Below are 72,089 nucleotides of genomic sequence, written 5' to 3'. Positions count from 1 at the left end.
TGCTCCTCGGTCCTCTGCCTGTGAATAGAGCCTGGAATGGCTGCTTAATTAGCTTCGAATGGCTTTTCTCTCCAGTTCAAACAATCTGTTACCACCACGTGGTAATGAGAGCCTACATTAAACAAAGGAAGAAAGGAAGCATGCAAACAGTTGTAACATTACAACCTGTAGTTTTCCTTTACATATGGGCCTATGTAACTAGCAGACAAAAGGCTCTTGTTTACCTTTATCACAGAGGCCAATCCACTTGTTCTAACATTAGACATGATATTAAAGTTGTGTTGTATAGATATGTGTTTTGCCTTCACAAGGCAGAAATGTGACACTTGACTGCTTGTGTATATGATGGATACACAAGTAGCTACTAACTGCGTGTGTTTCTCGGCTGTGAAACAAAAGAGGCAACACCACATCCATACAGCTGCAAATGAAAATCACATTATCTCTGATCTTTCTAAAGTGCTACATGCATTCAAAGATGCTAAATTAGCAACAGATGCGTGTGAAATCTTCACACATATTCAAGATGTAATTGTGTATAATGGTGGGGAGTTAAATTATGGTTATAACAAGTCTGGTAAAGCCTTGCAGTAAGTGACTTAAATACAACCAGCCATGCTTCACTTTGGGGAAAGCTGAGGTCATTATGTCACCTTAAGGTCTGAGATTGCCCAGCAGTCGTCTTACTTGTCATTCTTGTCAGCCTCCTTGAGGATGTGGGATAACTGTGTTATTTCCAAAAGTATGGGGGCAGTCTGTGAGAAACTCAAGCACTCACAAGAGCTGGCGGGCTAATCTCACCCAGGCACCCCCTCATGCTTTTCAATAGAGAGTGCTTGGATTAAAGGCAACAAAAGGCTGGGCCCAAACCCCAGGGAGAACGGTGGTGGTGGTGGGGGCTCTCCACCCACCGAGACCCCCACACTGTTTATTTACATGGAAACCCCAGCCTCGGTGAAACTCCCACCCTGAGGCATTACACACGGGCCTATTTGCAGAGGTGGCTCTAATTCTTGACAGAGCGGGGATTGTCCTCACTCCAGCCACTTTGAACTTACGAGCGACTCACTTTCCACATAGCTCAGATACAGCCAGTGAGCAAATATTTTGCTTCTTCCACAGAACAATTTCCTTGGGGTCATATTGTTCAAAGGTAGCTATGCCTGTCACACTCTGCTTGGATTTTTGTGCGGAAAATATGGTCGAGCACAGAGGTTGAAATCACGCCTTTTGCAGCCAGAGAACGAGGCAAAGATCGACATTACAGTGGAACTCTTTATCATAAACCTATATTGGATGTATTTGTAGATTACACAGTCTTGGCTCATTAATGTGACTTGCAGTTAATAAGCGACTTGGCCATTTTTCTCTCTTGTGGAAGCTCGCTTTCCTGTTCACGGAGCAGAAAATGAGGGCCCTGATACTGCAAATGCTGGGTGTTTGTTGCAGTGGCTTACACTTCAGGGAACTGGCATGTTGTTTGTATGGAGATACGCAGACGTACATACCGCACGTTCACAAACAAACACACGCACGCGCTATGTATCGCAACCACGTCATTCACAGGCAGGAGGCAGAAATTCAGAAAAACACGCACACACGCATTCCATGCAACAAAGAGCCTACAGTGTGTGGTGGAGAGATGAATTGGCTGCACTGTATTATCAGGATGACTCATCAGACAGTAATCAATGAAAACAGGATGAAAGTCTTATCAAAGGAGAAAAATGCAGACATGAAATGTGTCTCGAAACAAAAAGCAGCTTTTGGCAGGAATCCGGTGCTGTACATAGCCCTCGGCTCGGGAGGGGTGGGACATAACCAAGCAATGCTCCGAAATTAATATTCCCTGCAATCAACAACTCTCAATGATAAGCACACAAAGCATCAACAATGCACACACAACCAGCAGTTTAAAAAGTCAGCTCTCTGAGCAAATGCATTAAACTGTGGAGCCACTTGTAGTTTGAAACATCTGTGGACTGAACATATTTTTCTTTAAGAGCATACTTTCATTTCTATTGGGTTTTCAAATCTGGATACAAATGAAGTAAGTTCTTCAGTGATGGGGGAAATGTAAATCTGTCTCCTAGCCTTTCTTTTACTCTGCAAAGATAGGTCAATATAACAAATCCCCTTATAGCATCAAGGCCGTTGCTCTTTTCCAGGAGGATCAGCTTCACACTAATTTCCTGTTAGAGCAGACAACTGAAAAGAAATTGCCAAACATATTTTACTGTTGGAGGTTTTTTCCTCTTCCTTAACACGACTTAATAAAAATCTCTTTAAAATTCACACGTTATTAACACACTAAAATTAGACAGTGTAGAGCAAATGATTATCATTATTAAACGATATGTATGCAGCTCATCCGCCAAGGTTATTACGTGATAAGAGGACCCTTCAATTTTAGAGCGACTTCTTTCACATTCACTTTATGCAAGTAAAACCTTTTTGTTTCTAGACAACACCTTAATGTTTTAAACTGGTAACATCATGCATATTAAATATAGTCCAAAAATAAGTACGTGAAACCAAATCACAGCAATGTGTTTTCATTTGGCTTTGTCAGACTGTCAGAAAAGTCGTTGAGGGAATTGATGGGACATTGTTCACACCCAGAGAGCCACAGTGCACTTAAAAAACAGCCTGAGGGTAACAATAAATCTGTCTTCAGAATTTATTGATGTTTGTTAATCTATTCATCTCTGTTGCAACCATGACTCACTTGTTTTCAATTAAAGTTGTGTCATATGTTGTGAGGACACTGATTATTCACTGGGTGTGCTTGGGACCTGAGCTAACGCAGAGGAAAGCTTCAGAAGTCCGTGCTCCGTGTTCCAAATGCTTCAGTGTTGAACCTGCGCTCATGGTTGAAAGCTCCATCCTCTTGCAGCCTCATGTATGCACTGCTGTTGTTTTCTGGTTGCTATGTCCACAACATAGTGCCGAGCTGGAGGACTGCCAGCTATATTCTTATCCACTTAAATACAGCAGCCTATTCTCAGAGAGGTGATGTTTGCAGACAGTAGCCTTTCTAAACTTTTTTTTTTTTCCACTCCCACTCTTGACTCAGTATAATCAAGAATCAGAATGACTGAAGCGAGGGCTTGTTCAACAGAGCCTCAGCCCGGGACATTTTTAGCTGCATCACTTCTATTTTCATTAACCAACTGCACATTACAGCTAGTTGCAGGCAGCCAGTCTACATATTGAATTATTCCCAGCTGACAATCTGCTTCTGTGTGTGCACTACGATCCAGACATAAATACTTGGCAAAGTCAACATTAAACTGATCAGAGGATCAAGCTGTACCACTTGATTGAGAGGACCTTGAGCTGTACAACAAAGATTTTGTTACTCTAATCCAGTTTTCTAAATCGTTAATAAGATTAATTTTTTTTTTTTTTGGTGGGGAGTTAAATTCAGTTATGGGTCATGATTACATTCACATGGCATGGGAATGACTTCACATGACTGTCTTGAAAAAAAATTGTTGTCAAGGTAACAGGCCATGCAAGAGGCGTCTGAACATTACATTCACTTATATAAAATGGTGATGTACGAAGGGCAACACCTCAGCAGTGAGAGATGTGATGAAGCACAGCTGAATTTATCACCGAGGGTAATGAATAGTAAGCAGACCACTTTAACTAGCTCCATAATGACAATGTGAGCTGTGTAGTATCTCAGAAATCTTCTTATGAGACCGCAAGCTTCTGTCATAATATACTGCATTTCACCACTTCTGCCTCACTGAGGAGCTTTTCATATTCTCTGGCACACAGTATTATAGCTCTACTCCTCCATGCCAAATTGACTCCACAAGTGCTCCTATACCTGCTGACTGACACATGCTCACTGAAAATGATTCCTTCACCAGGGGCCAGTATTGCTGCTTGCTCTGGAGGGGCGCTTGATTCCATTATTAAGTTGAAAAAGGGAGACAGAGTGGAGGGATAGGGAGAGAGAGAGAAAGAAAAAAAAAGCCCCAGCTCAACTGGGTCTAGAAGAATAATAGAGAGCTGAGGAAGTTATCAGGATAGAGGAGAGTAAGGCTGCTGTCTGACAGCAGATCAGAGCGCTCCTCCAGCTGGAACCCCTGCTCACGAGTCCAGCAGAGCAGCTCCCAGCAGTCGACCGGCATGATGAGCTATGCTGTGCGGGACAGGTCAGAACAGTAGCACCTATCCAGCCTATATCACAGTCAGCGGTGGCAAAAAAAGAAAGAAAAAATGTAGTTAAAAAAAAAAAATCACTAAGGCCTTTGCACTTTATTTCAGAGTTCCTATCCTCCTGCTTTCTAATATTCATATCTTTACAGGCCTCATATCACTGCATAGTTTATAACAAGAAACACTGAATGCTATTGGCTCCTAAAACAAACCTGCCGGGTGCTGGTTAGTACTGTCACCTCACAACAAGAAGGTTCTAGGGTCAGACATCCTGGACAGTTGGAGCTTTTCTTTTTGTTTTTGTTACATACTTACCCAAGTTAAGGCTCAGATTACAATATGACATTGTTAGCCTGTAACACCAATAAAGCTTCATGCCAGTTTTTCCAATCAGACTGGTGACTGGTGAGAAGATTTTCTGAAATAAACCTGGTTTATTTGACACAGTGTATCTTTTCTCTAGGTGTAGCACATTTCCTAATTCCTTCAGCCACCTGTCAGAAGTTGGAGGTAACTCAGACTTACAGAATTGCAGAATTTGTCATGCTAATACTGTTGATAAGAAAATGGCCTGAGCCTCATAACGATGCATCGCACTGCTTGAATCTTTCTTTCTGTGTGAAGTTTGCCTGTTCTCCCTGTGCCTTCATCACTGCGCTTGCTTCCTGTGAAACTTCCTTGCTAATTGGGAATTGGACCTGAGAGCAGATGGCTGTCTGTTTCCCTGTGTCGCCCCTGTGATGGACTGACGAACCTTTCCAGGGATAACCCCTGCTCTTCCCCAATGTCAGCTGGTATAGGCTCCGACCCCCCAGTTAAGAAAAGGTATGTGTGGTTTCCAGAACACTGCTGTCAGCCTATTTATTTCCAACTTGTCCCCTAAACAAGGACAACAAAGGGTTAAAGAATTATGGAGACAGAAGCCCTGAGAGAGAAAGCGAGACCAAATCAACAAATTAATGCCTGTCCTATGAGAGGCTAAGCCTCTTATTTTTATTTCAAATGAGGATAGAAATTGACTTCCTTATTAAATCTAATTATTAGCCAGTGCCCTCCAAAAGTCTTCTGAAATCGCCTGAAGCAGGCAGGCTATTAGCATAAACACCACCACTGGCAAGCTTAAAACAAATGGTATATTTAGTCAGTGTTAATGGGATTAAAGTGTGCTGGATTCAGGAGCAGTTCTGCTAACAGTGAGCATCACATCTTCATTATGGATGCCCTGACTTCTCCGTTCCCACTCTTTGTTTGCGTTTCATTTCTCTCTGCTGTCTCTGCTCCTCTCAGTTATTCAACAGATTGTGTTCAATCTTGATCCAAAAAAATCCCAGACAATCATAAATAATAAAGGATTACACCAATCTAAAAAAGCTGGTGGCTCGCCAGCGGCTATGTGCACACAGAGAAATAATTGTTGGCCATCTGTGCACCAGATTGGTAAGAGAAAGGGTAAACAAAGAGCACAGTGTACCTGCTAAAGCTTTCTCCTCTTTTCTCTCACTCCCTTTAGCCAGAGAACATGAAAGGCTTTGATGACGCTCACCCCTGCAGAATCCACCAGCTCACTCCAAGAGATTTTTTGATTAGGGAGGTTTCAGTACCACAGACTGACAAGCCACGCCTGTCAGGAATCTAACAAGGCTTGAGGTTATCTCTCTATCAGCAGCCAAACAGTGCTGAAATGCAGCTCAGAGCCAGTCAAACAGAGTAAATATGGAGGATAATTGACCAGGCAAATGATCACATTTACATGTCATACAAAAGCTCTCCAGAAAAGAGAGTGAAGTCATGAAAGCTTACCCTCTGCAGTCTCATAAATCACTCCTCTGTGGGCTGAGATTGGATTTACTGGCACAGTGTTACATCTACACTGCCAGAACCACTGTAAGGACTGCATAAACCTTCACAGAGCATTGCAGGTCTTTATTTTAGAAAATTGATCTCGGGTCAATCGATGCATTTTGATGCAAGTGGCAGAGCAATATGCATTAGATTTATGGGTCAGGGAATAACTCAATACGAGACAGATTCCACACTGGTTCCAGCGTCTGTTTAAAACCATGTCTGACTCCAATTAACAGTGTCGTGATTAAGACTCATTTGATATTAATCTTCAAATTTACTGTTTGGATAAAAACTGCCAAATTCAATTTTGCACATGAAACACACGTCACATCGCAGCTGTCTCTAGCTTTTAGTAGGAAGCTAACAACAAAAGCCTGGGTTTGGCTTATTTTTGGCTTCAGTCTCCGCAGGGAGAGAAAAATGACCTTACGGCTTCCCATCCATCCCAACTGGAGGACCCTCATTATACTGCGAGATTTATGTATGTATATGCAGAGAGAGATAGATCCAGATGAATAGTGTGAGATTCTGGAGCAGGGAGGAGACAAAAAGATCGAGCGCAGTCATAATGAGCTGTGTTTATGTGCAGTGTTGCTTGGCCTGCTGACAACGGATAATGAAGTTACTGTTAGTGGGGGGATCTGCTGGCACTAATTAAACTTGCTGTCATTAGCAGTGTTGGAAAAAGGAGGTGCTGCAACAGAAACAGGAGGAGCAAACACAGGCATATGCATCACAGCAGCAGTAGCATGCACACAAACATATATACATATATGACAGGGTGGATTTGATAGTATTGTATCCCGGCAGGAGTGAACTCCACTCCTGACTTTGTATTTAAGTTTTATTTGAGGAATTAAATCCTCTTTAACTCAACTGAGGCTTTTTTTTTTAGAAGAAATTTGTCTGCTCCTGTGGGAAAAGGCCGTGATGTTAGGATGTGAGGTATAGGATTTAAACATAATTTCCAGTAGTCTCTAAAGTGTCTGAAGAAATGAATTCACTGCTGTTTATAATCAACTGCAGATGCAGGAAATACTTTACACCTAAGAGAACCTTGCAGTGTGGACAGGCTAGTGCAGAAGCCACAACTCTGACATCTGGAAATGTTGCAGTCACCACTGAGCTGTTAGAAAGTGGGAGAGAAGCTCGATTGACTGTCGCAGAGTCGAAGTAGAGCTCAGTGTGTGCCATCCTAACCACAGCTCCATCGTAGCCTGTAATCCAGCTCACCACCAAAGCCACCGCTGTTGGCTGCTTGTGCAGACCGAGCTCCACTGTTTGTTTATGCAGCACGTAGACCCGGCCATTAAAAGTGGGAAGCCTGTCAAAAATAAAAAGAGACTTTTCATGTTCGAGGGCTGCAATTGTGGCTCTTGTGTGATGTTTTTTCTCCACACTGACCTACTGCTTTGAGGTCGGGAAGCCGCTTAACCCTGGCCTCTGGAGCCAGCCGATTGGCTGGGCCAAACACGGTATTTTGAATGTGGTAGTGTAGTGTGTGTGCGCCTCCAGCAGAGATACTATGGTTGCGTGCAGTGGCTATGGCTTTGTAACCGAGACAGCCTACACATCATTAAAATGGCTCCTTAGGCAAAGAGGCTAAAGATTCTTCAGAAATGTGCACATTATGTTTCCCCCATTGTGTCCTACTTACCTGTCCTCGTGCTCCCCAAACCTACATAATAAAAGGCAAGCTAAGTAAAGGCTATGACTCAAATAAAGGTATAGTGACATTCCTCTACCAAAACACTTATATAGGCTTAAGTACCTCTATACAAAAGCTGCTTACAAATGATACAAGCTGTTTAAGACAGCTATTCCCAGCTTGCAGCAATTCAAATAATAAAGCAGCGCCGGGAGAATGTGGAAATTTGCTATGTAGTTAACTTGCGACAGCCACCAATTAGGTTTATGATTCGGGCGCCTTTGGGCCACTGTCGCCAGGCCTCAGTCTCCCTCTGATGTCATTACACAAATCTGCTGCAGTCTGACAGAGCAACAGGGCTGTAGGACACAGGGGGAGAAGGAAAGTTGGCTCGGCTCCTCTCCTCTGATAGCAGCAGATAAGTCGGCCTTGGGGCCTCTTATCTCATCTGTGCATCCTGTGTAAATGTAAGTTTTAGTCTGGCAGATTACATCAGCAGAGCCTGCTGGGGACAGAGGCCAGCCGCCAGGGGACCACGATGACTCCCCTCATGCGACAAATGCATCCCCTCCACCCTTCATGGACTAACAAAGTAAGACCAAGGTGTACTGTGGGACATGGCTCCTCTCAGCCAGTTAAAGCGAGTCCCTAGAGGAACCAGAATTAAAACTGTCAACTTCTATTTAGTGCAGAAGTTCACCCTGTAGCATTTGTTTTCACTGTCAGCTGCACACTGTGTGCCGTGATAATGATATTAGTGGACAGCATGCCTCACTTTTCATAAACGTCTGTATTACAGCTGTGTGGAGGTGTGTGTCCTGACGGAGGAAGAACACACCGCTGACGTGGGATAGGCTGCTGCGGTCCAGAGACCACAAAGGTGCCATGTGACTGTGAGGGGTTCATTTTAGGATACATAAACACACCCTCCCTGTTTGTCTAAAAGCCTCTCTATTCGTATACTGTATGTACAGCAAATTCCAGTCAGCCAGACAGACAGGCCGCATCTGGGGACGACCAATGGAAGGGCAACCCCCCTCGCCACCCCCCATCCTTCTTTTCTCTCTGCTCCCTGCGACTGTCATCCCACCCAGAGAGGGGAAGTGGTGAGGTTGCAGCGGTTGGCCAGATGGGGCCAGCTGTGTGACCACAGACCTCTGAGGGAGAGATGGAGGGAGGGACCCACAAGCCTTATTACAGACCCAGCTACACACTGGGCCTCACAAACAACTACTTCACAGCCAGTGGCAGCCACCAAGTAGCAGAAACAGCACTGCAGGATTTGTACTAAGGCAGCATAAGAATTAGTGTTACTTTCAATTACAAACAAGAATAACTAGCAGCTAATGTTTCAGTGTGTACGTCACTGCAAGTGCAGTTTAGAAAGTAAACTTTAACTTTGCTGGTTCGCATGTAAAGCAAACAGAACAAGTAACTGGAATGACAAACTTACTGCAGTCATATAGATGCTGAATAACCCTGGCAGTTTTGGGTGGACTGTGTTGTACCACAGTCTGCTGCCAACTCATATCAGCTGAAAGCGACTGTTGCTGGAATGCATCGTCAGCCAGATCACAGGACAGAAAGTCTCAGAATGATGAAGTCACTGCTTTGCAATGGTCCCCAGGGCAGTGATTTGTGAGCTAATCTGGGTCTGTCTCCCCAGATTCCAGGTCTTTCTCTCCCTGGGGAGAAACTAATGGGACAGTGGGATGGAGCCACCATGCAGCAGAAGTCTTTTCAGCTCACAGCACTGACATCCATCTCTATCATCACAAAAGAAATAGAAAAATGCTGATTTCGTATTGCAGCACGGCCAGCTGTACACATGTAAATGCATGTGTAGCGAGGGCCTTGTTTTTGAGCCCCACAAACGCAGCGAATCAAGCCCACTTCCCACACGCAGACAAACACACACACATACACTTTCGCAGAAGCGAATGCAGAATAAATTAAGTACTGCATGTATAACCTTGGCTATTTGCAATTTGTCATGCAGCCCAAGAAAGATAATTGAGGCAACCTCCCAGTATGCAAATAGAATGATAATCAGCCTCACTATAGCAAACACATGGACAGAGAAAAAGAAAAAAAAAAAAAGCAGTTACATTGTTAGCAATTTCTAATAGAGGACACCTATTGACCCATTTTCTCTCAGAAAGCAATTTGTCCCTCCAAAATAAAACTAATAGGTGGCAAGATGAATGGATTAGAGTGGGCTAGACTGGGTGCACTGTGCCACGAGGCACTAAATCACCAGATTATTAGTTTTATGAGCCAAGCCCATGAGAGAATGATTGCTAATGTTCCCAGAGTAACCAAGGGAAATAAAGGTAATGGAGCAATTTATAAATTCTGATTGGTATACATAGAAAACTTCCAGCCCATCTCCTCTGTTATTTCACTGCCCTCAATAAAATACGCCCCAAGCCACACAAACACAACGGCCAGCTATCAGAATCAATACAATCACAGAACCACGAGTGCTTCTTCTGCTCCTTTGTTATTTTTAGCGCAATGCAATCTGACTTGCTGCTATAAATCAAAACAATGTGGGGAAAGGGCAGGAAAAAAACCAAACAATCGCCAACATCAACTTCCATTTCTTAACTTCATTTAGCCCATCTGGGAGACACACGGATGATGATTCACCAACAGCAAACTCTGCATAGGTGAGCGTTATTGATGACGAAGATGCGCTCTGTCTAAAAATCATGCATCACAATATGTCTGCAGAGCTTCTCAAGATTGTTGCACCCCAACGCACACACACACACACACAAAGCCAGTCAGACAGACAGACATGCAGAGGAAAGGCAAGCCGCTGAGGCAGACAGGTGTTCTGTTTAATCCACCCAGCTCAGATGAATAGCCACCCTTCACTCATCCTGTTTTTGTAACCACAGAAATTTCCATCATACAAACCCAAATCCCTAATTTCCACCTCTTCACAGCTCTCTGATGTTTAAATTGTATGTTGCACCGAGTCCAAATGTAGTCTGAAATGTTCTGCAGATGTAGGCCCCTCTCATGTGGTTCATGAAAGCAGAGATTTATCTGGTTAGAGAGGGCTCGTTGCTTTTGCGGCCACAGCCCGCCTGCCTCATATTGAAGTCGAGGTGGGTGGCCTCAGCGTCTTCCCGTGTCCATTTCTCAGGAGCACAAACAGCACGTATCCTGTGACGTCCTGCTCATATTGTTTTGTTTTAAACAAACCGCCTAATTATAATTTCATTAAAGTCAAGCAAGCTGTGCTCGGTGTAAGCTAGACGTGTGCAGCTCCCGCAGCTTCTAACGTAATTTGAGCCACTGCGGTACTGAAATTCACACCGAAGTCAAGGTGAGAGGAGGCAAAGCAGTTTAGAAAACAATATGGCAAGATGGGAGCTGGGTTATAGCGACGTGTCACCTATCGGCTCTGAGCAGCTCGTCTGTCGGAGCATCTGTGATAGATTTGTTCTGCAGCCTCACAGAGCTGATGTCTTACCATATGCAGACACAGCATACTGTCTCTCTCTCTCTCACAGACACAGAGCACTTGACCTTTCAACAGCAGTGCTGACAGCTCACAAACTCCTTTTGTAAGTGCAAATCTACTCATATACTTTCCACCCACTTCTTGTTTTTTTTTCTTTCCCTTTTTAATGGTGAAACTGCATTGCTCACTTGTGCTTTCACTTCCTTGTCTCACAGGTATGAAGTAACACTGTGAACTGTGACAGCACTACACGCTGAGACTTGTCAAGTAAAGTAAGTGTTGCTTTTGTGTATTTGATAGTCATTGCTAAGTGGGTGATTCAGCAGACACAATTCACCGCTGTCCTCTGGCACTGTATGAATTTTTCAAATGCAGACTCCCACATATGCACACTTTGTAATTCCATACTCCCGGGGGTTGAGACTGCCGGCTCATCTTCACTTCACATTTCCTGTTGTGAAATAACACGCAGGAAAAAAAGACCTCAACAAACCATGAGAGCTGAAACTATGTGGGATGACGGTTTTTCAGCTTCTTCTTCCTATGATGATGATTGTTATTTTATTTTAGTATTTTATTCTGATTTTGGCGTGTCGTTTAAATTGAAGCCGCTTCGCTGTTAACCTAAAATGTCAATTCAATTCCACACATCGCTTTCAAGAACCACTGACAGCGGGATGCAAGCTCAGACACAGAAATTGATTTTCCAGTGGATTGATTCCAGCCTGGATCTTGTGCGGATCTTCAGAGAAAGAAGCTGTAATGACACATTCTGTGATCCCACAGTTTCTATACGATGTGGTTAGGTTTTATCCAAATGCGACAAGGCCTGTAATAAATCTTGTCTTACTTCCATCAGATTGCCAGCAGCTGGGAGCTGTCAAGGGAAGCCACCCCAAGCAAAATGTTATTCCAGCTTGTTAGTGTTTGAAGTCACAGCAAGCTGGGCTGCAGAAGCTGCTGCCTGTGGTTTATGGCTTGTGGGGTTGCTCAAGATATGGAGTCTCACTTTCCAAGTCAGGATGTCTCACCGCCATTGAAGCCACAACTGTAGCTGTGCGATAACACAGGCACGTTGAGAAGAAAGGACTTCAGAGCAGATATGTGGTCTTGCCTCAGTGAGTGACAACACAGTATGTGTGCATGTGTGTGCGGGTCTCACTTCTTGTTGTTTTTCCACATCCACCCACTGATGCAGCACAGCGACTACTTGCCCAAACACTATTACTTCCTCTTCTTTCTGCTTTCATTTAGTTACTTTTATCCAAAACAGGTGGATTTTTTTTTCATGACACTTGTAAGCGATTTATGGCTCTTTTCATCGTGACAATAGAAGCATTAGGCAAGCCAGAAAAAATAGTTTGTATAAAAACTGACGACAGTTGAACAAATATGTGGAGTAAAAGTGCAATATTTAGAATGTCAAAGCTGCACAAAATAAATATCAGTAATTTACAGCAACCGTAAACCTAGGGAGACTCATTCGTTTTCACAGGTGCAGAAATTACCATCTAGCATTGCCAACACAGCAATGCTATCGACATAATGTCAGTGACAATGTTGTGATCAGTGCTTCTACATGTCATCTCTACCACACATGTTAGTTATAATTAGGGCTCCAGGCCTTTCCTCTTGTCTATAAAATATCAGAAAATTGTATTAAAAAAATATCCGTTACAGTTTAACAGAACCCAGACAACTTTTGTTTTCTCATTTTAGTCAGCAGTACAATAAGCAAAATTTTCATTTTGCAATCATTAAAGACAATGAAAAGTGGCAAAACCTGCCACTTTTGGTGGTGAATGGCATTTTTGCCTAAATAAATGTACTAAAATCATATAACAGTTCAACTGAATGCTTCATCTTATCAGTACAGGTGTAGTTCTAATACCTGACAGTAACTGTTACCTGTGTGCACTCCCTTATTAGGATGAAGGCTCCAAAGAAAAGAGGAGTACAGTTGGAACAAAGTACTCTGTGTGAGAATGGCAGGGGAGAATGTGAAAATGTCTCCTATGTACTACCATGAATAAACCATTAGAGCTTCACTGAAGGACACGTAGATACTAATTGGATATGCTTGGTTGATTCTATTACACTGTGAAGATAAGGTTAGGCAGAAAGGTCAAGAGGCCAATGTGATGCTCCGTCTGATTCGGTGATAGTTTGCTCCATTCACCATCCCAAACCTACCCTGTGCAGAAAGTGCATATGTGATCATGGGACCTGGTACGCACACACACACACACACACACACACACACACACACACACACACACACACACACACACACACACACACACACACACACACACACACACACACACACAGAAACATGACCTGAGGGTCAGCTGTCATGGCTGCTGCTCCAGCTTGTCCCTCAGGGAGAGCAGGTAGACAGGCTATTGATCAGCCAGAGTATTATCAGAGCTGAAGCTGTTTATCACGCTGTCTGCTCTCAGCAGGCAGGCTCCGTCTCTAATGGCCCCTGGTAGGGTGCTCCCCGGCACCTGTCCTTGTCACCCCCACACCCTGAGCATCATTGATCCCGTTGTCACCCGTCCTTGTCCCACTACGGCCCCATTTTCTGTGGGAGAGTGGCTCCTCCTGTACTATCATCTCTGCAATGTTTCTCATTGGTGTTGTCCTGCTGATTACTTGGTACTTTGTCACAGTGCAAGGTGGAAACAATGATGAGCATATTATCACGCTCCGACCTATCACATTATTCATCCTCTGGTAAGAGGCATAAACAAGAGAGAGTCATTATTTTCCTCTTTAGGAATGTCTTTCCTCTTTTGTTCTTAGTAGCTAAAGGGCTAATCCAGGGAGAGTTTGGGAGAAATTACTGACCCTAATGACATCATTGTGACATAATAAGAGTTATTTTCACATACTAATGAGGCCTCTAAATTAAACAGCAGTAGCACACACATAATTATTGGAGTCCTATATGCATCCATTGGCATGTGAGTGAAAAAGTGACTGAACTTCTTGCTTTATTTATAACCTCGGTAAACACTTTCCTGGTGATTTTATGGCCTTGGCGGTTACTTTAAAGTCTTATTTAAAACAACATGATGTTCACATTATAATGGCGTTAAACAGACAATAAAGTAGGGTTTGCTTTGAAACCCAGGAATACCTACAGGATGAGTCTGCATTATCCTTAATTTCTGCTCATGATGCCAAAATGCCAAACTTTAAAAGGAGAACCCACAAACTAATAGGTGCTCTCAGGTGGCTGCGTCTTTCTTATATTTACAGTCAGTCAGGTATAATTTACCTGTTCCCATGTGGACTACTTTGAACCTATAGCAATGTCACCAGATTTACTCTTTTGCTCCCAATGTTGATAACTGAAAAAGCAAATGTGTCATTTTGGGTCAGAGAACTGACGCTGCTGATTTTCTTGGGAGAACAGTTTAAAGACATTACCCAGCTGTTTTAATTGCTGTATGGGATTATAAATGTGTAAATTTGTCCAGTGTTTGTTTTCAGTAAGCTTGTAAGCTGCTTTTAACACTTGCTTTGATGGCTTTTAGCCACATATTGTCCTTGTTTGCAGACAAAGCTAGAGTTTATTTTCCATTAACTGTGGGCTACCTTGAAGCCCTGTATGTACTCACTTGATGGGATAAACCAGTCACACACTATTCGGCAGTGGTCAATATCAGCTCTGTGTACAACAAAGCTGTTACACTGGCCTATTAAAAAGGAGGCAGTAAATGCCAGGCACCAGAAGCTGAGGCCATAAACAAGCCAGTGGACAGTGGTTTTTCAGAGGTCACGCAGAGTGCTCAGTCGTCTGTGGCGGCTGGCCGGGGGAAACAAAGTGATGAGGATTTAATGATATCCAGCTTTGTGGCTATTGATAGCAGAGTCAATGGGCTGCACTGTGGGTGTCTCTCTGATACACAGCAGATTAGCAGCTCTGTGCCAGATGAAAACGTCAGAGATCAATAGGACACAGGGGAGAATCAATAATCGTCCCGCTGCTCTGTGGCTTTCATTTGGTGGATTGCTCTGGTCCTTTATGGCTCACCGTGCTGTCAGCGTGCCATTAACTGCATTCATAAAACATGCATCACAGATCAGTCACGGGCATCATATGTTAATGTCAGCTGCTAATGAATATGAATGCTCTGCTCATAAGCCAAGTCTTTCTCTCATTACATTGCTTTACACCTCGCTGAGCCGGGGGAGCTTGCCTTGGATGAAATGTAAATCACTGCTTTATTGGGGGAAAATGCATGACTATCATACTAAATGCCATCCAGGTGAGAACCAAATATACTCCTCTTGCAGTAGATCAAATTCTCAGTGAAGGCAATAGTCTTGTAAAAGTGGGAGAAATGAGTGCTCTAATTACAGCATCATCACAGAGTCTAGGACAAGGAAATAACAGAGAACATTCAGTCATGTCCTTAAAACTATAATCAGCATTACCTGGCTTGTCGCGCTTCATTATAGTCCAGAGATCTTAGATTAATTAGCATTATTGTGCACAGTGAGTGAGAGAATTGGACAGTAATTACATTAACCTTCTGGATCACACCTTGTCTTTTTACAAGACGTGGCTGAGCAATAAAAGATTGCTGCTGCATAGATGATTACTCTTATCCTTGACAGTGTCTGCCTTCCAAATTGATCCAATTAGCCATTCAGGGCTAATTTAATTACTTAGGGCTGCTATAGCCTCTCTATGTTTCTGTCCTTGCCACCAGGATAATCATAACTCTGAGCTCTGGAACAGATTATCTTTAGCACATGCATGAAGAAAGCAAATTTAATCTGATATGGGAAAACATGAATTAGCCGTCCCTCTTAAAGCAGCTGAATGCAAGCAAAAATACCTCTCTGTCCTGGTTTCCCGGGTATTAATGTGCTCTATAGTGAGGTTTTTCTTCAGTGCAGACTGAACCGAGCAGGAGAAGATAGCGAGTCTTTGTCACAGTTATCAGTCTCAGAAGTCTCTCCTTCCCCAGAATATCAAATATGTGAAAAAAAGTATGTTTCGTTTTATACACTAATGAAGGTGAGAGCCGGTTCATATCAAAGAGTATATCCATATGATTAGTATGCATGGGGCAGGCTCATAGTTGATATTAGGTGAAACCGTCTTCATGCACACAGAGTAATCTCATCTGCTTCACTTTGAGCACAGCGGCGGGACGTCGGGCACGTACCAATCTTCTCTGCTCCAGGGACAATACGAGTTTGAGAAATGAGAGGTGGAAGCCACAGCGTTGCCAGCCACATCCATAATTGGCAAAGTGAACAAAATGAGAATGAACTCTGGGCTTGGTTTAACTTTGTTGTAATTAAGATGAAATTCACCAGTCATTTAAACTCACAAATGGACGTTTGACAGAAGGCCAAGAGCCTATTGAAATACTATTGGCGTGCAGTTTCGAAATTCATCCGTCTTTGCAGAATGGAACAGGCGCTATTCAAGTTTCTTTAATCAGCATTCAGGATTGAGATTCCAGTAAAAGTCTGAGTCAAGGTCAAATGGGACTATCAGAGAAAGCAGACAACATGTACGATGTAATTAGATGCATATTAAGCTGGAGTGTGCGTGATAGAAGCGTGTCTTTTTGCTTTGTGGATGAAAGAGAAACTCATTTGCGCAATATATCTTCTGCCATATGAAAACTAGCATGTTAACAAAAAAGAAAAAAAAATGCCACAGAGATCCACAGGAAACAAATCTGTTGAACCATACATCGGGAAAACGTGTCTCAGTTTGTATTTCTGTTGTATCTGCTCATCTCTCTGTGGATTTGATTCATGAGCATGACATATTAGATTCAGTCCAAGTTTGGGAGCTAATGAGTTGAAGCAGATCCAGAGACTCGGTGTTCACAACAGCCAGTGGGAGCCACATTAAAGACAGCCTGTTCACAGCTTTGCTCCTACTACACAGGCATTCTTCTGGGCTTGCGTGTGAATCTCACTCAGTCATGAACAGAACGTATAAACACAGCTTTAATCAGGGAGTTGTTTGGGGAGAGTTCTTTTAATATGTATTTATAACACCAGATCAATGAGGACCCCTGCTTTGAGTCATGTCAGTTGGTAAAAAGGAGGATTTACATCAAATATCCAGTTTCCCTAGAGGATTTAACACCACAGCCAACCACTGACTTTTATCCTATAGGGAGCAAACAGAACAAAACCACAAAACTGCATTCTCTGTGAAGCTGCTCCAGATTGGGGCCTTGTGTAAGGACGGCTACAAACTGCAGCGATTATCAACAAAGAGCTGCTTTATGTTTTGAGAAGTAGAAAAAAAGGGCTCTCTTTCAGTCCTCCTATCCAACCAGTAGCATTTTAAACATGGTGACACTGCAATAATGAGGCAAACTCGCCTTTCTCGTCAGATGGATTTTGTCATTGTTTCATGAAATTAAGAGTTACTTAAGAGCGGACATAGTCTTTTAAGAGCAACAGCACCATGAACATCAAATGATCACTATATTACTAACGATGATAAAGTTTCAGGAATTTGAATGTTTGATGTTTATTCAGTGCAGATGTTACCAAACATCATGTGTTTTTAGTGAATTTGCTTGTTTTACATGCAGTCATACTCAATGTAGTTGTCATATTCAATAATTTATTCATTATTTATTTCTGATTTATCCACCTAATGAAGGCCTACATTCCCCAAATACATACATTTAGATCCTTTATAGACCCCACTGGATGCTAACAAACCAGAGCCCTGATGTTTCGTGGCCATTTAAAACAAAGCAGAACCAACACAAGCATACCCGTGCAAGCCATTTTAATCTTTTAAAATGTTTGATGGTATTTGCTTGAAAGTGAAAGCAACAAGTACATAATTATCTGTCTAATTAAGCTGCCAAAACACAAGCACGGTGCTGGAGCACCTCTGAAACAGTGAGTGCACCATTCATTAGCATGTGCTATAAGCTTATTAATCATCTAACAGCCAATTAGCACACTGTTACCATTTGCAGTGGGTGTGTAAATAAATTCCTGGGTTAATTTCTTCCTCTGATAATAAAGGGAACATTATGAAAATTAGCTCTGTGACTATGTAAATGATCTATGTCGTTAATTGCATAGCAGCGATAGATGTTTGCCGTGAACCAGGCTGGTGATGCAACAAATATTTCCCGGGCTGTTAGAGAAATTAAACGGGTAGCTGCTGATTCCCTGGAGGAATCCACAAGCTACAATAATGACATTTACCCAGCCCTCTGGCACACTGATAATGACAATGTCGCTGCTTGGCAGCAGGCCAGTGGGAGGTGAGGGCGATGGCGTGGGGCTGGCAATCATCTCTGAGAAAGACAGACACACAAATATGTGCACACACACATTCACACACTGGCCACACTGCCAGAAAAACAGTGGGCTTTAAAGACTAAATCAGCTCTTGTATCACCCACTGGTAATTAATAATAATTGCTTTCTAATAAGGGCCATGCCATTAGCAAATTACCTCTCTACTGAAATGCAACCACAGTAGAACATGCTGTTATTGGAAATGGAATCTAATGGGATTCACTTGACCAAAATAAAGATGTGTGCACACATACACACCCACGTGCACACACACACACACACACACACACACACACACACACACACACACACACACACACACTAAATTCATTGAAAACAAACGATGACCACTCACAGCTAATGGAATTAGATGCATAATGCATTACGGCTGTCAAAAGAATGTCATCACTTCCAGAGACATCAGACCGATGCTGAATCACTGTGCAGCTCTGACAGCAGAACTGAAGGGGGATTTCACTGCTGACGTTTCCCTGACAAGTGAGAGATGTTTGGATGTTAGACAAACAAAGAGCAAGGTGGGCTCGGTTTCCTTTTGCTTGATCTCCACCAGCACACCACCCACCCCACCCCATGTTCTGGCTCTGTGATAAATGCTTCAAGCTGGTCTTAACCATGCGTGTGACAGAAGAGGAAATGGAGGCCAGTGCAGACAGACAGGATGAATGGAGCGTTTACTTCGGGTGGCTTCCATAAAACAACCTTCCATGCAATACTACCCCTGTGTTGCTGACAATGTCTGGATACTGGCTGTGCAGCTCAGGCGCTTTGGCAAATACACGCAGCATGGCCGACCGGATGAAGTTAGGCTTCACTAATGCCAAGAAGAAGAAAAAAAAGATTGAGGGTATGGATTGATCTGCCCCTTAGACAAGTTCTAAACTTTTCTTTTTGTGTACGGTCATGTTATTATCATGTGCTTTCATCAAAACAAGAGAGCGGCCTGTGTCGTTAAGCGAGTGTATGTAACTGTTTGGACCACAGCGATTTGTCACACTGTTCGAATGTTCCAAATTAGTGTCCAACTATCAGCTGCTTAGCCCTGAATTCTCACAGTCAGCCCCCCGCCCCCCCCTCCCCTTCTGCTATCCAATCAATTAACACACACGTAATACCAGGCCTATTAGAGTCAGCCAAAACTTTCTCAGCCCTGTCATCTGCTGTTGGAACAATTGCTTAATATAACACCAGACTCGAAGGAGCACTTACCATGGTCCAATCTTCTGAATCAATAACAACAGGCAGGCTATATTGTTTCAAACAAGGAAACCGTGGGGGATGAGAGGGAGAGAGAGGGAAAGAGATGGGAGGTGGGTCAATACAAGTGCTTGGGTTTAAGAGATGCTGGCTCAGCCGTACACACACCCACACACACACACACACATTCTGCTCTAAAGTACCACTATTCTCTGACATGGATATGAGTACTACTTCCTGGGCAGAGGGGAGGGCATGGGGTCTGGGTGTTGTTGAGGTCTGAGAAAGGACGTGGCCTCTCACCAGGCCTCTCCACGACTATGAGAAAAGCCGTGAGGTTTAACCTCTGATCAGTAACACAAGAGCTAAAGGGCAGCAGCTTGAAGGGAGACACTGTGTGACTGTCTACAGCCTTTGTCAGCAGCACTGTGGGACACCGTCAAGGAGTGGCAGCAGCGGTGGCATTTAGGGTCAGGAAAGATTTCATTTTCTTGATGATAATTCTTCAGGAGCTGTCCATCAAAGTTGATGAAAATTTAAATTGTGCTGTGAGCAGATGATGAGAAAGGCATTTGCCATCCACATAACATAAATGTCACAGTCTCGCTAGCATAACAATGACAGGGCAAAGCCACCCAGCCGAGCTAATGGAGAGCATTTTTCTAGTAAGTGAAGCTGTTGCCTCCCTGGGGCCTGTCAATGTCAGAGCTGCATGGATCGCATCATTTCCTGTGCCAGCAGGGTGAGCTGGCTGGAGACACCACAAGGTATCGATCTGTCTGTAATCACACAAGCAGTTTTGGCTTCAGAAAAACTTCATCCTGAAGTGCTTAGCTTTAAGAAGAGGATCCAATTTCTTTCCACAGTGCAAGACAGGGCTGAAGGAAGGAAGGTGGGAGGGAGGGAGGGAGATACGGTGTCAATGATCTTTACTTGAGGCCTGACACAGAAGAGCAGACAGATATCGACATGATGCCGTCTGTCATCAGCAGTGGAGGCCTAAATCTGCCCCTGTATGATCCAGTGGAAACACTTGCATGAAAGCGCAGCAGCAGTGCTGAATGTTTTAGCCCACAATCGAATAACCAATCCTTACAGCTAGGAATGGGAATCAAGAACCGGCTCTTGTAGAAAACTGGTTCCCAGCAGTCATTTTTTCTTGGAATTGTTAGTCTGCTTGCTTATCGATTGTGCTTATCAGTTCTTGCACTTGCACTACAATTGGCTGATTTCAGTTTGCATGTCAGAGGAGGAAAATAACAATGTAGTCTAGAGCATGAATATGGACCTTTTTTTTATTGCACAAAAGCACGAGATAAATGGTAAAGTGATAAAAACTGCATCCAGGACAGAAACAACCCCATTATGCTGCTAACACAACTTCAGTTCTTTGCAAGCATCTGTCAAGACATTTGACCCATCCCATCCCTACTTGCAGCACAGTAGCTGGTGTCAAAAACAAAACTGAGAAATGGGAAGCCACAATTCTGCAATACTGAGCCTAGAGAGCGCTTTCTATCCATGCTTATGCATTTCTTTAAAAAAAACAAATAAATCAAGTATCTGAATGCCTTTGACAAATGGAAAATTTATATGAAATATTTAAAAAGCAAGGTGTTTTTTTATGGAAGGAACTGGAACTGTCTATTTTGGGATCAGAAGAGGTGGTCTTAACTAACAGTGAATGGGTGAGTGATCACACCTGCATCTTTGAATGAAGTCAGCGAAGCTCGATGAACAGAAAAAGGATCGAACGAGAGGCTGAGGAAACAGGTGAAGAGGAGGTGTGAACTACAGCATCTTCCTAGAAGAAGTGCTCATTTCTGCCTCTCGTCTCACTTCTCTTTGATGCCTTTACATGGAAGTCAGACTCCAGTCTGACTTCAAATCAGTGTGTGAAAACTGATTTGTTTAGCCTTACTTTGCTTTTACGCTCCTGCCTATAAATAAAGATATACGAGAGGAAATCTGCTCATAAATACCCTAAAACTGATTTTTAAGTGTGAATTGAAAACAAACCAAACAATATCATTACACCTCACTCATTCAAGTCAGGGAACAAAGAAAAACAAAGCTTTAAAATGCATAAAGGAATCTTTAAAAGACAAACCTGACTAGATATTAGCTCGCATGTGCAGCGGACCAGCTGCCTGCTGACAGACAGACAGAAAGACAGACAGGCAGGCGGCTGTCTGCTCCTCTATGCTATCAAAAAGCACACCATGACTTCTTCCAGCTTACAGCATGCTACCTGCATACGTCCCCACAGTTGCCATGGTAATAGAGAGTGGCGTAAGTAGTGCTGGGCCAACCACAGACATCAGAGCAGCTGTTAAGCAGAAACATCAGACGACTGCTGGTGGAGGTGATTTATTAAGCCCATGTTCAAAGTCCATCTGAACCATAACAAGCCTATAAGCATGCAACGGATCGAATACATTAAACTGGTTGAGAAAACCCTCTCGCTCTTCATTAGAGTGTTCATATTACATTCCACCATGCAGGGAAGCGCGAATGAAAGGACAAACAATATAGTGAATAAAAGAAAGTGGGGTGTGCTCACAATCAAGCCCACATCTTTTTTTTTTTTTTTTGGAGCGTATCATATTTATGCACAGAGTGAGCTATAATATGCTCATAAATAATTGACTTCTCCTGTGTTAAGATCTCAGGAGACCCTTTCTGTTTATTCACTGCATGGCCTTTGCAGCATGCATAGCATATTAGCCTTTCAGAAATGTCTTGTCAGGTCTGCCACTGGGCTGCGCATAGACACTCCTTTCCGGAACACCTTTCCCTGAATAATAACCTTCAACTAACCTTTAAAACACGGTGAATAATTTCAATTCTATTTTCATATCAATGGCTGAGTCAAGCCAGGCAATTATCTTTTATCCATATACTTTGCTGTCAGTGGAGAGAATAATAAAGTTTTCCCTTGTGAGGAGCCGGAGAATGAAGAGAGAGAGGGAGCCAAAAAGGCAGAGCAAGATGCTGGAGATGCTATCTAAAGACATTAATGTTGCAATGAATTATTCAGTAATGACTACAAGATCTGTCATAAAAAAAAGGCTCTGCTAACATCTGCACTGTGTTCTGAGGGGGCTGAGCAGAGCAGGGGCACTGACGCCAGAACGCCTCTGAAGATAAACATGACAAATTGGCAGATCATCTGTTCAATTAGGATTGCGAGGCAGGTGCGTCGGTGAGGTGTCTCTGCCACGGGATGACACAGTTACCAAGCCAAATCAGAGGCATGATGGGAAATACCTTGTTTGTGTGACAGTGATTTAGAGCAAAGCACCAGAAGGATACCCCATTAAAAAAAAAAAAAAAATTGGATATTCCCCTTGGTACTCATTAAAATTCGACTGCAGACGGCACCCTGCCCCTCTCCCCCTCTGTTTCATCACTTCATCCTTCTGCTTTTGGCTCCTCAGCTGCCTTGACTGGACCTTCCAAGATCATTTCTTATTAATCCATAAAACATACTGCACTGGTGATTGGATTGAAGAGAGCAGTGGAGCAGCAAAACTTGAGATATGGAAAAATATCACACATTTTGGCGAGCAAGCAGGCGGGGAGGCATGCAGGTTGGGGTTGGGGCGGGGGCGAGAGGAGAATAAGTGGTGAACAGGGAATGGGCTGCATGTGTGAGAGATGATGCTGGGGGTGTGGGTGGGTGGAGATTGGGGGGTGGGGGGCATCATTGAGGCAAAGGAGGGAGGGGAGGTATAGAGAGAAGCGGGGAGATGGGAAGAGGGGGGAGTCGGGGTGCAAGCAAGAAACATGTTTTGAAATATTAATCTGTGGTTTTGGCCGTGGGCTGGTGCACAGAGATGAAAAAATGCAGGGGAACCTTTGAAGCGAGGGAATGTTCCCTGAATTTGTGAAGCAGGCGGTGCACAGACGGCCATGTTGGTGGAGAACAACTGGGGCAGGTGCAATGTTTCTGAGAGCCCTCATCTCCACTCTATCCTATACGGCTTATTGGTGCAGTGTGTGTTTAGAGTGCTCCCTTTTCTCGGCTCTGACACAAATGAGATGAGTGTGGTACAGTCTCTTAATCCCCAGTGCCTTGTAAAGCCTTTGAAAGGAATACTTACTGCGGCATAAACTATCGTTCACCGTCTTCAAGCAAGCACAGGCCCCGCGCTCCTAGGGAAAAGACATCTTCCTACACACACTGGCTGTAGCATCATCAAACTTAAGTGAAGAGGTAAAGTGCATAACAGGATATCACAGGATCTTACTGGACCCTAATGACCTGCTGAAATCCTGCTGAGGAACTAATAGATTCAGCACTCTGTTGTGACTGCCCTGTGTGCCTGTTATAACCACGGCCCACTTACTCACAGCCCTGTGTAGCTGAGCGGCTAGCCGCATCACCTCTCAGTGGTATCACACATTCCCAGTCTCAACACAGGACCGAACATGTGCCACAAACCACAACGCACTCGCACACACACAAAAGCAGAATGAAGATGTCTGCAAAAAAAATGGCAAAAAGTGAAGGCTCATTAAACACGAAAGAAAAAAATATCTCATTTAGGTGGATAACTTAATATGCAGTCCTCGAATTTACCACAGCAAACACATCCACTATGAAGACAATACATTAAAACACTTTGAAAAATCACATTGGGAAAAGTCATCATCATTAAAGCGTACTCAGGCTAAGTATCTTAGATGAATTATGCTCCCTGCATCAAAAGACAGCAGGAATAACATTGAGAGTGTGTCCTTTTTGTTTCTGTTCTCTGGCAGCACCCTGCTGGGAAACTTGAAATTACCCTCTGTCTGGCTATTCTCCACTAATAATAATGATAAAGTTTTTTCTGCCTAATTATGCAAAGAACTCTCAATTAGCATAACTCGTCCTCTGTGTCAGTACAAACAGTAGAACACCCCGCGGGCCCATGATGGTTCCATTCTCAGCCTGTTTTTTTATTATTATTATTATTCTTTCTTTCTTCTTCTTCTCTTTTTTTATTTCCTCTTGTGAGCTAATGAAGATGTACCTTAATAGAGATAGTTGTGGAGGGGTAGGAGGAGGAGGTGGTGCAGGTGTAAAGGAGCTGCTGTAGGAGAGGATGATGTGTTTAGCATGCTGCCCTCTGCAGGCCTCCCAGAGGGACTGCAGTGGTGTGAAAGCAGGCCCGCAGACTCAGTGGAGAGGCAGTGACACGCACTACCTCTCACACAGCCTGCAGCTAAGATTAAAGATGTATGTTTAGGGCAGATCAAATAGCATGCAAAATCCACAGGCCCACAGAGAGAAAACAACACATTAGAAAAGATTTTTAATAAAATCATACACACTGTTTGCTCAAGGCTTTTGTTTGAGCCTGGAGTCACATGGCGGCTGATAACGTCCATCAAGCTCGCCATCGTCAAAAGAAACAGGCCTCCTGAAAACCGGAGCTACTATCAGAGATTTGTGCATTTTAAGGACAATGCCACCCCACAGGGAAACCCTGAAAGGAAGCTCAAACAAATGATGTCTGGTGTAAGATCTTTTTCATGTAAATGTATAATGGTGTGCTGCCACTAGAAGATGGTAATCAGGCCTTACAGACGGACATAAGTGACCCCTGGTACTCAAAGGTGTCATATATAGTTTGAGAGTGAAATAAGACATTAGAAGCTGAGCGAACACAGGCGGGGAGGTGTGTATTATGTACTGCTGAGTGCTGATGAAAGTGCCTGTAAGTCCTTAAGGGTTTGGCAGTAAACACAGCAAACAGACAATCTCCAGAGAGCCCCATCACCCCCCTCCTCTTCTTTCTCCTCCTCCTCCAATACTCTTTGAGTGGGAACACCATTAAGACCACACTGAGAGCGGAGACAAAGCATTTTCTTTAAAAAAAAGAAGGGAAAAAATCAAACCAGATGTCAGTAAACCTTGAATAGATCCACAGCCTCTGCTGACTCGTGCTCTATCGAGTCTCGTCAACACTGAAAGAAGTCACAGCTGAAGGTGTGAAGTGGACACCGAGCCACCACATGACACAGTGATATCCAATCAGTGAACAACGTTTTGACACCTCAGCAGCACTTCAGAGCGCCTGTGTCGGCTCAAGTGTCCACATTTCTGCTCAGTGGGGGTTTGGCTCGGTCAGAAAATCACACACACACACACTCATAGAGGCTTGAACAATGAGCAGGGCGGAGCACTGTTTCCTGTGAGAAGTGGAGATAAAAGGTCAAATTATAGCGTCAGGTTAGACGTGGCTTTGGGGTCCGGCCCTCTCTGAGATCGGTGAGACACATTAGAGGGACATGTTTTTCCATCACCTCATCGCCTTGTGAAATCCTCTCCCCTCCTTACACTCCATCGCCTCAGGCCCTCTCTGAGAGAAAGAGAGAAAAAGGGAGAGAGAGAGAGAGGCTAGAGTGAGAAAGGGAGAAAGTGTGTGTGAAAAAGAGAGAGAGAGAGAGAGAGGATTTCACAAATGCCTTCATCATTTAAACGGCTGTGCTGTCGCTGGAGTGCAGCATGAATAATTCAGCGAGACTGCTCCTTCTTCAAACAGACAAATAGAACAGGATTACGCCTCCACAAAACAAACGGTAAACACCACAATCAAAACAACAGAATTAATTAGGTAATTAGGGAGACAAAATAAATGTGAAATAATGATAAACTCTTCTGAGACCACAGCTGCAACTCGGTTACAGTACGCAAATATGCAGATTCAAGAGTTCAGAATATATTACGGGCTCAGAAGGATTGTTTGGAATGAATGGCACTCGCAACCATTTTTAAAGAGATGAGATTCGACGCGTAATCCACATCCAAGCACGCTGCCGAGGAGGAATTTCAAAGGCGTATTTGTAAGACAGCCTCGCACAAACCTATATGAAGCCAATCAATCACTGGTGATGAATATTCAAAGCCATCATGAGTTGATCATCACGCAGCGAGCGTGTTGATTACTTTTAAACCCTGGGAAAAATTGACTCGTGCTCTTATTAATGCTTGTACTTGAAAGTTGAACGAGATTATAAGGCTTGTCTGTCAAGAATTTATTTGTATATACACAGTGACACCATTGAGTGGGAACAGGGGGGAAAAAAATGATTTGGGGCTTACATAACTGAAGAATGAACAGCAATCCAGCTCAAGGATTTGTAGTTCATTTGCAGCCTGGAGTTAAGAAGGCCTTTATCTCCTTCTCATTCCAGCTGGAGTATTTCAGCGCTCTATAGCCGATTAAAAGTGTAAGCAAAGACAATCCTTTCTCATCTCGGAGAAATCCAGCCATGAAGAAGGAGTGACAAAAGCGTGCGGAAAAGCAGGCCCACAGAGAATTCTGTTTGCCTTGTGATCTGGAAAGGTCGGGGCTAAACTTTGTGCTAGCAGCAATTAATGTCTACAACTCATGCACAGGAAGTGCAGTTGACATCCTCCGGCTTTCATCGCATGACAGAGTCTGGCACCGTGAAGGGGGGGCTTAGGTAAATACGAGCTATCCATTTCAAGCAATATTTAAATCACATTTCCAAATTGCAGCCCTTGAACAGCAGTTTAGAGCACGATGAGGAGGTGGAGGCATAATGACAGCTTCTCGGGGGTTTATTGAAAGTGATGAATGCTCAGAAGAGGGGATTGCTCGATGTGAATTCATGAATTTGAAAGAGATTATTTAAGCAGAGATCAATTTAAAAGTCTTACAGCTCAGCACTGATGCAATGTTTCAAGGGCTGAAAAAAAAAATAAAATAAAAAAATACTGAGCACCACCAAAGTGAAAAAAGCATCCCTTGAACAGGATGAACGGTCCTTTTGCCGCTGCAACAAATTAGCTCTCTAAATCTGATAATGCTTCCATCCAAACTAGTTTCATCAGCACAAGCAGGGCAAGACGGGCCATGACACACTAGAGTGGAGAGACATTGTGTGGATACAGCTCGGCTTAATCTACCCACTGGATATGCAGCAGCAGCAGCAGCACGTTATGATGGGTAAGCAAGAGGATGAAAAACAAGTCTTGATGTGGACCAAAGCAGAAGGGGTCACAAAAATAAGGAACAATCTGCAGCTGTTATGCCTCGGAGTGACTGTGAATTTACTACCAAACTGCCTCTAAACTGCTGGGACTAACTGCATTAGCCACCGCTGAATACAAACCCCCGAAGACAACATTAAAGGCTCAACAAGGCAGACTGCTATACGGCCGAGCTATCAAAAGACCACAGAAACAGATCCCCTGCGTCAGAGCAAAGAAAGGAAAATACATCACTAATAAATGAACATGTGATGCAAAGAAGGGGGAAAAAATCTGGGACAAAAAGAATGTGGCGCACACATTTCGTGCGAGTCAAATGGAATAGTGAATGAGGAGCTGCTGCTGCTGCTGCTGTCCTGCAGGGGCAGGGCGGCTGTTTTTCTACAGCAGCACATCCCCATCTATGCCAGCATTCATTTACTGATCTCATTAATATCCCCACTCCAAGGAGGAGGGAGACAGCAGCCGTGAAAAAGCCTCCCCCCCCACCTCATCTCCTCCTCCGCCTCCTCCCTGCATCCTTGTGCCTGTTCCACCGGGTCCCCCTCCCTCTCTTCTCATCTCCGCCTCTCTGTAGTTCAGTAATTGGGCTCAGCTCATTGTTATTCAAAACCCTGTAGAACCAATTAGCTACAGACCTCCTGACCCTGGGTTGCTATGTAATGGTGCAAGCTAAAGACTCTAAGTGAGGAAGCCAAGAGCAAAGGTTTTAAATTCCTTTAGTTCCTGATTAATAATCCTGTCAGGACGATCAGAGACATTAAAGAGAAACTCTGGTTCGGCTCCTGCTTTTATGGCTTCTCCCTCATTTCTTGGCTGTCTATTAAAGCTTAATGATGCCGGGGGTCGCTCTCTCTCCTCTGTCTTGTCAGATAAATGTACAGTTAAAGGGATAATGAGGAATCCTGATCCTCCAGCAATCTGGGACAAAGCAGCCCTGTGACCCTGCGGGGAGGTAGTAAAGGGCAGCATGGGAGGATGAAGAGAGGAGCAGCTAGCCCAGCAGAGACAGGGGCGGCGTGGATAGTGGACCGAGATGTCCGGCTTCCCCTTAAGGATAGAGATGAAAGAGCTTGGTCAGATAAAAACCTGGGGAGGAAGGGAGAGATGAGAGGGATGCAGATAACACTCTCATGCAACATTGATGAGGAGAGTGAATGTAAAGGAAGAGTTGCGGTGGAGGCTGCCCAGACAGCCTGCTGCTACAAGTGATTTGTTTAGAGAGTGCCGTTGTTTTAGTGCAACAATAGTTTGCCACAGAGGAAACAATAACTAATCAGCTACCCGCCACGGTTGTTTATTTACGCCTGGTTCAACGAGCCATTATTATAAGAGCATATATCCATAAAGGCTTTTTGTGCAACACATCATACCATGGCATGCTGAGGCTGAATTTGAATAACAAACAGCTCTCCAGTGATTTAAGTGGCTTTAACAGGGGGACACTTCAACCAGTATGTGAAAGGTGTCACTTATACTAAAGAGAGAGAGCAATCACCAAACTTCCGACATGTCTGAAAAGTTTGCATATGTTCAAATTTCAGCCTTACAATGTAACTGTTTTGATTTCTGCTCCCCTTCTCAAAAAGTCTGAATCGGGGGAGTCAAACTTTAGATCCAAGTTATGCAGATCCTTGGCTGACGTTGGTGTGGTAAGGCAAGACTGTAAGCACTTAAGACACTCTCACTTTCATAACATTCTCCATGCACCACAGGGCCTCCTGGTGCAAAGCTTTGTGAAAAGTCCACAAAATATCTCTACAATTTCTCTACATTTGTGAAATTTCTATTGGAAAACCATTATATTTGTCAGAGCTATGCATTCAATACTCCTCATAAAAAAACTCAGTGAGTGTTGACTGCTTAGCACCAAATAATGGACAGACAGACAGGGTAAGTAGCTAAAGACACATTTGCCTCACAAGTGACCAAAAAGAGAGAGAGAGAGAGAGAGAGAGAGAGAGAGAGAGAGAGCAGGCGACTAAATGGATGCTAGCATTGCTCAGTGTCTGCTGGATGGTTAAAGCATACAGGTTTGTCCCAAAAATGAGTTATTGCAAAAAATAACCATTTTTTAGCTTCCCTGTTGACTGCAACACAGCTCAGATCTTTCGAATCGTTCTGCTCAGCTTAAAGATGGCAAAATTGGGAAGCAACAAGCTCGACTCTGTCCGGGGGTGAAATTCCTATCTGGCACAGACAGCAAGTGCAGATATTACATTAAACAATACACAGCTGAACTAGGTAAATCAGATCCTGAACTATTCATAACCCCAAATGTATTTTTTGCAAGCTTATTGATGGCCTTTCTAGCTGTTGGTCTCAGTTTACACAGCGAATAATTGCATCAAATCCTCACAAGGCACAGAACCAATATTTCCAAGTCGGTCCATATAAGGCCAGTAACTTGACTTGTTTGTGAATAATCATCTGTAGGTCATTTTTCGTTTCTTCTTCTTTTCTTTTTTTTTTTTTGCTGCACTCACACCTGTTTTCTGAAACTCATTTGGAGGAGTTGTGGTGTTTGCATTCCTGGTGCTGGAGTGCTTATTTGGTCCAATTCTCCAGGCTTGGCTGAGAGTTTTGGGAGGATTCATACGGGGTCCTGTAAACACTGAATGCTTAAGGCCCTCAGACACTGATGCATTGCCTCCCAGGCTGCTATAAATCCTTTTACAACAAACTCCATAAAGCTCTTTGGTGCCTAAATATTTATGGTTGCCTGAGTTTCCCTTGAGGGTTGTTTTCTGTCAAAGTACCAACAACACTAAGTCATGTGGAGCGACTCCAGACATCCTATCTGGGAGTCAGGGTAAAGGGCCTGGTGGTCTTCCCATCTCCACCAGAGGAGGAACACATAGGAGGAAAGGGCCACTAATGAGCACTTCTCCCTCCATCACTTCTCCTCACTGGCCTCCTCTGTTAGTAGACTCAATTGACCCGCCAAACAAACATACTGCTGCGTGACCTCTGCTGACCAGACAGACAAACAAACAAACTTTTCCGTGTCAAAACTACCAAGCCCATCTCTATCAGGGACCACAAGGCAGTCGATGTCGGACAAACATGCTGGAAATACCAATGCACAGAAGACAATAACAAACATGACAGGCTGTAACTCGACCTGCCTGCTGCGTGACTCGGGGAGTGGGGGGGCGGTCAGACGGCGTTACTGTGGTGCGCACCATCAGCGTGGAGACGGAGACTCGTGGAGGCTTGGGAGTAGATGCAGGTGTGCTGACGGTGAATATTCTAGGTGAAATCTGTAATTTAGCCTGTCGCAGTGTTGCTGCCAGCCACTAAACACAGTGGCTCCTTGAAACAAGTGTCTCTAAAAAAGCAGCAGTGGGCCTGATGAGTCCTCAAGCATCCTTCCCAGCGCTGTGATTACTGACGTTTACCCTCTTTAATATGTGTAATTCCCATTTTCTCTGATTCATGAGTAAGGGCCCTCAGGGGGACCACACTAAGTGGCAGTCTGCCAAAGCCCTCCTGTTGGAAAGGCTCTAAGTCACTTCTCTCTCCACAGTTAGATACAGCATGACAGTTACAGGTTGTCTCATCCACCTTTATTATTGTTATTTACTTCTTGGAACGCCGATGAAAGCTTGATTATACAATGTCTAATGTTTTGTGCTTCACATGCAGGTGTCACACAGTTTTAGTTGATGACTACATACCTATAAAAGGTGCTGGAAAATAGAAACATGATCATTTGCAAACACTGGCTTTCCATGTGCAGCAAAATGCTACATTAGAACCCATATAATGACCAGAGTGCTTAGAGTGGCCAGGATAACCGACCACAGAAGGCACCACAATATGCATTTCCCTAATCTATTTTTCATTATGCCCATATGTAGTGAGCACATTTGTGGTCTTATGTAATTACAGCAGTCCTGCAGAAATAGCACATTTGTGAAGGTTGTAATGCTAAAATGATCAGCAGTAAAAAATAAAAATAAAAATAAACCACCGGGACTAAAGTTTTTTTGGCCTGGGAGGCATCCAGGGTTTAATTTGTTTTTACAATAAATAAGAAAAATATGTACTCAGATTTATGTATTTGGCTGAAAAGGGGCCTGTACATTTCAGCTAAAACCTGAGCTGCTTAAGAGATGACATAAGAGAGGAGAAAGAAATAAGAAGCATACAATTTATTTTTAAAAATTATAAACAGTAAAAAAAAAAAAGCAAAAAAAAGCTGGGAGGCTAAGTAACCAGAAACAGGTTGGGACTAGGAATAAAAAGAGCATCTTAGACAGGCAGAGCTTCTCGGAAGTAAAGGAGGTTCAGAAATCTGCAAAAAATGTCATCCACGAATTACGGAACAATTTCAGAATAATGATCCTCAATGTAGGATTGTCCAGACTTTGACAATCTCATCATCTACCGTCCACAATATCATTAAAATATTCTGAGAATCTGGAGAAATCTGTGTGCACAAGGGGCAAGGCTGAAAATCCTAACCTTCGGACCTCCGGGCCTTCAGGCAGCACTGCATTAAAAACAGACGTGGTCAAGAAAATCACTGCATGGACTCAGGAACACATTCAGAAATCATTCTCTGTGAACACAGTTCACCGTGTCATCCATAAACAAGGCTGAAACTCTATCACACCAACAAGAAGCTGTGTATGGACATGATCCTGATACGCCACCACCTTCTGTGAACCAAAGCTCATTTGAAATGGACTGAAGCAAAGTGGAAAACGTCTCTGTGGTCAGACAAATAAAAAAATGTTTAAATATTTTTGGAAGCGGGAGAGGGACCATCTGGCTTGTTATCGGCACTCTGTTTAAAAGCCCGCATTCCTGATCGTATGCATTTGTGCCTTTGAAATTGACAGCTCACACATTTGGGAGGGCACCATCAGTTCTGAACAAAATATGAAATTCTATCTTTGCGTATATGCTCGCATCCAGATGACATCTTTTTCAAGAAAGGCCTTGCATATTCCAGCAAGACAATGCTAAACCGCAAACTGCATGACTTGAAGTGTCTTGCCCAAGGACACGACGACCGAGACTGTCGGATCCGGGGCTCGTACCAGCAACCTTCCGATTACGAGACAAACTGCCAACTCTTGAGCCAAGATCGCCCCCATTTTAGACAGCGCCCCAACTTTTTAAATTTGTTTCAATTGGGTTCATATAATGTATTATGCCACATTACATTAAAAAACATATAATACATAATAAATAATAAGAGAAGCTCAGTAATAGGTCAATATAGTACTAATATTGAGTTTCTCGTTCTTCCTAGCAGGAGGTTTTCTTCATCTTTGCCACGAGAGAGAATGTGAGAGGTAGTTATTCCGTTTAATTCCCAGTTAGTATTCTTTTCATCTCTGGGTTAGAGAGTGTGCTGCAGGCCCAACACAGAAGGCTCACTGTTGGAGAGCAGCTACATGATGACAGACCCACCAAGAATGTTACCCTGACCGCCATATGTAATACAGCACCAGAGTTCCCTTATTAAGGAGTGAAATAATTTCCACCAAAGTGGTTGGTGGTGCTGACAGCTCAGATTAATGCTCTCTGTAAAACAGCCAGAATAACAACTGCTCCTGCACGCATCGTGAAAACTAGTACGTTTGACTGAGGGAAGCCTGCCAGCTCTACAAATTCATGCATATTTGGGTCTGTGAACATCTGCCAGCGCAAATAATTTATGCTGTTCTCTCAGCTAAGGGGCAATGAATCCCCTCTGAAAAGTTTTCTCCAACTTCTACAGTAAGGCTGAGCGTGCCCCGCTCCTCTCCCTCCCCTCCCTCTTCTCCCTGGTGTGAAGTGGTGCAGACACACGCTCCAACCACAGACCAGGCTCAACGAGGAGCATCCCGAGGCGTGTGGGAAAGTCCCAGGCACCACTTCAGTCGATCAAGAGCCAACTGTTTCCTGTCCCTCTTTGGGCCTCAGGGTTAGAACGCGCTGTCAAGGCCATATCGACAACATCCTCCGTGCTGGAGAGCGAATGAGGCCTTGCCTTGGGTGGGATCTCTACAGCGGCCCCACACGCACAGCAGATATCTGCATGTGTGCTCCGCTGTCGGGGCCCCGAAGACGTGTTTCTCCACTGGAGCGATGAATATCTTATGATATCGTGGAGGTGGATCAAAACATTTGGGCTCTCTGACACTACGGCACTTTCAACAGCTCCGTTGTTGTGTTCCAACACAATGGTATCAGGTGATTAAACATCCGAGGGGAGTCATATTGATATTCAAAACGCCACCACCAACAGATGGCATATTAATCATTAATTGAGTCTGTGCCATTTTTTTCTTTGATCTACAGCACAAAAATATGCACTAATTTTTCCCCACTATGTGCTGCTCTGTGATGATAGACTATTTATGAGCACAGATGAAACCTAACATTTCCTCTCAAATGATAATAACACAGTGCTGTCCTGTTCCTGCAGTCAACAAACCCAGTTAGACATGAAGACAGCTCATGCACCATTAGATCAACTTACAAAATGAATAACAACCATCAAAATATTTGTGTCATTATACACCTGACAGTTAATTATAGCATTTGAAAACATACCTGGAAGCAAAAAAGAAAGTAGTAATTTAATAAATTAACAGTTTGCCCTTTGACTCACGTGGTGGAAATGTGTGGGAGGAAAGCCTAGAAAAACCTCAGATCAACTCTGTCAAATGTGTGTATGCGCAGTGGACAGTCTGTGTGTCGGGCTCCCCCCTCCCCTCCTTATTATTCCTCTAGGCTTCACCCTGTCTTCCCAGTCCAAACCGGTCTCCTGCTTTCCTCCAGCAGACTGACGGGAGGTCAGCCTCGGGCCAATCTCCGGCAGCCCCAAAGAGGAGCTGCTGTCAACAAGCAACATGGATAGTTTGAGCACCGAGGGCACTGCTGTGGCACGTCAGGGTCAGGAAAAATCACTCAGCTTAGAACTGACCAGCAGCACAGTCGGAGGAGATGTAACTGTCACGGCACAGGCCTCCTAATGAGATATCGCCGTTAGATTCCTGCAAACCTAAAATACGTCATCCCATCTCCCGTTGAGAAATGCATTCAGAAAAGCAACTATTTTTTAAATATAAAACATAAGCCTTCTATTTTTACCACAGTCTAATAAGATTATGTGTTGATTTATTGAATATAAATGCCGATTCTTGAAGCTGAATCCTGAGAAAGCTGGATCTTGTTACCTTGTTAGCAGTGGACCTCAAAGTGCATCATACACTTGAATGCCAGATAGTTTGAGATTCTAGATAAAAACCAATACAAAGCAGCTGTTCTGTTGTTAATTCAACCTTCATGAATCTAATAATGCTCAGCTGCGTTAAAAAATGTCCTAGAGATCTGCTGTTTCACCTTTGTAGTTAATTTTTGAGGCTACAGCTGGTGTTGTTAATTCTAAGATCTAATCTACCATCAGATGAATGAGGTGTAAAAAAAATATCAAAATAAAATACTTGAAACACTTTAATCAAAAACTAAAAACTAAATATACAGAAATACGTTAGCTGGGTCTGCTTAATAAAGTGGCTGCTGAGTGTGGCTCTCAGCTCTGATGCTTATTTCTCAGCCAAGCTTGCCCTCTGCAGGTTACAAATATGACCGCTTTACCACCTGATTTTGATTTCACAGTAAATCATTTTATGCAGCTGACTTTTAATTCGAATTTTAACTCGGTTATGGCTGCGGCTCAGGAAAGTGGAGCAGTTTGGAACGCCGATGGTTCGATCCCGAACACTGTGCAATGAATGAAATGTCACGTGAAAGTGGCTCTCTCATTTTCACTCATCACTAAAGAAGAAGGCCGCTCAGAAGGTCACGAGCTGACTAGATTTGCCACTAATTGCCCCCCCTACTGTTTCAAGTGACAATCTATAGAAGAAGGTTACAGCACTAAAGCACAGCACCTCATCCTCACAGAGAAACTTTAAACTATTAAACCGTCCTGTTAGTCATCACAATACGCCGTATTTGTTTTTAATTAAATCTCCCTATGATTTGTTTTATGGTGATTTGCTGAAATATGTTGAAGGTGCACACATTCCTAACACTGATAACGTAGTGCTGTATGATCGGACTGAAAAAATAAAATGAAAGTACAATGAACGATCAGGATATTCCATCTCAATCTCGAGAGGAGTCAGAGGTTAAACGACACTCCGGCCTTTCATTTATTATCTCAGTGGGTGTTTTCAGAACAAGCTCATCAAAAAAAAAACCTCAATTAGCATAGAGACAAATCTACAGTGAAGAGGTGCAATCGTACCCAGACGCTGAGGTGTGGATCAAAGCTGCGGGGGGGGGGGGGGGGGGGGGGGGGGGGGGGGGGAAAGCAGATGAAAGAGGTACACATTAAACTGTTTACTAAGGTGACATGAAAAGCTGTTTTAGCTCAGCATTCAGCCTAATGAGGGCGAGAGACAGAGGCTTATCTTTTTTAGATATTCAGAGCTGCCAGTTCACAGTCTTTTTACACCCCTGCTCAACATCAAAAGAAAGATTGAATTTTCTGGCAAGGTAATGTCTAATATAGTGAAGTCCCTGCAGGTTAAATTAATGTTTAACTGTTTCACTGAAGGGCTCATTTACATTTTCCTCTCAACGCTTTCACACTTCAGTGAGTACTGTTCACGGGTTTCCAATCTGAGGGCAAAGATCGGCGCCTTGAGGAGTCATGTGGTTAATCTGAGGGGGTCTAAAAGAAGATTTAACAAAAGGATGAATAGAAGTTCACTAACTTTCCTGTGATTTTCACGCTGCCTTTGATGGATTACTATCAGATTTTGTGCATTTATGGTCAGTTGGGGTTCAAGCAAGAGCACAAAATATAGCCCGATTTTACAGGTGTGACTCTGATTGTAAGCACTTTAACAATGATCAAAGTTTTTACAAAATTGTTGGCATGGCAGTAGACCAGTAAAACTAAGCAATAATTTACTCCAGAAAACTCTGGGAAAAGCATATAGTTAAGCAAACAACAACAGCAAAAAGTTAGTGATTGAACAATCAGTGAGAAGAGGGCCCACAAACCGGTATGGTCATGATCTGCTGCTCTGGAAATTGAAAATCAGTTCCAGTGATTGTGCATCCATCCTTTCCTTATCTGAGTATGGATCGCGGGGCAGCATAGCTATCCCAAACTTCCCTCTCTCTGCCTACCATCTCCTTTTTTCTTAGGTTGAATACAGAGGTTTCTCCAGGGCAAGCCAGGATAGATAATCTCTCCAGCATGTTTCCAAAATACATCACCTAGAAGGCATCCAATAGGCAACACAACTCGCAGGATTTGGAAATACAAAAATCAAGGGTTCCCTTGCAATAACAAGGACTGATTGCCAGAGAGAGAAAACCTATCCTCATACAGCTGTCAGTTAAATTTAGAGTATAACAAAATGACTATGATGTGGTTAAAAGAGACAATACAGTTACTGTTTAACAAAATAAATACAGCTATTACAGGCCCCGAACTTTCCTTTTTCCTTCTTCTTTTTTTATGGAAATGGAAATTTTTAAATGTGACGATGACATTTCTCGGATTCTGCAAAGTATTATGGAAGTTCTTGACTCCCTGTAAAAATGCTGGTATGTTCACTTTAGGCCTGTATAAGCAGTAATACAACAGTGTAAATAGACCCAAATACAGTAGTTGAGTAAATGGGTTACTCTCCAGCAATGCACTGGGGTGGCTTGTGTTTCACTTGAGAAACATCACACATGTACTAAACCTCTGAGTGCAAATTGAGCAAAGGCACCAACATACTCTGAAGCCCTCACAGTTCCTTACTCTCCCACTGGATCGAGATCCTGTGCACAAAACCACTACTATGCCACATTGAAAACAGATGGATCAAATAGTCCTTATCCTTTATTTGGACTGCGCGCTGTTATTGGAAAGAATCTCAGTACGAATTACCAAATCTGGCCGCATTTCAGGAAAACAAATGGACACAGATGTAGTTTTCCATTTTACAGGCTGTTTATGTCTTGCAAATTCCTTCTCCAGAAGAGTGGGATAGGCGTCTTTCATGTTTTAATGGCTCAGAGTGACCGCAGCCCTTTGTGGCAAACGCTCTGTTCCAATACTAATGACATACAGTCACACAAGACTCTGGCAGCAGTGTGCTGCTGAGGCTGCCTGCCCATTGTGTAATTAGTCTACCACTAAATCCTAGTCTGGGGAAACATTCACAACCACATTAAACACTGACAGTCTTTCACCTCAGAGAGCCTAAAACAGATGGATGCGTTCTGAGGGAGTAATCGAGCACAAATGCCTTTCATCAGTCAGTTAAACTGATAACATTTGTTTCCTAATAATAGGGGGTTCTCTGCCATCACTGCAGGAGTTTGTCTCGAGTTTACAATTTGGACTGTAGACAGACAGTTTGGACAGAAGACGACTGGATGACAGTCTTCTTTTTTTTTATTGGCATTACATTTCTACAGTAACTTAATCTTTCTCTGGAGTGATTGCCTCACATGTGCTTTTGATAGAGAAAACTTTATTTGGGAGAAAAAAGCAAAACAACCAGCAAAGCTGATAAGTATACCGCAAACCAGAATATCTTGATTTGGACCGTTCAAGTCTTGTCTGGCTTTGCACTTATCCTGTGAAATCCTGCCATCTGGTGGCTCTCACGAAACATTACAGTGAGTCATGCTTTGTTTGGTGGGCACAAAAAATGGGGGGATTTTGTAGTTAAATAGATTAGATCAGGATTTCGACATGCATCTTTTCCACTGACAACATAATGATCTTTTCAAGACAGAAGACAACTGTTTGTTTACTATCAAAACAATATTGGTGAGATTCTCGAGTGAGCAAGCGCTGAAATACAAACCCACTTCCTCACCACTGAACATTTTAATACAAATAGCAGAGGCAGCTGACGGGCAAATTGCACTTAAGAGTGCTGAACGGACTCTTCCAGAGGATCTGGAGCAAAAATGTGAGTATATGAGTTAAATATAAATAGTGTTTTGGTTGAGCTGAAACTTTTATATTATATTTTTAATATAGCAACGAAAAATGCGGACGAGTAAAAGTAAAAACAGGGTAACTTTTCCACAAGAGGAAAGGCTAATTTGCTTTAATATATAAAACACAACCACAAGTCGATGCTGGAATACTCTGGTAAATCCCGACTCTGATCATTCCCAAAGGGCAGTGAACTCAGGCCGTTTTGTGATCTCTGATCCAAGTGGTTTCTGCAGACCTTTCTGAAGTGTCTCTTTTATTTGGCAGATCAGAGCAGACGTGAAGGAAAGAAAAAAAAAAACATCACTCAGACTTAAATCTTTCCCATTTTGGTGAAGGCCACATTGCGCACATGTCTCTCTCATCTGTCAGGTAATGACAGCACTAAGGCTACTTGTCACCCGGGTCAAATGAAAGCCCTCACACCAGAGGAAACCTCTCGGTGACCCGGCCTCTGTCTGGGAGCGTGACGCGTTAATCACAGCAGTAAATGACGCCAAAGCAAGAAGCAGGCGCTGAGGTGTCTCCCTGAACGGATCTGCAGAGAAGTCTTAGTTTCATGTCAGTCTTCCTGATGGGCTGTTAAAAGCCACCAGGGCGCTGTGATCTCAGAGCGCACTGCAGTGAAAACACATATGGTTCTGGTTGAGGCTGGGGGAAATTGGATTAAAGAAATTCTTCTTGAAACGCTCGGCATCGTTCTTGCCATAACAACTGCAAGCAGCTGACAGATGAAACCACAAATCAGCCTGAAACTAATATTTAGCTTCTCTTTTTCATGTCGACTCAGTCACAACAGTGGAAGACAAGCCAGCTGGAGGGGACTGTGCTGAACAGTGGAGAGAGGTGAGTGGAGGAAGGCTCTGTGGATGTGGATAGATTATTATATTTCTTACCTCAACAAGGTGAAATGATTACAGCATGAAAGCGTGTTTCGGGGTTCATATAGTAAGGCTTTATTTGCACACGGGTCCCTGATTGTTGTTTTAAGACAAGCTTGAAAATTTACGGCCCTATAAATTGTCCCTCAAGTGGCCAAAAACTGTTCTTAGGCCTGAGCGCAGCACATGCTTTCCATCACACAGATGTTATTCCACCGCTGGCAGTAAAAGAGTTGGGTTTGCTCCCTTTGTTCAGATCATCAGAGCAGGAGAATCATCTCAACCAGCGTGAGAGGAAAAAGACAGGTGTCTACATTACCCCACTTTGTTTGAAATTATTCTTTAAGTGGAGCATTAAAGGCTTCACAGAGAGCAGCCTTTTCGGTGTTTAAATTAAGACCATCTGTCCAGTTCATACTAAGTAAGTCATCAGTTACATTTAATTTCTGCAGGAAAGAAGGAATCTTGGCTGCGGCCCTGATCCGGCACTTAGCTGAAATAAAGCAGAACAGGCCGGGTGTGGCTGACACTCAAATATCCCTGTCTAAACAGCACAGACCGAGACAGAATGATTTAAAAGACTAATTAAATCGTTGTTAATCCTAGCTGAAGACAAATATTTTCACAGTAGTCGTTTTGATTGATCATAAGAAAAGCACAGGTGTTGCTACTAACCTTGCTGATAGCTCAACAATGAGTCATGACAATGAGACAGCGTGCAAACGTGCACAAAACCAGGACCCTGAAACTGAGCTGAAATTCAGGCAGCTCAGTTTAAGGGTCTGACCCTGTCACACTGCCACTGTAACATCTCTGTAAATGTAATGGAGGTCCTTTTGTAAAGTACGTATGTTCTTGTAAATAAAGTTGAGTAATTTCAACTTTGAACAAAAAGTATTAACAGCAATTGGTTGTAATGACATAATGCATCTGTTTTTTTCCCCTTCCTTCATGGAGTGTAAAGACTTCTGGGTATCCAAATGTTTAAGTTCAAATAATTCACTTGGAAGAACTGTTATGGTCAGTGAGGTTATTTCAGTTATTTAGTGCAGACTTTGATCGTTGCGGTTTGGGTGCAATGTGGCGTGTTTATCCATGAACAGCACTAAAGTTTAGAGGGTGATCTTTTTAAAAGACTAAACCTCATGTGGTCAACTCCATCTTCAGGCTAGATACCAAATTTTAGTCCATATTGACATATTAGCATCACACCGTTGCAGATTTGAGGGCTGCACATCCATGATGTTAATATCCCATTCAACCACATCCCACAGATGGACTGAGATCTGTGGAGGCTATTTGAATACAGCGAACACTTTGTCATGTTCAAGAAACCAGTTTGAGATGATCTGATTATGGGAAATTGTAGCCAAGAGGATAAAATGACAACCAAATGCGAGTATACAGTATAAAGCTTGTTTTCTATAGCATATATTTTATATAAATATATTTTAACAGTAAATGTTGTAGATTACAACAGGCACAAAATACCCGTTAAAATATTTAGATATGGTTTTAAATATTTCAGTGTAACGGCACTGCTGCATTTGTTACACCATCAAATGCCCCACATACACTGTTAGATAAGCCAAGTAATGGCTCATTCACATGACAGAAGTAGATGCAACTTTAATCTTTCTGATTTGGCTTTGCAGACCTCAGACATAATACTTTCCTAAAAATAATCTTTTTTTATATATATATATATATTTTTTTAAACACCATGTACTAATTAAAAATTTGGTCTTTAAAATGACTAAATGTACAAGTTGTGCATTTAAAAGCTCACTGTGTTTCAGTGTTGAGTAATTTACATGTTTACATAAAATACTTGAAATGAATGAAAACTAAATGAGAGCAGAATCAAAAGATGGAGAAAATAAGTTGTCAAGCACTAATGTTTGCACTTAAAACCTCCATTTGTATTATGGATTTTTAAAAAAAAAAAAACCAATATCTTCTGTTAAGTACACATTTCCTAAAAGGCATTAAGAAAAAAAAAAAAAAAGACCTAGCGTACATTCATTGCATAAAAGAAAAGCTTTGTTATTGGTCCTTGTTCATTAACTATGACGCTGGGTAAAAGAGTGAAATTCAAGTAAAATTAAACTTGAGCAAAAAGTCCAAAATAATATTTAATCTATTAAAAATATTTACAGCATATTATACAACTGACTTGTCTTAACGGGTTTCATATATTTCAACAAAATATATGAAAAGAAATCTGTACCTTGGTTGTAAACAACTAATCACATCTTCATTTTGATTTTTGTAACGCTCCCATAAAGCACTACATTGGGGGAAAAAAGGAAAAAAAAAAAAAAAAAAATCTTCACATAAACACGTCTTTAAACAAAATGTAAATGTAAGGACAAACATCTGGAGAATGGTTTTATTAGAAAAATGGTGACAGCCTACATGACAAATTAAGCCAGCATCTGAATTAAAATAGGGAACGTGAAATTCTTCTCTCTAAAAAGAGAAAAAAAAAACCCAAACAAAAACAAAATTAAAAAAAAAAAACAAAAAACTACAAAGTGGTACTCAAAAACATACCAGTACAGGAACAGCATAATCAGCAGCTTTCCACATGAAAGAAAATGGATTTGTCCAGGGATTAGTGTGACATCTTGCTCCAATTCTCCTCTACATCGTCAACAGATCTCTCACAATCCGCTCTCCAAAGGCGTTTTGTGAAAACATCCTTTCAACTGGGAAGAATGTCTCCAAACGTCAACACACAAAGCCTTCTGATCCGAAAATAAAAAACCTTACACTGCCTTGCGGTGGTACTCTGGAGGAGCAACTTCATAGTCGCTTGCATTGAAGAGCGATGCAGAGTGTTTTACAAGATACCTGAAATGAAGAAACATTTTACTCATCTCTGCTGAGCTTTGATAATCATCATGAGCCTCGTTAAGATTCCTGAATACTCACTTGAGGAAGTCCTGTAGGTAACTGAGCAGCAGTGCAAGGCTCTTCTCATCCAGGGGAGTGTACGCCAGCATGGCTCCAATTCTCACTTTCAAAACCAAACAATGACAGCCTTTTGTAAGTCATGTGACCACTGACCTCCGTTTCATTTATAACAGCTCATTGCAAAACCATGCCTCACCCGCACACTTTCAATTTAAAGCAGCCCTTATTTTTAAATGTTGATCCCTGCATGAGTATATATCTTCACGCACTAAAGGATAAAGTAGGAACTAGACAGAGAAGGTCAACAGTGAATTGACCTCTACACTACTACTGCTTAAGCAAAAATCAACACCATCTAAAGAGGTGTGTGTGCAACACTTATCTCAACAAATGTTTTACCGAGCTTATGTCATTTGACTTTATTTATGATGCTTTGTTATGACAAGAAATTAACTGAGACAACATAACATGGCATCGCAGTCAGGGCCATAAGCTTTTGGCCAATCACAAACCTCTCGCACTTTAGTCTCTGTACACTGCCACAGGAGACTTTAGTCATATCTTAATTTATTTTAAAGTGTAGACTTTCAGTTATAACTGTTTATCAAAACGTATAAATCATTTAGGAGTTACAGCTATTTTTCTATCAAGCCCCACATTTTCTGAGGGTCTTGAGGGGATTAAAGGATCTGCATTGGGGGGAGAGAGAGAGCTGCAAGTTTCAACCTGCCACACACATGTAGCTCTTGCAATGTGTTTGTGTTCAAGTGTGAATAACTGAGGGTGGGCTGCCTTCAATTTTGAACAGTTCTCATATTTATGTCAGTTGGGTACATGAATTTCTGCATTTTGCCTTTTGTTTCTTTTGGTTGGATTATCTCCATTTTGAATCTGTGGACAGATTTGCTTGATGTTCTGGCCTCAGCTCACCCCGGAGTTAATTCACCAACTTAACAAGTGGCTCTTGTGGCTCCTTGGAACTTGGGAAAGAGATGCCTTTCGTGTTTTGTCCGGGCCAGCCCTAGATGGGGTATAAACAGCCTCTAAGCTATCAATTCCTTTTTATGATTGATGCTGGCATATATTTTTCTGATTTCTCAGACACTGTGCCCTGACGCTAACAACCTGTCTAGGCCCAATTTTATCTTCACAAAGCATCCATAAAAGATGGACCGAATCCAGAAAAGAATCTGACCTTTTATAACATTAATTATGACAATGCCAATAGGGCTATTTTGGGCTTAGTCCAAGTCAAGAGATGATGAAGATTTTAAACCTTTGGCTGTGCCTTCAAACTGTGGTTACAGTGGAAATGATACCTCCCCCAGATCAAAGAGTTCATTTCCAGTAACAACTGAATCATCAAGAGATTTTACAGTCACCTCTTTCAACACAAGTGAAAAGGCAGATAATCTTTTTTAAAAAGCATCTTTGTATCTTTGGAGTGCAGCTCAGTGTTTTATATGTTAAAGCTTAGACAAAAACATGTTCAATCATTTTTGTGCATTAAGACCTACAACACACATCTGATAGTTTTATAATATACATTTGTTAATGGCTTTATATGAATAATTTGATAAGAAAACAGGACAATCTTTAGCTCTTCTACACCGTTTTCGTCATCTAGTTCTTTCACCAAACATGATGATGTGTAAGTGCTTTTACCAAAGAGTCTGAGTAGGTGAGGAGCCCCATAGATCTGAGACATTGGTGTATCTGGGTGGTTGGCAAGGATGTCTGCGTACTGAGGCCTCTCGAATTTGTAGAGAAGTTGTGTCCCCAGCATAACATTGAAATATTCACGGATACCAGCAACCACCTCGTTTACAGCAAACTCCCTGAGCAGTGAAGAGAAAAAAGAAAAGTCAAATCTTTACTCTTAGTATTTGTTCACCATGTCCTAGAAACATTTTAAATTAAACATTTTCTCTCTCTGCATTGCTCGCACCATAAACAGTTTTGCTTGAGAAGATGAAAAGTAGAAGTTTTTACTTGCTGTCTGAGTTTCCTCTTGATTTCTTGTAGTTTGCATAATCTTCAAGGACTGCGTCAACATTTTTTTTGGCAGGTAGGTGGAAAAGCTGAAGAAAAACAAAATAGAAAGAAATAACCTTGGAAATGTTGTAGACAAATACAATGTATAAAATGCTGTGAAGTAAGTGAAACTTGAGTTTAAGGTCAGTGCTTACTAACCTGCTTTTGCCGTGTAATCAAGTCCCAGTCGTCCACAAGCCAGGGTTTCAGCTCCTCTGGGATTTTCACTTTGACCTCCACTCGATTTATGAAAGTTTCCTCCTGAGTAAACAGGAGTGCGGGGGAAAAAAAAATAAAAGGTTAATTAAAAGGAAGCTTTTAACAATCATGTTTACACACCTAAATGGAAACCAAGCCCCAGAAACATTTCATAAACAGTGGTTTAAAATGTAGTTCCTGCTACACAGCTGCAACTGCAGTGAATTAAGGCGTTTTTACACCTATAGTTTGTCAACTCTGGTCTGAATTTGTAAACTTGTAGCTTTTTCCCATGGTTTCGTCTCTTTTCGCACAGAAGATGCCAATCAAACTCCAAGTGAGCCAAAACGCGTCACTAAAAACGATGCAACAATGTTCGGTATGCTTACTCGAGTCTGGAGTGAGAGCAACAAAAGTAAATACAGGAAACAGGTGCTGTGGTCTGGAATAGTGGATAACATGGAAAATTTAGTCCTAACATTTGTATTTTATCTGGTTAATATTTCACAGTTTATACACGCTGCAACACTCCAGAATGCAAAGCATTCTCGGCTACAGCAAGGTGTTCCATTCAAACCTATAAACAACCATAAACAAACCGCTCTGAAGTTTGTTTGAAACCAAAGAAAGATCAGCTCCCCCAAAGGGTTTCAGTGTGGTTGCTCTGGTCTGCACCCAAGTGCGATTACTTTGTTCTCATGAACCACAAAGCAGCCGTAGGCCTTTTTTATGGTCGCCGCGTCGCTTGTGTCGTAGCCATCTCGTGAGAATTTTCACTTCACATCTTGTGCCATGTTGGTCGGTCGTGCACCTCTTGATTTTTGCGACTTGGTGCGTTGTGCTCGGCTGAGCTTGTGAAAGGAACTTTGCAAATAAAACAAAAACAAAACAAAACACTTTTGACAAAGCTTTGGTTTCCGGTTTTGACTTCTTCTCCTCCCCATCAGCACATATGACAAGATAGTGTCTGAGTGGCGACACCTATCATTTAGGAGAATACTACAAACTTCTTGTGCCTTAACTGCAGGCATAAATGGCTGCATCTGTGTGATGGTGTGGCAGTGATCAAAGCGACCACTCCAGCAGGTGTATTGGCACATTAAGTCTGTTCATTTTCGCACAGTCTGGTATTATTTGACATTACCAACAGAACAAAAATTCAGCAGTTATCTGAACTTACGCTTTCCACAGTTGGGTCAACACGAGCTCTTTTCTTGCGTGGAGGATGGGTTGGATCTCCCCCTGAACTAGTCCCTTCTCCTGCTCCAGGAGCTGCACAGACACAGCTTTAATTAACTGCCACTCTTGCCTTATAATGAGTCAATTTTAAGAATAGCATTTATGAATTCTAACATTGTAAGACAATGTGATGTACTTACTCTTCTGTTTGTTCTTTTTGGTTTTCCTACAAACAAAGAAAAGCTAATTAAGTGTGAAGTGTTAATATGAAAAGCAGTTTGACACCTTATGTTACAGAGGAAAACAAAACAAAAACTCACACATCATTTTTCTGCGATGCAGCAGGTATCTTCTTATTTGGCGCTTGACCCCTCATTTTTCCTTCTACATAATGGTCTCTGTATTAAAACAAGTTCAGATATTCAGGAATGCTTAATTTGTACCACACTCACTATGCTTTCACAAGATTTAAAAATCACTGTAGCATGTGACCTAACAGTTTTTGTTATGTCCAAGTAGTACTATAAATAGGCATGACACATTAGTGTTGCCACTTGCATAAAGGGATTTAGTACACAAATAAGGGGGGGGGGGGGGGGGGGGGGGGGGGGGGGTTCTAAGTGGAACATTTACTCGAGCATAAAAATAGCAGATTAATGTGTAAATAAAATTACAGAAAAATATTCTATTAAGACTCAATGTGCTTCACTTGTATAGTGACTCCATACAGGCCCATTGTGAGCTAGACTAAAACTCTGTTGTGTCCCAATATGTTTAAAACATAGCACACATTGTGTGCTACTGAAATTAGATGAAGGATTTTGCCTAACTTGCTCCAACAGTCATAAGGAACTCACAGTCAGTTCAAAGTCGATAGTGAAAATAAAAACAGACTATTGACGTACTGATTGGCCCTCTGAAGCTCTCTCTGTTTCTGCAGATTACTATCCACATACTTAAGCACCCTGCTTTCAGGAACCCATTCGTCCCAGCTGGAAGACACAACATCAAAAGAATGTAAGCACTTGTTAAACAGTTCCTGTACAAACGTTAATCTGGATTTATTGGAACCAAAAACTTACTTCTTATTCCACCCACTGTAATGAATAAAGTATTTGATTTGTTTGTCCTTGATGTTTATCTTAACACACTGCAAAGAGAGGCATGACTCATTGTCAAACACAGACACAAAGAAGACGACTGAATGAGAGACGCGCTTAATTAAGGCAGCTTACCTTAGCTTCGTAGAGCAATGGCCCATGAAAACACAGCACTCTTTCACCTGAAAAGATATCAATCAATAAAATAAGGACGTGAGTAAGGCATTGACAGGAGAGAAGACCCCCCCCCACGTCTGGTTTGCTATCCTCGTGGGGAAATCCCATTGATATAATGCTTTCCCTAGCCGCTTACGCTAACCATCAAAAATGAATGCCTAACCCTAGGGCTGCTCAATTAATCGAATTTTAATCATGATTACGATCTGGGCTTTCAACGATCATTAAAAATGACTGAGCCGATTATTAGCCCCTCCCTCGTGCTTTACTCTCGCGCTGCTCCGTGTGGCAAATCGAGCGCACCTCTCTGCATTTCGAACATGTGTCACAACAAGAGGACCCAAGGGAAACTCGGAAAGCTAAGCAGAAGTTATTTGGAGAGGAGAGTGACTGCCGTTGGTTGAAAAGAGGTAAAACAACCTTCAGTGGTGTGGAAACATTATGGGTTCGCGGAGTCAGACGTGGATATAGTGTGTAAACTTTGCTACAGTGTCGTAGCTGCACCACAGAGCAACACTGCAAAGTTTACTAAACATAGATGTTTACATTTTTCATTTATTTTTTATATTGCAAACATTTGCACTGTTATCAGTATTTGCACACTATTTTATATTATTTTTTTGACAATCTTTAAAGTCATTATTCAATACATTGTTATTGTTAAATAAATATCGTCAAATAATCGAGATCTCAATTTCAGTGAAAATAATCGTGATTATCATTTTTGCTATAATTGAGCAGCCCTACCTAACCCTGACCCTTACCCTGAACCTAACCATAACCTAATTGTAACCCTGACACTAAAACCACATTTTGAGAGTGAAAATTGCTTTCAACCCCATGGGGATCTGGATTTTGGTCCCCACGGTGCAGAAAGTCCCCACCAGTATAGTAAATGTCAGATTTTGGTCCCTACCAGGATACTACGAACACACACACACACATTTGAATTTATTTTAGATGTTGTCCTAAGCACACAGGCTCAAGAGTATACATACACTCCTACTAATATTTGATTGTGTCTCTTAGCAAGCTCCATCTCAACCAGATGCTTTTGGTAGTCATCAACAAGCTTCTGACTGGATATCTGACCCCTCTTCTTAGCAGACTTGGTAGAGGCAAGTGATGGTGGTATTGCAGCGGTTTCCAGTTCATGGCAGGCTTGAGACTTGGTGGTTTGTGGGTTGTTCAACTTGAATAAAATTATAATCTTCTTCTTAGATCTTTACCCAGTCACTTAGACTTCTCCAACTGGTCCATCAAAGTCCCATTGTTCAAAGTATTGGTCAGCCCAATTAATGCTGTCAAACAAATGTTTTTTCCCAGACAAAAATAAACGAATAAATAAAAAATAAAAACTACCAGTTGTAGTCAGTCATGATCACCAACAAGAACTTAATGCGCCTTGGTCTTGTCATTTAAAAGACACTGTAGAACCTTAAGCACTACTTAAAAGCTTCAAGTGAATGTATGTATACATTTGAGCCTTGGTTGTTAAAGTCATTAATGATGTATACTCATTTGTTTTCCAGGGTGGAAAAAAATACCATGGCATTACATGCCCATAACGACTACATATAAACGTCTGACCACAACTGCATATTTACGGAAGTTTACATGAAAACTCGACTATTATCTCACTAATATGACTGTCAGGAGAACATTCTGCTCACTAATAATAAAAAGGAAGACTTTTACTAAATAAATTTAACGTAGTCCTGCTAGTTAATTTAATAACTTAACCACTCGTATATAATTCAACAAATGAGCGGCAAGTCAGCAGCAGGCGGTGCTAACACGCCGTGTACAAAAAAGCTAGCTAGGACTCAGCTAACAGTCAATGAGAAGCTAACGCTGCATGAATGAAAATATAGCCTTCAGTTCACTAAAATATCTCGAAAACACAGTTTATATAGCTTCTTACTTCTGAAATTGGTTTGTGTAGTAATGACAGGACGAAATAAACCACCAAAGCGGCGAATAAAAACTCCCGAGTCCCATTTAGTGCTCACAGTAACAACAATGAGAGCTAAAACGGCTAGCTGTTTGTTACGATCAGTAACTAGCTGACACTTTGAAGCTTTTCAGGGACTCCAGCACTCGCTGCTGGTACAAGCCTAACAGAACAAGAAGGAAACAAACTGTTACCTTCTTGAAATTTAGGTTTCGGGTCCTGTTTCGGCGCCATTCACGGATTAAACTATCAAAATATGGGAAAAATCGCCAGCTCCCATTCCAGTCTGCAGCGGCGCCGCTTTCTAAAAACGTCATGACCGACGCGATGACGCTTTAATGCCCCGACTAAACCCACATCCACACTCCAAATCAGCAATGAATGCAAAAGAGGATTTCTTTTCACATTTACCTTACACGTTTCTGCCTTCTGTTGGACTTTTTAAGCATCGGTGTCTGTTAAAAAATAAAATGCAGGCTAGACAACAAGTCATGAAACGGCTTTAAGCTAAAAACAGCTGGTTGTGCCCATGTCCTCTGAGACAGACCTGTGGTTTGGCTCGAACGCAAGTGTGCTATTAATTAGTGTCATATGATGAACAGATGCTCCAAAGACTGGTGATTTTATATATATATATATATATATATATATATATATATATATATATATATATATAATTTTTATTTGGTGTTTGTTTACGTTAAGTAAAAGTTTCAGAGTGGGTTGGCTGGTTTCTGTTAGGTTTTTTTTTTCAATATTATTATTATTTTTAAGTGGGGGATAACTGCCAAAAGCAGGTTTTCAGAAGTTCAGTATAATATCAATACTGTAAAAATAAATAATAATATTGATCATGAAATGACAATTAACATAAAATTTGAACCAACGCAGTAAATAAATAATTAAATATAATTTTTAAAAGGAGGTAAAATGTCAACAAGGTATACCATGTTTAGTGTCTGGATTCTGTATACAATGTTCACCAGTTAATTTCTTTTACAGAAAAAAGTTTAAAAACATATATTTTTTCTTATACTCCCAAAAATTATAATTTCAATAGTTATTAAAAAATTGCAATGAATAAATAAATAAATAGATAGAAAATAAATAAAAAACAATGCAAATGTGAATGTAACTGCACTACCTGCAAGTTACTACACAATGGCATTAGTTAACAAATTAGACTGTCATTACTCTCCAGCATAATATTAGACAAAATACATACAAAACACAAATTGTAAATGATGATTTCATTCATTAATGGAAAAAAGAAAAAGATAGCCAAACCAACTGGTGCTGTGTAAAAACAAAAAAATTGTCCCCTACACCTAATAACTAGTTGTGTGTCCCTTGGCAGCAGAAACTGCAATCAAGCATTTGTGGTAACTGGCAATAGAGCTTTCATATCACTTGGAAGGAATTTTGGCTCACTTTTCTTTGCAAAACTGTTTTAATTAAGCATTTTTGAGCAACCTGTGTAAGGTTATGTCAAAGTATCTGATTTGGATTTCAGTCTGGACTTTGACTAGGCCAGCACAGCACATTCAAAGGTAGACTCGCAGATGTGGTTGGATTGTTGTCCTGCTGCTTAAATCAAGTTTGCTTGAGTTTCAGGGCACGGAAAGATGGCCAGACATTCTCCTTCATGATTTTCTAGAAGAGAGCAGAATTCATGGTTCCATCAATTACAGCAAGTCACCCTGAAGCAACAAAGCAGCCCCAGACCACCAAACTACCACCACCATGTTTGACTGTTGACTAGTAAATGATTTTGTTGAGATGAAGAAATCATCTGCTTCTGTGGCTCTGTGATTGGTTGCAAACAGGAAACTTTTAAAGCTGTGATGGACAGGAATATCACTGAGGTCCACCTTATGTAACAGACTGATTCAGCTCCACTACCACAAAGACAGATACAGGAAATAATTTATATCTCATGCTACTATCATCTATAATACAATTTATCTGTCTGGCATAGTGACATCTGGCAGATGTATTTTTAAGGACGGCATGGTAATCACCTCATAGCAAAAAGCCCCCAGTTGGGCATGACTGAGTGAGGTTTACATGTTCTCCCCGTGCCTGCACGGGTTCCTTATGGGTACCTTGACTTCTTCCCACAGTCCTATAATACTGATTTTAAAATGAATATTGGTGTGAATGTGAACATGAATGCTCGTCTGAGTCTCTGCCACAGACTGGCAACCTGTCCATTTCAACTGCATGAAAAAAAAAAGTTCTAAATACAGGGTAAATAACGTATTTTGTATGGTAAACACAGCAGGGAAGTGGACTTCGACCATGCTGACTGAATAAACAAATGCAGAAAGCCTGCGGCAGTTTGTCAGGTTTACATACTCAACCAAAATGAGAAAGACTTAAAAAGTGACATTTCCTGTATATATATGCATTAATATTTTAGTTTAGTTTGGTTTGTAAGTAGATAAATATCATTTCAGTTATTTTGTATTTTTTGAATATGTCATCACTCCTGGTTTAAATTAACCATTAAAACACAGGGATACCCCGAGCCCATTTCCACTCCTCCAAAATCAAGAAAACTACTAACAAGCAAATGTGTACAATGTTGCTTTTCTTTCTTCTTCTAATAATAACTGCCAATGATATTACGTAGCTTTATCCTTTTGTAACCTAAGACCTTGATACTGAAAAACAATTTCATAAACAATCCAGATTTCTTTTAAGTGCCACGCCGCTCCTCAGAGACGGTACATTTTTTTTGCTGGCGACATTCAACCGAGTGATTTTGTTTCTATACTTAATGCTCTCAAAAGCTATCAGAGAAGCAAACGGAGCTGTCCTCACGCCATCTACAAAACATGCACTTCTTTGTATTGGTTTTAATTCTTACAAATATCAAACAGCACAGTAGACCTCGCAGCCGTTCAAAATGATCAAAGCTTCTATTGAGTTATTGACATCATCTGATAGCAAAACAGACAAACAGAAAATGTTACAATGCATGTCAAGCAACAATGACATCTTTAAATAGCATTAATTATATATAATTACAAAAGAAATGATCACATACAATGACAGCAATGCATGTTCATTAATCAAACAAATGCTGAAAAATATATATGATAATAAATAATTCTAATTGTAAGCACAAGTCAAACAAAATAAAGGAAAGGGAGGAGTCCAAAGTAACAGATGATTTTGACTTCTGGGCCAAAAAAAAAGGGTGTTGTGATTCACTCGAAGACTAAGCTCTATCACAGTTATCTTAGAGGCTGCTGCAAATACATTAAACATCAAAAAAGGCTGTGTCCTGTCGCCTCAATAGGGAAGAGCACTCAAACAGGTGAGCTTTCAGGTAATTTGTAGACACACATAAAGCTGAAAACTACTCAATTGCGCATTGTAATGCATCACTGCTCCAAACAGGCTCTCTGTAAATTAAAAAACAAAAAGCAACAAGTGCTAAAATCAAACCCAGTGAAATGTATTTAATCCAATTGCACTCAGTGAACAGTTTTACACCTTTCAAATATAGCATTTCACCTCACGTGGACCAGAAACTAGTCTCCCATTGACGGTGGAGCAGAAATTTATCGGTATCAACTCATCAATTGTGGTTTTTTTTCTGTGCATGTTTTTAAGAATATAATATGCAAAGTAAAACAACTACACTTTGAGAGAAAAAAATTACACAATACTGCAAATCTAAGACTTATATAAAAGGTCCGATAGTGGTTCTTGCTGGACCTGTGCCCTTCATTCACACAACAACAACAAAATAAAATTAAAATAAAAGTGTTGTCTTAACAATACTGACTTCTCCCAATTTATGTCATCCAGGTACAGTTTGAACAATTTAACATCGCTCATGTTTGATTTGAGTTGAAGAAGTGAGGAGGAAAAGAGAGCACTTACGACAATAGAAGGATCTAGCATTTACTCCTGCATTTCTAGTGGCAACAGTTCCTAGAGGCATAGGGAATGCTTCTTTAAAAAAAAACAAAAAAAAAAAAAACAGCACGCATCCTACATAACTTACATCATAAATAATTATTTAAAATAATGACCACAGCATGAATGTTCTACTGAAAAAATTCTACAGTGATGGCAAAAAATGGCTGATCTTTCTGCTGCCCACAGCATGTCAACAGAAATAAAGCCATTTAGAAAGTAAAGAAAGTGTTACCCATTTTCCTGTTTTGCTGAGACTTGCCTTTTGTACATCTATAACAATGCCCTTTTGCTTTATATTCTGAATATCACGCTCCATAAGGTTGTGACCCCCACTGCGTTCTGTGCATGTATACTGAAATAATGCCATTGACATGAATTATCGAAACAAAACCGTAAAAACAGGTACAAAAGGTACAATTTAATCAAAGGACCACATGAAGAGGTGTGAAAAAGTCTTCAGTATTCACAGAAAAATATCAACTGAAGTAACTCACCGGACAGGAAGCGTCCTAAGTTTATATACATATGATAAGTAAAATTGAAAATAGATTTTCCTCTCTGTACATAGCACTGTATTCTTTCATCTTCCTCTTCTTTATTTACAAAGAACTCCTGCTCTCGAGGTCTCCCTTGTCTTTCAGTTCTGAGTGGATCTAGTCAAGAGAGATAATGTCAGATATGGAGCCATAAATGGCCGCTGCAGCTGCTGCTGCTTCCACTGAGGACCTTGATAATCCTGAAATGGAATGGCTGTCCCTGTCTCTGTCCCGATCCCGGTCTTTGTCGCGGTCCCGCAGACTGCTCGAAGACACCAAACTACTGGTGCTGCCGCTGTTGCTGCCTCCGTTGGTGGCAGCCAATGTGCTGCTCCCTGGGGTGCCTGGCTGTTCACGTAAGAGCTGAGGGGAGCTGTAGGGCAGGAAACGGTTGAGGAGCAGGTCATGATCCTCTGAGGCTGAAGCCGACGCAGCTGCTGCAGCAGCCATCACCATATTGTAATGCTAACAGGACAAAGAAGAGTGACAACAGTCAAGCATACTGTGAAGAAATATGTTAAAGCCTAGTGCTATATTTACAAAACTTCATGACACTGAAGAATTGGGAGAATAAAACAAAGCAAAAAGCAAAAACAGATGACCAAGTTTTAATTTTAAGACAAACTACTAAGACCTGTGCCTGTCTGACTGCATGCATGCTTTAATATAATATACAGTAGTTCAACTAACAGCTGCTAAAGATAGAAGCAAAATGGCAAATTAAGTTGTTTTAGTGAATATTAAGTTTATAGTTGTTCCCAAATGTCACTGGCATGTTTTCCTGTGGTGTTGAATGGCGCTGTGTGTGAGTGATGTGCGGGCAGATAGATAGAAAGAGGGATGCAAACCAAGTTACTTTCATTAGTAACAGTCTACAAAGACAATCACTAAACGCCTCACATGAAGACACCAGTTGTTGTAAGAGGATAACAGAAAACTAGTTTTAGCAGAAATCTGAGATTCAGTTTTCCAAATGACCTCAGATTTGACACGGACCTCAGCGTACACCTGGCAAGTGTTATTTGTTAGAGAGATAATAATTCAAACAGCACTTTAGTAACTTAAGTATGTGAGAAAAGGTTGCTGTATGTACAGCACTAAATGCATGAATAAAGCTTAGTTTTGATTTGCATAGCTATCACTGGATAAAAACCATCTGTAAATTTATTTCATTCAATGTACAGATCTAAAGATTTGTCTTACTGAAAATATATCACTCTTTTACAATATATTTAGGCGGGTTTGTGGTCACTGGATGACAATGAGTAACTGTACCTGATTGTCGCCTTGGAGGAAGGAGAAGAAATTTTGATCTGTAAGAAAAAGAAAAGACTTTACAAGCTGCGTTCAGAGGCATGAAGTCATTACAAGTGAATAATTTACAACCGACGTATTACAATGAAAATTCCCCAGGTCTCCAGTATATGGAATATTTCCCACAACAAAAATCTTTCTTTTAATTTAATCGACACATTAGAGCCACATTTTTACGGAGGTAATTTGAATATCTTTTTATTTTATTAATCCCTCCGCAAATTAGAGAATTCTGTCAGGAGCCAAAAAGCGTTCACGTTCTCCATTTTTTCTGTTTCCTTTTCGCTCAGTGTGTAAAAAAAAAAAAAGTTCTGAGAAAATTTTTTTTTTTGAAAAGTAGCATTTAAAGTAAAAATTTTAAGTAAAAACATCTTCCCCAGTTAATTACTTACACTGGTACATTTGATGAATTATCTGATTAGAGAGCCAAACTATTCAATACAACAATAAATGTGTCCTGATAAGGAAAATTTTGTAACAAAAACCAAAGTCTTATCTTTCTCAGCATGCTTAAAAAAAAAAAAAAAAAAAAAAAGTATTATAAAATTTCAACTGACCACTGCACGAAAACAAAACAGAACAAAAAACAACAACAACCAAATGACCAGGTTTTTGTTTCTACTGTCTCACCCTTGCGCAAACCTACGTGACTAATGTACACTTAATGACTTCAATAATCACTGTGAAGTAATCTCCCTATGACATGACTACACTGTAAGACATCAACATTATCCCTAGTTCTGTCTATCAGGAGGTACACTCATGCTGGTAGTCAGATGACAGAATTTAACACATACACGCTATGATGGCAGTGAGATAAAATTCAAAACCTATCCTTTAGGGAAATTGACGGGGCTACCTGGCAGGTCACTGGCTGTGTGATAGTAGTGGCGGTAGTCCTGGATGAGAGGTGGTGGGGGAGGAATGTAACTGGTCTCCACAGGTGGCATGCTGGGAGCTCTGCTCACAGGTGAGGCCTGGCTGTGCAGGTTTAGTACTCTGGGAGGAAATAACATCATATGTTTAGAGACAAAAGCAGACAGAGTTGAGCACAGACAACCCAAAATATTTTTTACAGTCATCTCACTTCCTTTGCAGTTTCATGACTTACCCTTTGCTTGCAGGTGGAGAGACGGGTGACAGCGAGGGACAGGCTCTTTTAGGAGGCGGCTCGTCATCTAGCTCATCTTCTGAGGAGCTATCCAGTGTCAGATCGATCACATCTACTTTCTTGCAGTTGTCATTAGAAGACCGTTTGTGCTCATGCGCGTCGGTTCCAGACAGATCTACAAGGAAACAGCGATGTCAGTCTGCGTTCCCAGATCATGGGGAAGATTAGATTTAAAGATTAAAATCAACTGACATACCGCTGTCTACACCGTTGTAGGAAGCAGCAACCTCCTGCACTTCTTTCTTTGACCTCATAGGGGCCCAGCTTCCATCTTCTTTGAACTGGATTTCATCACAGTCAGAGCAGCTATTCAAGATTTCCATGAACAACCTAGAAAAACAAGCCATTCCAATTCTATTACAATAATCTTAAGTACTTCTGAGTCACTTAAAAGTCAAACTTCAGAATTACAATACAGCTGTGATTCATCATGAGCAGATTGAGCAACTGATAATAAATAAACATAAACAAGGATTTGTATTATTGGCAATTCCTGTCCAAGAATCCAGTCCAGAAACAGCTGTGTTCAAGATAGTCAGGAGACAATAAAACACAAACCAAAGAAAGTCTGTTTCAAGTTAAAACAAGAAGTTTAATTGAGTTTAATTGCTTATAAAGCTACACGCTATTTATGCAGCATGCAGTTTTATTATTTATCTTGACAACTGTCAGACCAGCTGCAGGATTATCCTGATAAAAATCAGGAATGCAGGACGTTAAAGTTAAGCCAACTTTAACTTCATAACCAGATGACTGCACCCGTTTTTGCTAAAGCTGTCTGATCAGCAACATCCACCCAGAACAAGTGGGTTTAATCAAATTAAAAAGGCATTCAGCGCATCCCTTTTTTTTTTGCCAATGTTAAAGAAACCTGCTCCACCCTTTCTGGTCAGAAGACAACTCGATTAACATTTCTACAAAGTAGAGGAAGGAGAGCATTTTTGACTACATCATACTAAACGGATGGGCATGGAACCATACCGACATTAAAAAAATAAATAAAAAAAGACGTGCTCACCCGTCAATAATTAGGTGCTCATATGGTGCCTTCTTGTCACAGACTGGACAAACCCATGTTGGCTTCTTCTCATTCATTTGAATATAAAGAGTAGCATCGAAGCACTGGAGGTGTGAGCATGTCATTGCTCGGCAGGGGATTGTCAGCCTCATCTTCCCCAACTAAAAAACAAAAGAAAGATAATTCGATAAATGTCGCTTCCATTGACTGACACAGTGATCAGTTTTATACTATATGATAGCACAGAACAAAAGCAACAGTCCCCAACCACTTTACATCCAAATACCGTAAACCTCAGATCACTAAAACTGTAAATGTATTTCTTGTTGCTCTAATAGCAGGCTAAGAAGCAACTTAACATCAAGGAGGATAGTGATGAATGGTACTTACAGGACACAGGAGAGAGACTCTTAGACTTGTGGTAGCAATCTCACTCTCTGGATCGGCCGTCAACTTCTCTTTGACTGTAAGCAAAACAAAGTGCTAGAGTCACAACTTTTTAATGTTTAATGGAATTTGTTCTTTGACACACTTAAGGTTCAAAATGTTGCTTGTGTAACAATGTTTCAAGGTTATTATAGTTTGTTGAACTAAAAACATAACAAAACTAAAAAAATGGAAAAAAGTTAACATGTATTAAAAAACTTAAAAAAATAACATAAAAGAAAAGCTCTTAAAACATTATATTACAGTCAAAGGAGCTTGCAAAGAAGAGCGTCTGGACTTCTTTAAGTTACTTGAAGACGTTTCACCTCTCATCCGAGAGGCTTCTTCAGTTCTAAGGTCAAATGGTGGAGAGTCCCAGATATAAACGTCTTCAAGTAACTTAAAGAAGTCCAGACGCTTTTCTTTGCAAGCTCCTTTGACTACGATGACCTGGATGACTGAGAACCTTCACAGACATTATATTACAGTAGAGTCTTTACCTTAGAATATAAAATGCCTTGAGGCGACTGTTGTTGTGATTTGGTGCTACATTAGTAAAACTGAACTGAACTGAAGCACAATGTTGTTGCATAGATTTATTGAGACCAAACATTGTTCCCAGTGTGTCTGTGTTAAAGGAACAATTGTGACCTTGCTACTGACAAATTATTTCATATTGCAAATATAAAAAAACAAACAAAGCTAAAGTAAAAACGAAACACTTTAAACATTAAAAACCAAACTGAAACAAGCATTCTCAGGGGAATTACTCTGACAGTATTGTAGAGTCCCACATACAGTAAGGACTATAAAATTGTGAAGCAGAAAATGTAAGCTCCACCATTGGCCTTTGTTCACATAAACAAACAGAGGGACTTTTCCAGAGAACATATGAGGAATGCAAAGAAAAGTACCTTTACCTTTGTTTCGACTCTGTGGTCAGACCAGTTAGAAAACTGTAGCAGAGTTACTGTATGAAACTTCTGTTTCTTAAATGTCATTCTCACAAATCAAGGGGCAGATCCAGTTCTTTGTACTTCCCAATTAATATCGTGACTTACTCAGAGCCCTGGAGTGGTCAGGGTTCCTGATTCCTTTGGCCCGTAGTCTTTGCAACAACACTGCTGACGACTGCTGTCTGACCAAATACACAGCCATGGAAAAACACTGAAAAAAGAGGAAATAATAAGCAAACCAGGTCATGCTGAGGGTTCATGTTCTCCTCACAAGTCCGCAGACCATTTCTTTAAACATAAAAAAATGAGAATTCAGTGTGTTTACCCTGCCAATTTCTGAAGTCCATGACACCACAATTGTGTTGGGGACTGTAGTAGACAGCCGGACAAGAGACGTTATGTTAATGGGGCGACTGGGCCTTTTTGGTTCAACTCCATTTTTGGTGGGAGGAAGATATCCCTATAAGGAACACAACAAATTTAGTAACTCACAGTCATATTATTAAACACTGGAAATGCTCTATGACAAGCAAAGAAAAACAAAACAAACACCAAGGACTCACCGGAAGATTACAAGCCTTTCCATTCACCTTCACGCACAGATTTGGGGGGAAATGGTCCTCCTGGGGACAGCTTGTCTCCGATAAGCAAAATCTGAAAATAAGAGAAAACAAATTGCATCGAGGATAAGTTCAGATGTTGAGGAAAAAATGGCAAACACAATTTGTTTCTGTTCAGTTACCACTTTGACAAAAAGGCTGGCTTTCTTTCTTTCTTGCTTATTTTAGGTTTTCGGTTGTGTCAAGTACAGCCATCTCCATCTATGATACAGGAGAGCACTTCTTAACGGATGTCATTCACCACTTTTTATGTCATTAAGTATTCTCTGTCATATATATGCTGGCGTGGGAAATCCTACAGGCTAGACTGGATAAATTATGTGTTCTTTAAAGCAAACTTCACCTTTACTGTTCAGTGTGGTAACAATGTGTCCACATCCAAATATTTTTGTACTTTCCTTTGGTTATTTTTGTAATCCCTCATGTTTATTGTGAATATAAACAAAAGCCTGAGCCCCCAAGAGAAAAACATGCCTTGTATCCTTCACTGTTCATTTGAAAATTTGACCTCAATGTAATTCAACTCAATTCTTATCTTTGCGTAGCTGGGATGGGCTCCAGCCCCCCAGCCCCCCCCCCCCCCCCCCCCCCCCCCATGACCTTGATAACGATAAGCAGAAGAGCATGGATGGCAGGATCTCATCTTTGTCACTTATCATTAACGATGACTAAAATCATAATTAGCAGGTTGAGGCTATCATTTCTTAAATTTGAAAAGAAAAACACTAGAAGCATGCTTAAAACAAACAAAACTGTCGCAACTTTTGTTCAGGATTGCATGAACTTTTGTTCAGCTGCATGAGCTCTCTTAGGCTTTTTGTTCTTTGGCACGCTTGAGGATCAAAGTGTTGCTTGTGTATCAGTGTTTTAAGGGTTCACTTATTACTTGGAGCCACTTAGTTTTCAAACCTTTTTCTGTTCTGTCACTTAAAAGAAAAGTTAGTCTGGATGTGTGCACAGTTGCTCTTTTTTTCTCTAAACTTTTGTTCATGTGACATTACTATTTCTGGCTGATTCAAAATGGAGAGCAGCTAAAAACAGACCCATTACTCACACCGCCACATCACACCGATTAAAACAGATGCTCAAAAGAAAGGGCTATCTTAGTCATACCTTAACTGGACTTGAACGGCAAAGTCACATTTGGTCCCGGATATGTCCCTGAAGAATTCAAAAAGAAGAAATATTTAACACACAACACATGAATGACTCGGTTTTCTCCGATATCTGATTATAAAAGGTTAATTAGCGATAAAGCTTTAAAAGTGACAGTTATTTGCCTTCTCATTTATTTAACTCGCCGAATGTACCAAGAAGCTTTCTCACTTACATGGAGCTGCTGATCTGCTGAACTTGCTGCGGTGTTAATGCAAAGGCATAACATGCTTCCTGGAACCGCTGACTGTTGTCTGAAGCTATGAAAAAGAAACCAGAAACACAGAGTCAGTGGGGAAACCTACAGAAATGACCGGGGTCAACAGATGCTGAACTTTTACCCGGTGCTTTCATGGGATGCACCCAATGGTGAGGTGCTATCACTAAACACAGCTGAACAGGAAGCTGTGGACTCACCCAGGCTGGTTGGCTTTATCAGCTCATCCAGCACATCGTAGAATGACAATCTCTGGAGCTTGACATCAGGGTGTACAGGGTGCAGAGCGGAGGAAAGATGAGGCAGACTCAGCTCGTGCTTAGGCCCGAGTAAGGAAACAGGCAGCAGCGGTGATGGGGAACCGTGGCTGTCAAACCCCAGTTGGGCAAGGCCAGTGGGCAAGCTGGCTGCAGCGTGAACACCGGGAAGAGCTAGGTCCACTGGCGAAACCATTTTGGTTGGAAAGCGCCGCCTGTAGAGCTCTTTGATCTTCATCTGCACTGCGGGACTGCAACCAGCCTTGAGTAGGTGGAGAGCTTTGGTCAAAAGTTCATGTTTGCGCCCATGCTTATTCCGTCCCGCATATCCCAACAACACTTGGAGCTCAGAAACACGAAGGCTCATTACCATTTGCTGGTGAAAAATGAAGAGTGAGGAAGAGAAGATCTATAACAACTTAAAAACAAAAATTTCTAAACTGACATAAAGAAACAAAAAACTATTTTATCAATTAAATACAACTGTTAAATAATGTCTTCTTCTTCTTCTTCTTCTTAATTTTTTTAAATAAATAAATAATGCTTTTAAATTCTTTGCTAGCTTGCAATGTCCACACACAACATTTTCACTGAGTCATTAATATTTGTCTGTAAACATAGCCCCTCTGAGATGACTATGGAAGAGACAGGCTTTTGGTTAGATGCAGAAATGCACATTTTTAAATGCAACTTCTTTGTACTTTTAATTCATAACACATCAGCACATGTTGCTCGTGGTAAAACAGGATGTGGACATGGTCAGCTGTACAAAATAATGGAAGCCACTACAGAAACTTTTTGAGACATTGTCCAAGATAATCTAACTCTGGTAATGTTTGACAATGAGGGTGGCAACGCTGCAACAGACTGCATTAAACTATATGGTGGTTTTATTTTTTTCAAGGATTTAGCAGGACGTGAGTTTCTTTTATGTTTGTTTAAAAAACAAAACAAAACAAGTATTTTAGAGTGAAATGCAGTGAAGCAAAGCAACAACACTAGCCTGCATGGCAGCCTCTGAGACACAGTGAGAATAAAAGTCAATTTTAAATAGTTTGTACTATGTTACATTATACTGTAAAGCCTCCACTCATATTCTTGTGCTGACTCTATGCTGTAATATCTTTCTGGATGACTGCGTTGCAGACAAATAAAGCAACGTCAGCATTAAAAAGACAGGCTGCAATCATATAGTCCATATGCAAATATTTTGGTAATCTCCTCTGACAATCAATCAGTGACCTACCCGGGATAAATATTTAAGCAATGGAAAATATTCTCATGACGGCTTAGAGGTGCAAATTATACTGTGAAGTTGCATAACATGTACTTTTTAAAGCTGGCTTGAGAAAACTTAAAACATAGTTTGGAGATGACTACAATGGCATTGCTTTTTTCTGTAACACACTCCCATAACAGGGTGGTGCCTGCCATATTCAAGAATAAGGGATCACAGAGAGCGCTCTCTCTCAGTATAGTATATACCACTAATAAAGACAGTCTTGGTGGTTTTAAATACCAAATGACTAATTAGTGTTAGAATCTGTGTTCTTTTAACTGCAACACCAGCAGTGCAAATTAGAATCACGCATGAAAACACATTTATAACACATTCCCTACATCATGATGTAGCCAGATTAAAGAAGTGTACTGTATTATTGCGCAAATCCAACTCTTAAGTCAAAAGCGGTACTCTTAGAAATTACAGATAGATTTAAATCTTTAGTGAGCTAATCTCAAATGCATTTTATGCTGTACAAAAGTAACACTTACTGATCAACCTCAGTGATTGCTACAGTACTGTTGATATGATCACCTTTGGCAATGCAAGGTGTGAGTATCGCAGATATTAGTTCATTTGAAGTGAAGATCAAAATGAAAGCCTTTTACGTGTAGTGTAATTGTCCACAGTGGAATAATAATCCATTAACAATATTAAATTAGAAAGTTGGGACACACCGCGGTGGTTTAATAAGTAAAAAACTAGCTAACACCGCCCGCATGATGCTGGTGTGACCTCACTGAAACAAAACAAGACTTTTCATTGTGTTAACTTGTGTTTGAAAACAAATCGCGTTGGATTACATTAAAACAGGAGTGTGGACAGTGTCTGTAATTTGTTGGACTAGATGTCAAAAGTATAGCCAATCCAAGTTAACCTGCACTCGGATTCCAGGGAATAGACAGAGCCCATCTTTAACACACACTGCGGTTCGCACGGCGAACTACTGATAAGGCTAGGAGGCTAACATTACAATGCCAGTGGGTTTCACACGCTGACAGGAATATTAGCTTCATCTCTTGCTAAAGCCCACATCCGGCCTTATTTAAGTGCAGGTGAACCACAGACAGAGCCTAACGCAGAGTGTGCAACAATAACAAAGCTAGTGCTACCGAACTAGCTCGTCAGCTAACTGTGTATCTAGTCGTTTCTGCTCTGCTGTTTTCTTATCATATGCCTTCATAGCAACACTCTTCGGGTGTCTACTGTTAAGTGTCAACGGCGCTAACACCTGAAATTGAAATCTCAGTGTGTGAAACGTTTATTTATCAAGCTAACGTATGTACTCGCTTTACCTTCAGTTCCGCACTCTCCGCCATCTTGTTACACTGGTTGCGCAGGCGCAACAGCCATCCTCAAGAAACATAAAAAAGTCGGTTTTCATTCTCCACAGTGCACAGCAGGGGGCGCTGCTGGAACACAAACGACCACAGGTCGTCTCCGAGGTATTACAGACTACTTTGAACAAAAGCAGGGCGCACCTTCAGATCTTAGTTGGCTTGATGCGTTTTGCTCTGCAGTACGTAAAGATAAAACAGGGTCGCGATTAGGCTTAAGACGCAGTGTTCCTTCCCTTTATTTGTGCTATAATTTGTAAATCTTTTATTTAATTTGTCAACTGACAATGGAAATATTTGATCCTTATAATTAAGTCATTTAGACGTAATTAATATTGGCAATTTTAACTTGGGAATCCGCCACTTTTTCCTTGTCCTATCGCTTTATTTATTAAAAAAAAAAAAAACTAAACACCTGATCATTTCAAGTTGTTTCCTTGGGCTCTGGGAAGTTGGATCTAGGTCTCAGTCGTCGATTACCTAGACGAATATTCCACACTCAAAATAGCCTCGGGTTGCTTGTTTTCCGCGTGTAGAAAGCTGTTTTCTCATGGATATGGCATTATTTTCCCCTCCACAAACAGTTATTTAAATAACGCTTACAGCATATAGCTTCATTCATTCATTCATTCACAAAGGTGAAAGGTGCACTCACATAAGTGGGTTTTGCTAAATTAGGAGTCCACTGGCTCACGAGATCCTGTGTTGATTGATTACTTGCAGGAATAAAAAGAAAAACAAAAGTTGTGGTAATCAAAAAGGTAAAAAGAAATGTAAATATGGGGGGAAATAAATCACACTTCTTTAAATAAAATGATTTATTCATTAGCGACAAAAACAAATATTACATGGAGGAATAGGCTATTCTTAATAGGATATGTCACTGCTTACAAGGTCGCAGATGCACTAATTCAGCCTACTAATTTCTGTGTTTTTCAAATTTCCAACAGCAAATAGGCCGCTACAGAAATAAATATGCTGTATTTCAACGCGGAGGCTTTTTTGTATTTTGTTTTGTTTTTTACTGTAATTCCCACCACTCGTTTTAAAGTGCATAACATCCAAGGTAAGCTACTGGCCTGCATGGAAGAACACATTAAAATTAGTAGGCTTATTTACAATACTGAGAGGATAAGGAGCAATGAACCGTCTTATCAAAGCTGCTATTGTTGATAGGGGGAGGAAAAAATGAAGAAGAAGAAATAATAACCCACCTTTACAACAAACATACATTGTCATTGCACTTTGCCACAAATAATAATAATCGATGGGATAATTTCAATAAAACAAATCACTGTATGCGAGATACATAAACGCTGAGGGTGGAGATCCACTTTTTTTTTTTTTTTTTTTTTTAAATATTACAGGTAATTACACTTTAGACTACTTTCAGCTTGGCTCAGAGTGTCCGTGGTGGTTTTTAAATCTCCCGTGGTGTGGTTTTTAACAGAAGCTGTGTCCTCGCGCCCCTGTGTCTGATTCACGGTGGTAGCAGTGGCGATTTGAAGGAGCAGGATCCGGTGCAGTGGCGAGGAGTCAACATCTTACAGGAGAAATGGTGTAAAGCGTCGTGAGCTTCTATGAAGAAGGAGATCAAACAATCAATAGTGCACGCGCATGTGAGCGTAAATCATCCTGCTGCGGATTACAGAGGCTGCTGCTGTTTAAATATTTAGACCTACATAAGACAAGTTAAACACAACTGCACGTTTACAGTTAAATGATGATATGATCGATTCATGATATGAGTCGGAGTTGCTCAAAACAAGTAGTTTGGAAGCGTTTTAAGAGGCTGTGGACCATCCACTTAAATAGCCTGTCCATCCACAATTACCCTTCAACCTTCTCTTTCTGGAGCAATTCACCGGGGAAAGTGTGCACGCAAGAGGCAAGAGCTGGCCACTAATATCTGTTGATATAAATCGTTACGTTATGATACTATTCACCACTTTGCACCCCTGATGCCAAAAACAGAGATCATGTGAAAAATCAGGCTTGTCCGTTATATATGAAAACAGTAAAACAAACCTAATTGAGCACATAGGCTGTCGTCGGTGATTTTACATGAAAAATAAGCTATAAAATATCTGTAAATCCCACAGTTAGAAACATCTTGAAACGCTGTTGTGTGCGCTGCCTTTGCTTTATTTTTCTCACCTCTGACTATGTGAAGCTGCTGGACCATCTCCTCCCTGTAGGAAAGTTCCCTTTTCATTTGATCCTGAAAATTATCTGAGAAGCAAATGAAAGATCTGAGCCAGTAAACCAACCACAATTATTTCACAGACAGAAAAAAACCCCTTCATTTTAGCCACCGCTGTCCCCAAAGTTACTGACAGCACCATGTAGGAAATGTTTGTACCGCTGATCTTTGTCATTTTTAACAATCATGTAACCTCCACAGCATAAACAAACAAAGTGGAATGTTTGTTTAGAGAGAGGCAATAGTTTCTTATAAATTAAGGCTTTTAAGAGGCTGATGCCATTCATAACAGATGCATGTATTAAACTTGTCGGGCAGCTGATCAGTAGAGGGCGCTCTTCTCAAGCTAAAGCTACAAACCAAGGGCATCAACGGTAGCAAACACCCGGGCATGCCTTCAGCTGGAAACAAAAACATTTTCTTATGACAATATATATATATATATTATAGCATTTAAATGAAAATAAATCCGACATATAATTAAAATATTGATGCCACTGATGAAAGTTAAAAAAAACATTTGCAAGGACATGTTTATATTAGGAGAAATATAAACGTAATACCCTTTATATATGTTATATCATACCCATCTGCTCAGATTTTTGTTTGATAATGTTTCGTCACCACTCTTATATTTATAACAGTCTTACTTTCAGATATAGTAATAGGGTGATTATGCTAGGTATCAAAATTAAAATAAAAAATAGTTTTCAATATTAGTGATATTACAGGGTTAATATTAGCAAGTTTTACTGTCTTGTCCCTAGATTTTATTAATAATTGTAATTTAAATAATATATACATATATATATATATGCTAAATGGGCCACATATAGGTTTAATTTCTTTCCAACAATTTTGAAAAACAAATAGTTTTATATATGGAAGCCTTCATCATCACTTAACTACCTGTATGTGACATCATTTAGTTTCCATTCTTGCAGGTTTATCTTAATTTTTATTCATCTTTACCTGTACTGCAACCAGTGCACATATTTTGGGTATTACATCAATTCTCAATTTTTATATGAGTCTGCCAAATATTCATATTGCTATAAAATATATTTCAGAAAAAATGTATTTATTTATTTGTAAGAAAGGGTGGATACAATTATTTTAAGTTACAAAATTTTTTTTGCTCATATCTCACCTGATATTCACCTGATTAATCACCTGAGTGCAGCTGCTTCTTGAGGACATGGTTAGTTTCATTTTCAAAATCATGATCTTTACATTGCCAGTGTGAAGCTGTTAGTGTCATATCCAGATGGTCTTAATGTATGGACTGCAGATGGGAATGTTCTGTAACATTTTTCATTGTGGTGGATGGGGAACAGTTTTATATATAATTATATTATTATAGATATTTTTCAGTTAGTGTTTCGTAAAAATCAAACACTGACTTTTTAAAGTTACCCTTTTTTTTCCTGCTGTCCACATATATTTTTAAAAAATATACTCAGTATATCAATATGAAAAAGGGGAAAAGGTAGATCAGATTAAAAACAGCAGTTATTTAGTTCCGCTGCAGCACATGGGAACTACTGCTGAGGTGGATTTGATATATTAAGGCTTATGTTTTGGCCTCAGTCACAGAGAGGAGGAACATTTGCCTTTACATGCACCGTGGCAGAGATTAGCTTACCTTTTAAATGTTGAAATTCACGTTCCAGCTTTTTCCTCAGCTCCACTTGCTCCAAGAGCTGCTTTTGGAGCTCTTCTGCAAAAATAAACAAATAAATAAACACAGAAAAAGAAACAAATCAAAATCAAACAAAAACGCCGGGTGTTGAAGGAGAAAAGATGAGGGCTTTCCCATCAGCTTCCATGTAGGACACTTTTGCTATTTTTAATGACAGTGATGAGCACATCATTATCATCATCTGCACTGAAAATTCAGAGCAGGTCTTCCTGGACTGCAGACGACACCCCCGCCAAACCCCACATTTATGTAACAAAAGATGAAAGTGGAAAGTCTGAGGTGTTGTCTTATTAACTTTAACTTCAGTGTTTCTAATTTGTTAATTAAGGGTCGCTCCACCTCGAAAATACAAAGGCTCTGAAGGTGCAGATGAGCGACAGGACGTTGAAACTGACTCAAGTTTTGCTTGATTTATAAAATTTAATCCCGCTAATCTACAACCTCTCATTAGCTTTTTTTATATTTATAAATGTATGTGATGGAGAAAAACTCAATAAAGTAGGCTACGTCAAATGTAAACAACAACACCAATAATAATAATAATAATAATAATAATAATAATAATAATAATAATAATAATAATAATAATAGAAGCAGTAGATAGCTTACCTTTTGCCAGACTTTGTATGTCCCTTTGTGTTGGTAGAGTTCTGGGTGGCGCGTCCTCGCCTGAGTACACATAATATAAATTAAGTTCTTCGGCAAAAATGTAGTCCCACATCTCCTGAGCTTTTTTTTTTTTTTTTTTTTTTTTTTGAAATCCCTTTTTTCTGACCTCGGTGTAACTCACCTTCATCCGGCTCTCGCTGGTGCTCCTCGCTGCTTTGTTCGTTAAAAGATTTCGTTTCGATCTCCTCCACTGTGGAAGACGGCTCTTCTTTACTTGCACTCTCATCTTAAGACAAAATAAGTCGATATAATTTTTTTCCTCCCTTTTTTTTCAAATTTTTTTTTTTTTTTTAAACAAAGGCAGGAAAATAAAAGTCTAACCGTTTGTTGTAAGTAGGCCTACTCCAGGCGGATAATTCGCAGCTCTGAATTGATACGGACTGCTCCTTTGTTGCAGCTCACTCCTCTCTGGTGTGTAAACCTAAAGGAAAAAGAATTACCACTTCTTTGAAGTTTGGTGAAAAAAAAAAATTTGTAATGGAGTAAAACATTAATAAATGAATAGTGAAAACCTTTAATTAATGAATAGATATTTTATTAGAGAAACGATAAAAGATTTTATTCCCCCTCCTAAGTGATGTGGACATGCCTTTTGTTGTTACTGTTACACTGTTTTAACATAGACAGAAATTCCCCCACAAGCACACATTTCTCTGCTGAAACGTACACATACAGGCAAAAAGAACAGAACCCGATCTTCAGGGGAAAATTACAGCTCTGAATTATCGCCCGTGTTTGAAGTCACTCACTTCGGTGAAAGGTGCAGCTATGTGGCTCTCTGATAACTGCTTGGTCTGCAGTTCTCTTTCAGAGGACTGGGCCACGTGCAGGCTCGTTTTCTGGGAATCGACCAGGCTGCTCTCCTGCAGGCCTTTAGAGTCAGAATCGTGTGGTGAAACGGTGTGTGTCAAAGCTAGGGGAGTCCGAGGACACACCGAAGACAGAGGCCGGGAGCCCTCCTCCTCTTCCTCGTCCTGCGTTTTGTTTGTCTCCACGTCCACGTCTGGCTCGCCCTCGCTGTCTACGCACGGGGACACAGAGCGGTAGCTCGAGCTCTCGCTTAAAAAGTCGGGCGATAAGTAACCGGTGCGACAGCCGTTGTACGCGGTCCTGTTGCCGTACAGCTTGGCGATGCAGTCAGCGTCTTTGATGACAGGTCTGAACGCCGACACGTAGCTGATTTTCCGGGACTGGAGCGGCACCCCCTCCGCCGGCCTCCCCTCGTCCCCTGACTTGTCTTCTTCGTTGCGCAGAGACTGAGTGCTGGAGCATCGGTCGTTATCGACCGCGCTGTCTTTCGATGTGTTGGTGCTGCGGTCACTGTGCTCGGACATGTCCATGTCAGTCTGCCTGGGCGGACACAGCAGCTCTGGAGGGGGCTTGTGCTGGGTTTGGGGATATGGGGGCATGGGCAGCGCGCCGGCCGCGGGCCAGAACATGGGGAAGGAGTGGTAGGCGCTGTCCTTGGTGGCAGGCCACAGCACACCCGGGAGGCCGGCTTTGCTTTGCTCGCCCATCATGCCGTCTTCTTTCTTCTGGCACAGGCCGAAAGCCGGGAACCCGTATGGGTGAGGGAAGAGGGGCGGTGGGATCTTTTGCATTATCCCGAAGCCCTTGCTGGGCACCGGGATCACCGGGTAGCTGCGCGTGCTCGTCATAGCACCCCGGCTGCCCTCGCAGCTGAGGATCTTTGCGGGGATCTCCGGGGAGCTTTGTGGACGGCTGGGCTCGTGTGGTTTCAAAGGAGAGCTAGACCCGGACCCACTGCCTGGCAGCGTCCTCTTGCGACTCCCCCCGTTGAACATGGCCTTCACGTCTTCCCACGCGTGTAAAATCTCCATGGCACTGCCTTTATCTGTTAGTTTTAGATGCCGCCGCCAAGAATTGAAATTAGCTGCGTCTGGCTGCGTGTACTTGGACTCCGGCGTGCGGTGGGAGTGAAATATGAATTTATTCGGGGAGAAGTACATGTTGCAATAGGAGCACTTAATGCACTTGGCCCTGGAGCTGTTGTATCTGGCCGGGATGAAGCTGCCTCGACTCCCCCAGGCGCACTCGTGGGACACATCAAAGGCAAAATTCTCCGGAAGTTTAGGGGGCGAGTGAGCTCCTAGGAAGGACTTACAGAGTCTCTCTGCCTCGCGTTTAGTGATCATCCCGCAGCGCCTGGAGGAGATGGGCATCGCTCCTGCTCTCCGCAGGATCTCCAGCTGGACAGGGGTGCATTGGACGCAAGTGATCCCCAGCGCGACACGCCTGTTGTGTATCTCGTTATAGCTATAATTCTTCAATAAGGTATTGGATATTTGTGCGAGGCACAGTCTCTCCTGGCCGTCTATTACCAAAGACACGATCGGTATTCCGTACAGCACCGTCTCTCCGACCTGGTTGGGCTTCAAGTTAGTGCTCGGGTAGGAAAGTTCTTGTTTGGAGTTTGGCGAGGAAGTGGAGTCTCGCCCCGCAGGTATCGAGTCCATCCTTGGAGGCCTAGAAGCTGCAAGGGAAAAAAAAAGAAAAGCAAGGTTTGATATGAACACGTGAGTTAAACGAACGCCAAAACTCCAGCTTTATAATTAGCCTTCACTGCAGCGTTTTTAGGTCGAGGACAAGTCATTTGCAGGCCTTCGTTTTTAATTTAAGACACACGAAGCTGATGCTTTATTTTTAGAAATTAGTCTTTAAAGCAGAGACTCGTGTTTAGGACATTGCAAAGAAATCATATAAGGTACTCCACGCTTAAAGTTCACGGAATTATATTTGCTTTAAAATCTTAAACCTCTTCAGTGTATGAACACGATTATATCAAAGAGACTGCGCGTAAATAATAAGGAACACCCCAAAAACACTCAGTGCATTTGCTGCCCAAAGTATGTTCCCAAACTCACCTCAGACGCTCGCGCAGCTCTCCTCCGCCGTGAACAACAAAGCTGTGATCAAGTGAATGTCGGAGCAATGACAACTCCGCGCTGGAGGACTTGAAGATGTTTGCTTTAGGAGTGGGACGCAGTTGTCCGTGCAGCACCGCCTCCCTCCCGCCTCTCTGCTCCCCTCTCAATGTGTGCGGATGGTTTGTGTTGCGCCACCAGCAGCAGCAGAGTCCACATGGCTGGCAGACTGTGGTACAGCCCCCCCACTCCACGACAACGATCGCAATCAAGTGACGGCAAAACTTATGGCAAGACACTCCCACTCACACAGGCAGTCTGAATTAACTATGGATTCATGACCAATGAAGATGAGCTGATCTGAGTGCTTAGTCTTAAAGCAGCCTGGAGGTTTATTGGGTAAAGTGTTTAGAAAAGATACATTAAATAAATAAATCGTTGTTGTTGTTTTAAGCAATCGGCTTTCTTATATTTTAAATATGATAAAAATACATTTAAATTAAAAAAAAGATATTATTTTATCATAATTCCGTCATGATGTGGTGTCGGTTACACGCGTTTCATTATTTTTGCTCCTTCTCAGGGTTATTTGGCATTATGCACGGAGGAGGCTGCAGTGGGATCAGGCATTCCGCTAAAAACAGCAGGGACCCCCCCAACACATTGTTGTGCGCGTCAGCCTATGAATACGGCGCTCAGGCCTTCATCATGTGCTGTGTTCCCACGGACACGCCGTTTACCAGCTCCCCGGCCTAAACACGCGCTGTGACAATCACCAGCTGCTCTATAAGGTCACTTTGGTGATCTCTCGCTTGGGTCTTTCCCTCTTTTTTGAAAGAAAGGCATCCACGAGAGGAAAACTGTGAAGCCTCGTGCCATAAACGACCAACATTTACCCTTTAAAAGCCAATAAAGGTTTGGATTAATTGTTTTCATCTGGCACAAGTGCTGCGACAGGCAGTCATGTAATATTGATGAAGGTAACAGGACGCGATCCCTTTGGCCCCATCGACCTCAGTGGGGCAGAGCGGTAATAACAACTTATCCGTAATTGTTCACTTATTCTGAGAGGTGTACCATGTGATGCCACGCGAATAATAATAATAATAATAATAATAATAATAATAATAATAATAATAATAAAATAGTTGCAAAATGCAAATAAAAATGCATATTACTGATATCAGAATTATGAATTTAATGCAGATTTCTGTCCAGTCAACGTTAAATGTGGAAGTAGAAACATTTATATGTATGTATATATACCACTCCAAATGAGCATGCTTTCAAGTATTCAAAAG

At 41.4% G+C, this 72,089-nt stretch overlaps 3 protein-coding genes across 6 annotated transcripts; all 3 read right to left on the bottom strand.

The window, feature by feature from the left end:
• Positions 1-41,274: 41,274 nt before the first annotated feature.
• morf4l1 (mortality factor 4 like 1) lies at positions 41,275-49,419 on the bottom strand. The gene is made up of 12 exons (XM_006789254.3): positions 49,299-49,419; positions 47,109-47,155; positions 46,956-47,023; positions 46,779-46,865; positions 46,194-46,271; positions 46,074-46,099; positions 45,875-45,966; positions 44,656-44,757; positions 44,455-44,543; positions 44,128-44,300; positions 42,481-42,565; positions 41,275-42,399 (listed from the first exon to the last, which is right to left on the bottom strand). Exons 1-12 carry the CDS (start codon positions 49,336-49,338, stop codon positions 42,315-42,317), a joined length of 972 nt encoding a protein of 323 aa, XP_006789317.1. The 5' UTR covers positions 49,339-49,419; the 3' UTR covers positions 41,275-42,314.
• A 2,532-nt stretch (positions 49,420-51,951) lies between these two features.
• pias1b (protein inhibitor of activated STAT, 1b) lies at positions 51,952-63,311 on the bottom strand. The gene is made up of 14 exons (XM_006789255.3): positions 63,288-63,311; positions 60,654-61,086; positions 60,412-60,496; positions 60,195-60,242; positions 59,025-59,115; positions 58,787-58,921; positions 58,567-58,672; positions 57,470-57,543; positions 57,080-57,240; positions 56,258-56,391; positions 56,002-56,176; positions 55,750-55,889; positions 54,852-54,889; positions 51,952-54,041 (listed from the first exon to the last, which is right to left on the bottom strand). Exons 1-14 carry the CDS (start codon positions 63,309-63,311, stop codon positions 53,694-53,696), a joined length of 1,992 nt encoding a protein of 663 aa, XP_006789318.1. The 3' UTR covers positions 51,952-53,693.
• An 818-nt stretch (positions 63,312-64,129) lies between these two features.
• skor1b (SKI family transcriptional corepressor 1b) lies at positions 64,130-71,286 on the bottom strand. 4 transcript variants are annotated; one of them, XM_006789256.3, is made up of 8 exons: positions 70,789-71,286; positions 68,653-70,397; positions 68,225-68,324; positions 68,025-68,129; positions 67,844-67,903; positions 67,178-67,252; positions 65,487-65,561; positions 64,130-64,907 (listed from the first exon to the last, which is right to left on the bottom strand). In XM_006789256.3, exons 2-8 carry the CDS (start codon positions 70,378-70,380, stop codon positions 64,810-64,812), a joined length of 2,241 nt encoding a protein of 746 aa, XP_006789319.2. In that variant the 5' UTR covers positions 70,381-70,397; positions 70,789-71,286; the 3' UTR covers positions 64,130-64,809. The 4 variants fall into 4 exon arrangements, with proteins under 4 accessions (XP_006789319.2, XP_006789320.2, XP_035762961.2 ...); XM_006789257.3 differs by having other exon boundaries at positions 64,130-64,904; XM_035907068.2 differs by having other exon boundaries at positions 67,178-67,249.
• Positions 71,287-72,089: the final 803 nt, after the last annotated feature.

This window comes from Neolamprologus brichardi, chromosome 7, assembly GCF_056152115.1.
Source record: "Neolamprologus brichardi isolate AB-2024 chromosome 7, ASM5615211v1, whole genome shotgun sequence".
Lineage (NCBI taxonomy): Eukaryota > Metazoa > Chordata > Actinopteri > Cichliformes > Cichlidae > Neolamprologus > Neolamprologus brichardi.
Note: the sequence above shows the minus strand (reverse complement) of the source record. Positions and strands in the feature narration are given on the sequence as shown.

Coding starts and splice junctions, on each gene's coding strand:
- morf4l1 (XM_006789254.3), bottom strand. CDS start 49,338: ATGGCGCCGAAACAGGACCCGAAACCTAAATTTCAAGAAG. Junction 47,156..49,298: donor GAAACCTAAATTTCAAGAAG/GTAACAGTTTGT, acceptor ATATCTTTTCAG/GTGAAAGAGTGCTGTGTTTT. Junction 46,100..46,193: donor GCATCGCAGAAAAATGATGT/GTGAGTTTTTGT, acceptor CTTTGTTTGTAG/GAAAACCAAAAAGAACAAAC.
- pias1b (XM_006789255.3), bottom strand. CDS start 63,311: ATGGCGGAGAGTGCGGAACTGAAG. Junction 60,497..60,653: donor GATAAAGCCAACCAGCCTGG/GTGAGTCCACAG, acceptor TCTTTTTCATAG/CTTCAGACAACAGTCAGCGG. Junction 59,116..60,194: donor GCCGTTCAAGTCCAGTTAAG/GTATGACTAAGA, acceptor TCTTATTTTCAG/ATTTTGCTTATCGGAGACAA.
- skor1b (XM_006789256.3), bottom strand. CDS start 70,380: ATGGACTCGATACCTGCGGGGCGAGACTCCACTTCCTCGCCAAACTCC. Junction 68,325..68,652: donor TAGCTGCACCTTTCACCGAA/GTGAGTGACTTC, acceptor TTTTTCCTTTAG/GTTTACACACCAGAGAGGAG. Junction 68,130..68,224: donor AGGCCTACTTACAACAAACG/GTTAGACTTTTA, acceptor TTTTGTCTTAAG/ATGAGAGTGCAAGTAAAGAA.